This window comes from Panthera tigris, chromosome A3, assembly GCF_018350195.1.
Source record: "Panthera tigris isolate Pti1 chromosome A3, P.tigris_Pti1_mat1.1, whole genome shotgun sequence".
Lineage (NCBI taxonomy): Eukaryota > Metazoa > Chordata > Mammalia > Carnivora > Felidae > Panthera > Panthera tigris.
The window spans coordinates 30,560,660-30,632,748 of record NC_056662.1 but is presented as its reverse complement, the minus strand read 5'-3'; the positions used below and the strand labels follow the sequence as shown (position 1 = coordinate 30,632,748).

The window sequence follows — 72,089 nt, the reverse complement described above, 5'->3', positions numbered from 1 at the left end:
AGATCTTCAAGCCAGTTGAAAGTTTCCCGGCCCCCAGTCCTACCCAGTGGCCAGTTACCTTCTCAGAGGATTGTTTCTCTACAGGCTCACCTGAACATCAGTCTTTCCAAGACTGGAAAGAAGAAGTGAGAAGTGAAGTTGGGGAGAGGTAAGGTAAGGTAAGGTAAGGTAAGAAGCAGGACTAAGTCCTCTCACTTCCTGTAAGCATGCTTTAAAATACAAATCTTGAATAAAGCTGCAAGGAAAGTTCCTTACTGAACAACATGCAGTCACCGTTACCAGTTTAATCCTCCTCAGTGGTCAAGAGAGAGGCAAGTCTTCCAGAGAAATGAAAACACCCTGATGGAGGAATGTGGGAATGAAACGGATTCAAAACACTTTCTCTGATCCAAAAAAGCACATGCTGTAAGGCAAAAAAAAAAAAAAATCATTGACTGAGAAGCAAAGATGTTTCCATTAAAAAAAAAAAGTTTTAATGTTTATTTTTGAGGGGGGGGAGGTGCGGGCAAGGCACAGAGACAGGGAGACACAGAATCTGAAGCAGGCTCCAGGCTCCAAGCTGTCAGCACAGAGCCCGATGCAGGGCTCGAACTCACAACCTGCGAGATCATGACGTGAGCTGAAATCGGACGCTTAACCGACTGAGCCACCCAGGCGCCCCAAAGATGTTTCCATTTTAAAACCACTTAGCTTGTACCCGGCTCACTCCTTAGTCTACACCACTGCCACCTCCATTTAAAAAATGTTTTTTTAGTTGACGTACAGGATGTTTTTTAAGTACATGTACTCCACTTGACAGATTAGCTAATCTTTTTAACAAACTATTAATCGTTTGGGGGGCTCCTTTGCATTACTTGCAAACTGAAGTCTCAAGAGCATGAGCCAAAATTTTGAAGAATGACAAGAGCTAGGGCAGACAAAACAGGTTCCTAACACTCCACTTCCACTTGTCCCTCCCACACCCATAGCAGACCTCTCTGACTGATCACAGCATTGAACTTGCATGAGGGCCCAGAACCATTCTTAAACACATTCCGGTAAGTGGGCTCTAATAATCTGCTAGAATATCATACCTGACAATCATCCCACCATTCTCGGCAGTGAAACACACGTTGACTTAGAAACTAGGGTGCCTGTGCTCAAGCTGTAACTTTCATCTAATGGTTATAGGACTGGAAACAAGTAATTGACGCTTCCTGGCATCGTTTTCATACATAACCTAGAGTTCATAGTAGCTGAACCAAAACTGGTCCAGGGAAATAGATGGCCCCAAACCACAAGAATGATAGAAAGCATATATACAATGAGTCTATCACAACCTGGACAACGATACTGAGGTCACTTGATAAAAAAAATATTGACTAGAAGGTTGATGGCATGAAATCTATGAGGGAAAAGAAGATTGTAAACGACATCAGCCAAAAACACAGGCAGAGAATAAACTCCAGAAAAGCTAAGGTTTTAGAGAACTCCAAGCCAAAAATTCATAGACGCAAGGAATGAGTGAGGGTTCTCAAGTATTTGCCAGTGTGATCATTTGGGGAAGAGGGTGTTTTAGCTTCCTGGGGCCTCCCATACGTACCACAAGTTGGATGACTTAAGCAACAGAAATGTTTTTGCCTCATGGATCCGGAGGCCAGAAGCCCAAGACCAAGGTCTCAGCAAGGTTGGTTCCTTCTGACATCCGTGAGGTAGAATCGGTTCCACGCCTCTGCCCCAGCCTCGGTGGTTGGCCGGTGATCTGTGAGGGCCGTTGACTTGTAGAAACATCACCCTGACCTCTGCCTTCATCCTCACGTGGTGTTCTCCCTGCGTGCATGCGTGCGCCTAATTTCCCCCTTTTGTAAGGACACTTGTCCTATTGGATTAGGGCCCACCCTAATGACCTCATCTTAACTAATTGCATCTGCAATGACCCTGTTTCCAAGTAAGGTCACATTGTGAGGTAATGGAGGTTTGAGCTTCAGCATATTAATTCTGGACGGACGCAGTTCGACCCGTAACAGGGAACTGTCGTCAGAGCCACTCAGTAGCTGGGTCCTCCTTTTCCCCTTAAGTAGCAACAGCTGGGCACCTATCCCTGCACGAAAACAGGAGATTACGCAGGACAGCCAGAGGAAGCACAGAGCCACATGTGGTTACCGAGCCCTCAGAGAGACGGGGAAGCCCCCCTCCCACGAAATAATCTCTTGGTAGAACCCACCCAGGAGTGAGTCCTATATTCCCTTTTACACAACCGTCAGTGGAAGCCTATTAATCCCAGGAATCATTTTAGAAAATCAAAACCAGCCATTTAATTATAACAGTGATAGTGGATCGAGATGGGCAGGGTTTATCCCAAGCATGCAATGATGTTTCAACAATTGAAAACGTACTAATATAATTACATGACATTCTAAGGATGGGAGACAGAGTCTACAAATACCTCAATAGATGCATGTGATCAGTCGCATTCCTTGTCCCAGTTTCTATCCTTTCCCGTATCCACACTTTCTGCCATGTGACCTTGAGTTGCTTCCTCCAGAGGCCAGGTGTATCTCCCCCACGTCACTGTTGTCGGGCTTCGCCATGTGACTCGGTTTCACCACTGAGAATGGGTGGAAGCGAGAGTGTCCCAAGCCTAGCCGTCTTGTGGTATCATTTGTTTCTGCTTGTCCCCTCTTATACTTCTGCCATCACCATAGAAGCCACCATTTGCTGGCTAGGTCACTGGTCCCAGAAGGATAAGAGACATTGGAAACAGTCTGGATTCAGCCTGAAGCTTAGAGCCAAGCTAGACTAGCCAAATCCTAGTCAACCCACAAATGTGTAAGCGAGAAACTTAATTATGGTACTAATCCACCGAGTATGGGTGATTGTTGCACAATGTTATTGTGCCAATAGTGAACTGATATGACGCAGCAAAGGCCTTTCGTAAAATTCAACACTGGCCTCTGATCTAAAATACACCCCCACACATAGTCACACAACTACCTGCCGACTGTAGTCAGCTAATAGGACAAAAAAGCTTCCTTAATCTAAGAAAATTTAAAAAGATTTTTTTTTTTTTTTTTGCAAGAAACTTCAAACAAGCTGAATGGTAAAACACTAGAAATAGTCACATAAAAGTCAGAAACAAGACAGAGATGCTTCCCTTCAGGGATATTTTGCAATAATGCACCCTAGACAAAGAATGAAACAAGAGAAAAATAAGAGGTATAAATATTGGAAGAAAAGTGAGAAAAATGTCTTTGTTTACAAAAATACAGCTGCTCATCTAACAAATATAAATTCACCAAAAACCTTTTAGAACTGACACCAGAGTTTCAGTAAATGACCAGACACAAGATCAAGAGATGAAATTCAAAAGTGTTCTTCTACGTGAACAAAAACCAAATAGAAAATAAGAAAGAATAATGGTAAAATAGATATATTATATATAGTTATAGTATATATTTATTATATATATGTATTTATTAGATATATAAATATATAATAACTATATGTAATATATAATAAATATAATTTATAATATATAACATAAACATATAATATATAATAAATAATAAATATAATAAATATATAATATATAAATATATAAGATACATATCCCATTTAATTTATAATTAAATATATTTATAAATTAAAATATAATAAATATATAATATATATAAATATATTTTAAAAAAATATATATATATATATCTCCCATGTATGATAGTAACCAAAAAGAAAAATAAAAGCAGTGATTACTTTTTTTCACAGGGCTCATAGATACGTAAAGACTCTGGTATTGATGGCAATATCTTCCCAGACTGATTGCTACATTCAGTTCACTCCCAGCCATGGCCCCAGTATTATATTCCCTTTTGAGAGCACCTGACAGACCGATTCCAAAACCCATGTCAAAGAACATGTGTGCAAAATGCCAAAATAGTGACTATACTGGGGACAGGGGGAACAGGGTCATATATATCCCAAAACGTATTTAAGAAAATTTTTTAAATTATTTTTTTTAATGTTTATTTATTTTTGAGAGAGAGACAGAAAGAGTGTGAGCAGTGGAGGGGCAGAGAGAGAAGGAGACACAGAATCTGAAGCAGGCTCAAGGCTCTGAGCTGTCAGCACAGAGCTGGACGCCAGGCTCGAACCCAGGAACCGTGAGATCATGACCTGAGCTGAAGTCAGATGCTTAACCGACTCAGCCACCCAGGAGCCCCAAAAGCTCTTATTAAAAAACAAAGATGGATTCTTTTCCAATCCAACTACAATTTTATTTACACTCAATGTCTATATAAGGCACAGAAAGATTAGAAGGAAAGGATAGATACAAGGCAAATAGTGACTAAAGAAAGCTTTATTAATACCAAACGCAACCTAGTTCAATGCAGACAGTGGAAATAGGCTTAGTGTGTAATTAATGCAAGAAGAGAAAAATATTCCAAATTTGTATGCCTTGACACCAAAGCTTCAATACACCAAAGCTTGTGGTGTATTTTTATGCCATTAACCACAAGAGCAACTTCAATAACACAACTGGGTGTGACTTTTCCTCCTTAACACCCCCCACCCCCACCTGCCTGCCTCCCCAAGTCCCACTTCCCTAGGAACATCTCCAAAATAAGCCAGCTACACCCCCAGCGTATTCAGGCTCTGCTTCAGGGAAGCCAGGCAGGCAGAACCCACATGGGTGAGTGCTTTAGGAAATGTTCCTGAGGAGGTAGGACACAGCCCCGGAAGTTTGGACGGGGTCTGGGAAGAGGAATGAAGGCGTCAGAGCATGTACCCGCGCCTGGGAACAGGCCTCAGGCAGCTAGCCGGGGAAGCAGTCAGAGTTGGAGGACGTTTGGCGGAATGGCGGCAGGGAGGGGGCCCCAGAAAAGGACAAGGGCCACAAGGACCGCCCTTGGCATTCTCCTCCTGTCAACTCTGGTCTCCCAGAGGCCCTGGCAGAAATTCAACCTCGCTCTCTTTCTGGCTCCCACCCCACCTCGCATTCCAGCCAAAGCTCAGTCTGGTGCAGAAATGCAACCCTTGCTTTCGGGCACAGGTATCACAGAACCAGAGGCCTCTTCTAGAAACCCAACTTTGTGTTTCAATTTGTTGACAAAGATAACTGGCTTCCCTGAGCAGCCAACACAAACTAGCAGCAAAGTCCCTGCGGGCGGAAAACCCAGCCCCCACTCTCTGCCTTTCTGGAGCAGCTTTTCTGTGAGCAAGTTCTTGGGCCCAGGGGCGTGGGTTCCAGCCCCAGCTGGGGATGGCCTCCTGGCTTGGTGACCCCGGGATAGTCACTGACCCTCTCTCGGCCACAATTCCCCAGCTGTGCAGTGGGAATAAAAGCACTCCGTCCCCTCCCCCTCCCTCAGGGGTTTCCTTGTGTGAGATGCTGGGGCTTGAAGTGAAAGCAAAAGGCTCTGTTGGGAACCTCAGTTTATCTACTGAGGTTCCTTTTTCCGTTCATAAAACATTGAAAGATGCCTACTTGATGTTCGATTGTATGCTTGGCCTTGTGGGAAATTCCAAATGCGAAGGCCCCTCAACCAAGAGCCTGTGGATTTGCCTCTTTTCACCTGAACAATTAGCTACATTCTTACCCCCACCCCCATCCTACCAGCTCTTCCTCGAGCTCTAACGTGCAACCTTGACTCCATCCTGTTCTTCCCCCCAGGGTGCCGACCTGTTATGCCCAGAATTCGTGATCCCCAAATACCACCAGGGAGCCGAGTCCGATATAAAAGCAAAAGAGCCTTTATTCGAGCTAGCTCGAGCTCAATCCCCTACCTGCACCCGACGCAGCGGTGAGATACCGGGGAGAGAGAGCGAGTTTCAAAAGGACAAAGGTTTTATTGGGGCCTAGGGGCAGTTGGTGAGGTAATGGCTATGGCCTCAGCCGTTTGGCTGGGGAAGGGTCCGAGTCCTGTTAGGCAGGTGGGGGGGGGGGGTTACTCAAGGGGAGGAGGTGTGGTCAAGGTGAAGGACACAGAACAAGATGGAGTCGGCCAGTGTAGGCCCGCCCTTTCAGACCTACCTTCTTCCGGTCAGGCTCTCAGCTGTACTGGCTCTTACATCTCACCCCCCAGTGTCCTCATGCTTTTCTCATCCTGAAGAAAAGTCTATCTTTAAATTTGCTTTGTCACATCTGCGCCCAGCGTTGTCAACCAAGCTGTGCTCTTGGCTCTCAACTCGGTCCAGACCAGGAGACTGCAAGCTTTTTCTGCAAAGGGTCAGACAGTAAATATTTTGGGCTTTGCAGGCCTTGTGGTCTCTGTCACAACTACTCAACTCCCGCATTGTAGCGCACGGGCAGCCATAGACAACACGTCAACATGTGGCCGTGTCTGTGTTCCAATAAAACTTTGTTTATGAAGACAGGCTGGATTTGGCCCACAGGCTGTAGTTTGCAGGCTCCTGATCCTGGCAGTGCTTCTTAAATGTTAATGTTCATGAATCACCTGGGAATCTTGTTAAAATTCAGTCTCTGATTCAGGGGGTCTGGAGTAGGGCTCAAAAGTCCACATTTCCTTTTTTTTTTTTTTTAAATATTTATTTTTGAGAGAGAGAGAGCACGAGCAGGGAAGGAGCAGAGAGAGAGGGAGACATAGAATCTGAAGCCGGCTCTAGGCTCCGAGGTGTCAGCACAGAGCCTGACGCCGGACTTGAACTCACCAGCCGTGAGATCATGACCTGAGCTGAAGTCTGACGCTCAGCCACGTGAGCCGCCCAGACGCCCCTCAATAGTGTGCAGTTCTAACAAGCTCCCAGGTGATGCTGACGAAGCCGGTCTCGGGAGCCAGGCTCTAGATGGCTTGTGTGACAGGTAGAGCCTGCTCAAGTGCCCCTCCAAGCCCCTTCTCCCTTGCTGCCTTCCAAGAAAGAGGCTGGAAAAGCCACATAAGCAACTTTCTCATCCTTCCCTTGCAGCCAGGGTGTCCATATGGGCCAGTTGTGGCCAACATGATGAAAGCAAAATGCTGGAGGTCTTTCAAGAGTCCATGAGTTGCCCCCTTCTCCCCGCCCCGAGTTCTCAACAATGTGAGAATTAAGACAATGGAGTGGCATTGGAAGGCTTGAATTATCGCCCTTATTACTTATAAAGGCTGTTACTGTGGAAAGCGCGGTTTATTGCGAAATGGGCCTGTCAACTGAATTGCGGAAAGAGGCGGACTGACGGGTCCCACGTGGATGGGACAGACCCTATCTGGGTGGAGAGATGGGGGGTAAGACTTACAGCCCAGAGGAGCAGCAGTGAACTTGTACCTGCCGACAGGCTCCCTCCCTAGAGGAAAACTGGGGTTCACTCTTCCCAAATTTAGCAACACATTCCACCTCCTCTGGGATAGGGTAAATAAAGGGCAGCAGGAAGCTGGAAATGTGTCCCAAAGGATGGAACCATTTCAAGTGAGGCAAGCATATCACTCCCTCTCCAGCGGCCGCCACCTTTTTGTTCTGTTAAGACACTGGGCATGGGGTGCCTGGGTGGCTCAGTCGGTTGAGCGTCCGACTTCGGCTCAGGTCACAATCTCGCGGTCCGTGAGTTCGAGCCCCGCGTCAGGCTCTGTGCTGACAGCTCAGAGCCCGGAGTCTGTTTCAGATTCTGTGTCTCCCTCTCTCTGACCCTCCCCCGTTCATGCTCTGTCTCTCTCTGTCTCAAAAATAAATAAACATTATAAAAAAAATTTTAATAAAAAAAATTAAAAAATAAAAAAATAAAAATAAAATAAAAAAGACACTGGGCTTAACTACTAAACCTTCAGTCAGGAGCAGGTGTTTAGTCTAATAGGGAAGCCCCACATCCACCTTCACGAGACTGTAACAACCACTTTTCTCTTGGGACTATGACAACTACTTCTTTGCCGTGACATTTTCCTGGGAACCCTGGTGCAGAATTTCTATTTTCCCCCATGGCGGTCTGAAATGTGTCAGAAGAGTACATGAATTAAACTCCAAGGTTATTCTGGACCCAGGGCCCCAAATTCATCCTCTGTTCTAATTTATGGCCCAAATTGTATCCAGGCATGTTGTCCACACCACTAATCAGAGTTCATGGATTCATTCATTTGACAAATAACGTAGTGAGCACCTGTTTTGTTCCAGGCTGTGTTCTAAGTGCTAAAGACGCAACCGTGAACAAAGATGAACAGCCTGCCCTAATGCAGTCATATTCCAGCAAGGGGAATGGACAAGAAACAATCATCAATTATATCACACGTTTGACAGTGGAAAGCATCATAGGAAAAAGAAAAAATAGAGCAGGGACGTGGGATCAGGAATGCAGTGAGGTAGGGGAGTGTTGCAGTATAAAAGGTAGCAGGGTGTATACTGGAATTGAAATAAAATAAAATATATTTTAAAAGGTAGTCAGGCTAGGTCTCTTCCTTCTGGAAGATTACATCGAGCAAGTACTTGAAGTGAGGAGTTAACAATGTAGATAATTAGAAAAATGCATCCTGTACATCAGACAGTCGTTGCAAAGGCCCTGCGGTATAAGTAGGTTTGACCTGTTCAGCGAGGAGTAGATTGGCTGGAGTGGAGTGACCAGAAGAAGAGGGAAATCAGAGAGGTAATGCAGGGTCACATCCGAAGGGGTAGAAATGACCCCAAAGAGGAGGCGCTTGCAGGTGAGCGAAGATGATAGCTTGGACCGAGATGATTAGCAGTCGAGGAGGAGAGAAGAGGTTGAATCCTGGGTAAATTTTCAAGGTAAAACCAGTAGGATTTCTTGGCAGGCTGGGTGTGTGAAAGGAGAGTCAAGGACTCCATGGTCATCCTTGCACTGAGATTAAATGAAAATATTAAGTTATGTGATGTTGGGGACACCAGGAATGGCAAAGTGAGGAGTGTGGCCCACACAAAAACAATTATTTAAGTGGCAAAAAAATATTTTAAAAAAATATTTACAGGCTCTAGAATCATCTTAAGGGCATACAGCAAGTAGAGAAACACTCACTGAAGAAAATCTATGAAATCTCATTAAGGACAGCAGAGTGCGCGGTATCTGAGCCATGACCTGCTCCCTCCTCCTCCTCCCACTCTGTGTTATGGAAACTCTACTCTATTGAGTGTGGCCAAGAAGACAAGGACTCCCTTTTCCCTCAGTTCCCAGGCTGGGGCTACAATTTCGCTCTGAGAAGGGCAGGGTTCCAGTGTTTCTCCAACCCCGTGTTGCAGAACCACTATTCTGGGTGGGTGTGGATGAGGGAACCCGCACCCAGTCCCTATCTGTATGGTGGAAGCTCTACTCCAGCTGTCCCTGCCCCAGCTCATTCACCAGGTGGAGGTTCCATGCTGATAGGGAAAAGGCAAGAAGACAAGAAGCTACCATCCCTCCTGAGGTCTCGCAGAGCAAGAGTGTCACTCCACGTCCAGGAGAAAAGGGCCATTGTCCCCACTCCAAGTTCAGTGCAGATTCTTCCCAGGGGAAGAGACAGGCCAGAGGAGGAAGAGCTCCACAGTCCTGCCTGAGGGGATTGACTTTATTTGGAAGAGAATGGGGAGAATTCCCTGTTTAAGGGTGTTGTTGAAAACCAGGAGATCTTGGTGAAGGGAAATGGAAGGCGTGCTGGTAGCTCGTAATGCTGGTAACAGCCTGTGAAATGGTGGGTGACCAAAAGTTTAACAAAAAGAAACAGGGTAAAAGACAGCTAAGAAGAACGCTCCTGGGGTCCCAGTTGACCCTCGGGGTCAGGCAGGCTGTGCACATGTGGTGGTCTGTGTGCGGGAACAATCAAAGCGGGACGTGGGTCAGACCTGTAAGCATTCCCCAGGCCACACACAGAATAATCCTGTGCCTCCCAGGGCAGGAGTTTAAGCACAGCCCGTGACAAAACACTGGCTAAACACTGGCTTCCAGGGGGCTCCCTGGAAGCCAGGAGTCAAAAGAGAACCACACACATCCCTAGAAGTCTTGACAAATGCGTGCAAGCCAAGGCTCTACCCTTTCAGGAGTGATGCAGGAAGAACTTCCAAGCTAGCCCCTGGCTGAAAGTGGATCCAAACCATAAATTCCCTGGACTGTGGTAGTAACCTTGAAGCTACACACACACACACACACACACACAGGCTCGCTGGCTAAAGAAGCCTAAGCACAAACTTTGACCGGTAAGTAGCTTCTGTGGAGTCAAGGATGACTCCCTAGGTACCCAGAAAAACAAATCTGAGCAGGAACGTCAGAGGCTGCACACTGCAAGGGAAATAGACTTTACCAAATTAGTGGAGCCAAGTCACTAAACAAATAAACAAACATCAAGCAAACAACAACAACAATAACTCCAGAGGCAGAGGGGAATCAGTAGCCAGAGTTACTATAATATATTACCGAGATACCCTGAGGCTAAGTGACACTAACCAGTAATTTAAATCCACACTGAAAAATAAAGAGCGCCAGTAAAGGTAATTGTGGAGCCAAGCAATAAACGATGGCATAATGGCATATTTCTTCTCCTGTCTTTAATTGATACAAAGAGTGGTTGCGTAAAACTGTATGTATATAATTGTATTACTGGCTCCACGAAGTATAGAAATGCAATGTATTTGACAGTATTGGGAACAAAGACATACTGAAGTAAAGACATTAATCCAACCACATGGTAACTGGCATCCATAGGAATGAATGAAGAAGACCTGAAATGGAAAATAAGATTAAGTTACCAAACTGTACGTATGTATTAGTTTTCCTTTCTTTGCTTCTATCAAAGACATTCAGTTATGTAAATTAATAATTATAGCAACGTGTTTCTGGGTTTGTAACATAGATAGAGGTGATATTGGGGACAATAACAAAATGAAAGGGGAAGGGCATGGAGTTATACAGCAGAAAAGTTTTGGAATTCATTGGAATTATGCTAGTAAAATCTGAAGACAATTTGATAAGGAAGCTGTATATTGTAAGCCCTACAGCAACCGCTGTGATAATAACTTTAAAAATATAGTGGAACAGTCATTAAAGTAATTAAAATGCTATTCTAGAAAATATTCACTTAATACAGAAGACAGTGAAGGAGGAGCAGAGGGGGACGAAAGAGAATGAGGCGTAGAAAACAAAAAAGCTAAGTTGTAGGTGTAAATACAGCCATGTCAATAAAAACACCAAGTATAAGGGAATTAAATTATCCAAACAAAAGGAAGAGATTGTGGAAAAGAGCAAGATCCGACGGTGTACTGGCTCCATTTTATTTTCTTAATTGTCTTTGTTAACATTTTATACACATAACAAAATGTTATCATGTTAATGGTTTTTAAGTGTACAATTCAGTGGCATTAAGTACATGTAGATTATTGGGCAACCGTCCATCTCTAAAATATTTACATCATTTCAGACATAAACTCTAAACCTACTAAATAATAACCCTCCTTTCCTCCCTCTCCCCAGCTCCTGGCAAACACCATTCTACTTTCTGGCTCTATGGATTGGTTACTCTAGGTAAGGTGGAATCATAACAGTATTTGTCCTTTGGTCTGGCTTATTTCACCAAGCATAGTATTTTCAAGGTTCATCCATGTTGCGACAGATATCAGAATCGCATTCCATTTTACAGCTAAATAATATTCCGTTCCTTTAGCGAGGGTGGTATTAGCTATTTCCTTATTGATTACACTTTACTAAGGTATAATGGACAAATAAAATTGTATATATTTAAGGGGTACAACATGACCATCTGAATTACGTGTACTCTGCGAAATTATTACCATAATCAGGTTCATTAACACATCCATCACCAACTAAAACATAGTTATGCTTTGTTTTTGTTTTGTATATATATAGGTGAGAATCCTTAAGATCCTCTCTCCTAGCAAATTTCAAGTACACGACACAATATTATTAACCATAGTCGTCATGCTGTGCATTAGATCCCCAGAGCTTATTCATCTTAGAACTGAAGGATTGTTCCTTTTGACCAGCATCTTCCTATCTCCTCCACCTCCTACCCCCTCGTAACCACTGTTCTACTTTCTGTTTCTGAGTTCAATCTTTTTGTTGTTGTTTGAGATTTCACATATAAGTAAGATTATACGGTATTTATCTTTCTTTGTCACCATGGGGAAAGAATAGTCCTTTTAACAAATAGTATTGAGATCATTGGATTCCACGCGCAAAAGAACGTATTACGTAAAAATTAACTTGACCTAAATGTAAGAGCAGAAATTGTAAAAATCTGAGAAGAAATCATAGTTGCAAACTTCATGACCTTGGGTTGGTGATGATTTCTTAGGTATGACACCAAAAGCAGAAGCAATGACAGAAAAAAAATACATAAATTGGACATCACAATAAAAATTTTCATGCTGCAAATAAATGTTTCACACACACACACACACACACACACACACACGCCCTAGATGAAAAGATAATCCATGGAATGGGAAACAATATTAGCAAATCATATATCTAAAAAGAAACATACCAAGAATATATAAAGAACAGCTCAATACCAAACAGACAACCCAATTTAAAAATGGGTGGGGCACCTGGGTGACTGGCTCAGTCAGTTAAGTGTCTGACTTCAGCTCAGGTCACGATCTCATGGTCCATGAGTTGGAGCCCCACGTCGGGCTCTCTGCTGTTAGCACAAATCCTGCCTTGGATCCTCAATGTCCCTCTCTCTCTGCCCCTCCTCCACTAGCGCACATGCACTCTCTCTCTCTCAAAAATAAATATTTTTTAAAAAGAAAAGGAAAGATCTTCAACATGATTCGTTGTTAGGGAAATGCAAATCAAAACCACAACGAGAGAGCACTTCATACCCACTAGGACGGTTACAATCAAAAAGATGGGCAAAAACAAGTGTTGGCAAATATGTGGAGAATTTGGAACCCTTGTGTGTCATTGGTGGGAATTTTTTTTTTTTTAACGTTTATTCATTTTTGAGACAGAGAGAGACAGAGCATGAATGGGGGAGGGGCAGAGAGAGAGGGAGACACAGAATCGGAAGCAGGCTCCAGGCTCTGAGCCATCAGCCCAGAGCCCGACTCGGGGCTCGAACTCACCGCGAGGCTCGGGGCTCTCTCGACCGCGAGATCGTGACCTGAGCTGAAGTTGGACACTTAACCGACTGAGCCACCCAAGCGCCATGGTGGGAATTTTAAACGGTTCGGTCACTTTGGAACCAGTTTGTCCCTCACAGTAGTAAACACAGTGTTACCATATTCCCCAACAATCCCACTCCAGGCATAAAATCAGGAGAAATGATCTACACAAAAACTTGTACGTGAATGTTCACAGCAGCTTTATTCATAATAGTCAAAAAGTGGAAACAATCCAATGACTAATGAATAGACAGACAAAATAAGGCATATCCAAACAATGGAATGTTATTCAGCAATAAAAAAGAATGAGGTATACGATATACACTACAAAATGGATGAACTTTGAAAACATGCTAAGTGAAAGAAGCCAGTCACAAAATACCACATATTGTATGATTGTGTTTATTTAAAATGTCCAGAATAGGAAAATCTATTGAGCCAGAAAGTAAATTAGCAGTTGCCTTGGGCTGAGAGGAGGGTGTGGGGGAATGGACAGTGACTGCTAACAGGCATGGACTTTCTTTGAGAAGTGATCAATACAATTCACACTTAGGGCACCTGGCTGGTTTAGTCAGTTAAGCGTCCGACTTTGGCTCAGGTCATGACCTCATGGTTCATGAGTTCGAGCCCCGCGTCGGGCTCGGTGCTGACAGCTTGGGGCCTGGAGCCTGCTTCGGATTCTGTGTCTCCCTCTCTCTCTGCCCCTGCCCCGTTTGCACTCTGTCTCTCTTTCTCTCAAAAATTAATAAACATTAAAATTTTTTTTAAATAAACTTACATTGTGTTGATGGTTGCACAACCCTGTGAATGTTTTAAAATTCACTGAATTGTATACTTTAAATGGATGATATCTATAGTAGTACATGAATTATATCCCATTAAAGATGCCTTTAAATATCCATACAAAGATGTTCCAATAATTAAATGCATAGACATTGCAATAGTAAAATGCTAACAGGGGCACCTGGGTGGTTCAGTCGGTTAAGCATCTGACTTGGGCTCAGGTCACGATCTCACAGTTCATGGGTTCGAGCCCACGTCGGGCTCTTCACTGACAGTGTGGAGCCTGCTTGGGATTCTCTCTCTTTCCCTCTCTCTCTGCCCCTCCCCCACGCATGCTTTCTCTCTCTCAAAAATAAATAAATAAACTTAAAAACATAAAATAATCACATAAAGTGCTAACATATAGTGACGCTTGAAATTTGAAAATATTTCTTCAAATATTAATTATATTTTGCCCCTTACCTGAATTCCAGCCCATGTTTCCTACTGCCTGTAGTCCCCCGCCTGGATTTCCTGTTGGCCCCTCATGCTCAGATCCGGTCCTCCTCTTAAGGGCCCCTCACCGATATAGCATTGCCATTTCTGCAGGCTTCTAGACTGAAAAGCTCAGTACCCACTTTTGACTCCTACATCTCCCTCGTTCATAAGTCCAGGTGATTTCACTTCTGCCCAAGGTCACCCACTCGCTACCTCCCCTCCATGCTGGTGGCTGCTGCCGTAGTTCAGTCCCTCAGTTTTGCTCCTGCATCAGGGATGATCTGTCACTTCTCCCACCATCCCGCACCAATCAATGCCAGGCTAACACCCCCAGGAAGAACACAGCCACATCACACCAAACCTCAGTGGCTCTCGGTGGCTCCCTGTGCTTATTGAATAAAGTCCAAATTCCTTCTTCTGGAAATTCATGACTTTCTAGGTGCCTTTTCCCCCTATTTTCATCTGTCCCTGACGATTCCCTTCACAAATACTTTATATCAAAAGCCATCTGCTATTCCCTTTGAGCATCACTAAACCTCTCCTTTGCCTTTGCCATGCTGTTACATACCCCGTCTCCTTGTCCACGGACGTCCAGATGCCTGGTGAGGCTCCTCCAAGAAGCTCTTCCCAAGCTGGTGACAGCACCTCCTTCTTGTAAACGGTCCTCACATTCTATCATGTACCAGTCATGCTGCAGACAACCGTTCATCAGATATTGTAACCCTCTAGGTGCATCCCATCTTGTACTGCTATTTCTAAGCTCATTCATCCATCTCTTCTTTTCCTTCAATATTACAACCAGTCTTTGCATGGGATTCTTCAGGGCCTAATCTGTGTTCGGAGCTTCCAGCACAGGGTCAGGCACTTAGTAGGTACTCAGTAAACATTGATGAACACAAAGCAGAGAGAAAAAAACAGAAATACTTCCTGGCTTTGCAGAACTTACGTTCTCACGTGGAAGCCAAACATAAATTATGTTGACGCAAGACAGGAGGAGGGAAGTATGCGATAAATGTGTCCCTCAGTGTTATCGAGCACAAAGGTGACATTTAACACAACTGAGAGGAACAAGAAGGGGCTACTGACTGGGGCGGGATTCTAAGGGATGGATTTAGGATGAAGAGCATTGCAGATTAAGGGAATAGCATCAACACGTACCCAAGTAGAAAAGTGTCAAACACATTTGCAAGAGGTGAACTGTGGGATACGACTGATGAGTAGGGTGTATGCTCAGTTGGAAGGGGAAAGGGTTCTGTAGCCGGAGACGAGCCTTGAAAATTGTGTTGGAGACAGATCACAGAGAGTGTAGGACTCCAGGCTACCGAATTTGGACATTATTCCGCAGGCAGTGAGCAGCCCTAAAGATATTCAGTTGAGCAATGATAGAGCTCAGGGGTTAAAGGAGACTGAAACGCCTTCCTATAAAGCAAACTGTGTCTCGATGAATAATCAGCTGCTGATTTACCTGATTTGTAAATCTGGCTGTTCAGATTTGAAAAATGCCCCTTGCAAAATGGGGGCAGATGGTGATTAATTTTTAAAGGGACAGCAAAGAGTATAGCTCCCTTCTTTAAAAAAAAAAAAAAAATTGTTACAACCTCTATTTTCCTAAAGTATGCATAAGTTAACCAAAGACTCCAGGGTAAGTTTCTGTTTGGATAATGTTTATTTTGGTACCTTGAAAGCTTGGCAGTTGTTTAGAAATTCAATTACCACTCGCCTTTAAACAAAACCACCCTTGGGAATGGTGGGTTTGAGCTGATCTCAATATATTAACTTGACATTATGAGGCGGTTACGCTGCAGGTTCAGAGGGTTGATTAAATCTTAAAATGAGCACAGAACAGGCGCCGAAAGCACACACTTTGTTTAATTGGCTCTTTCAACAGACGAGACAAAGGGGGAAAGAAACAGCAACATCAATGGAGGCTATTTTTATTATTGTTTAAAAGGAGGCCTCCTCTGTGTCAGATGGGAAACCTAGCATCAACTCTCGAGGCTTTTCTTCGAGACTGCGGATACAAGAAAAGTGCAAATTGACAGGGCTAGAAGGAAACTGAGGCTCCGAGCCACATGTAAGCCAGCTGAGAGGAAGAAAGGAATGTTAAATACGGACACGGTCGATCAAAACTTTAATGTGCTCTAGCAATTAATCATTGTATATGCATATACACATATACATCTTTTTGAACTTGATTCTTAGCCAAAAGGCCAAGAAGCGATACGTACGCATTTTTTAAACCGAATCCAACAGTTTTAACCCACGGCAGAGACATTTAGATATTTATTGTTCACTGATAATAATCAAATGGTTCTTCCTCATTTCCCAGCCTCCCTGTTGGTTAGATGGAGGCCAGGTGACTGGTTCTGGCAAAGGCGCTGAGAGCAGAAATGAGGTGATATCACTAGTGAGCTGAAGCATTCAGGAGTCCGTGTCCTCCCTCCATGCCTTCTCTTCTCTTGTTACAGGGGTCCTGGAGGTCCTGGGTTCCCGGTGAGTCAGCTCAGTGATGGTAGAGTGTCTGTCAACCTGGATTCCTGAGCAAGAAATAAAGTTTAGTTATGTCAAGCCACTGAGATATTAGAGTTTCTTTGTACCACAGCACAGCCTCGCCTATTCTGACTAGCCCATCCCCAGTAGCTATCCTTTCTGTTATCGTGCTGCATCCCCTAATTTCTGGCTGGACACGTGGCTACCCAAAATGAAGACTATATTTTTCAACGTCCCTAAGTGGCTGAGAGAAGCAAGACGTTTAAAATCCAGCCAATGGAACGTAAATGGCAGTATGGTCTCTTCCTTAAGAAGCAGCAATAATATCCCTTTTTCTCTTCTTCTTTGGCCTACTCTTTATCGTGCTGCCCGGAGTGTAAATGCTGCCATCTTGGACAAGAGGTCAAGGCCACAAGAGGCGCAACAACAGTAGAAGAAGCCAGAGTCCCCGAGAGCACGGAGCACCACACCGATTGCAGACAGCTTCGCCATATTTTTATGTGAATGAGAAATAAACTTATACTTTCTTCATGCCATTGTTGTTTCCAGAATCTTCCATATATTTAGATGTTTGGCTATGTCACCAAATTATCTGTCTTTCTCACTTCTTCTACAGATGTCGTGGAAATAAGTGGCCAGAAGAGAAGGCCAGAGGGGTGCCTGGGTGGCTCAGTCGGTTGAGCGTCCGACTTCGGCTCAGGTCATGATCTCACAGCTCATGAGTTCCAGCCCCGCGTCGGGCTCTGTGCCAACATCTCGGAGCCTGGAGCCTGCATCGGATTCAGTGTCTCCTTCTCTCTCTGCCCCTAACCCACTCGCATTCTGTCTCTCTCTTAAAAATAAATAAACATTAGGGGCGCCTGGGTGGCTCAGTCGGTTAAGCGTCCGACTTCGGCTCAGGTCACGATCTCGCGGTCCGTGAGTTCGAGCCCCGCGTCGGGTTCTGTGCTGACAGCTCAGAGCCCGGAGCCTGCTTCCGATTCTGTGTCTCCCTCTCTCTGACCCTCTCCTGTTCATGCTCTGTCTCTCCCTGTCTCAAAAATAAAATAAACATTAAAAAAAAAATTAAAAAAATAAATAAATAAACATTAAAAAAATTTTTTTGTTTAAAAATTAAAAAAAAGAAAAAAAAAGAGAAGGCCAGAATCAGCACTAGGGCTGCCCAGTAGAGTGGATATTTTAGATCACTCAGGTTACCTAGGACAGCTTTACAACTCTTCAAGAAAAAAAGATCCTGGAAGAAGTAGAGGACATGTGATGACGTAGGTACCGTTAGTAATAGAGTCTCTGATTACCCTAACTGGGAGGTAGAGGCCATAACTGTTCATAACAACTTAAGAGTCCATTTCTTTTCTTTTTCTTGACTCTGAGGTAAACTCCTGGCAAGAAAAAAGCCACTTCCTGTCTCTGACTTGACTTTTTTTTTTTTTTATTTTTAGGTTTCCCACTTGAGAGAGAGATTTCTCTCCCCATTCTGAGTAAAACTCATTGCTACTTATTTGCTGAGCGTTCGCCCATTTCTTATTTTTTCCCTTCATGATATGGTCCCTTCCACATCCTGAAGTCTCAGTGGGTGTGAACTTTCCTTATTCTTCCTGTCCATTTCACTCCCATAATTTATGGTTTGCTACCGAGAGCCCTGTTCTGCTCTGGAACAGAATAATTCCCATACCCGGTAAGTGTCACTAGAAGGAAAGCTCCACCGAGGCAGGGATTTTTATCCGTGTGTCTCTAGTGCCTTGAAAAGTACCTTGCATATAATAGGAATTCTATAAATATTTGCTGAATTTAACATCGAACAGTCTTCTCTGCTTCCCTCACTACCACTCCACTATTTCCTTCTGCGTTATATCAGCTTATGTGTATTCAATGCACAGAAATATCCTGAGTGACCAACGGGCAGAGTCTAAAAATATATAAATATCGAACTTAAATACACGAATAGGCATCTTTTTTTAGCATAAACTTTGTATAACAGAATTTTAAGCAACGGATAAATTAAAGCGTGAGTTTATTGTAAGCCATACTGCGTTGAGAATACATTTCTGGGTGTACGAGTTCTACCTAGAATCGTGCTGTGATAAAAACCATCTTCCAAATTCAGTGGCATACAGCAAAAAACACTGAATTCTCATGCTCCCACAGCTGCAAGGTGGCTAATTTAAGGCTGGCTCAGCCGGGCTTGGTTCCAAGCTCCAGGCCAGGTCCAGATAGGCCCTACGTGTCTCCATATTTTCCACGCGAGGTGGTTACCCAGGGAATGCTCTTCCCACGACAAAAGGCACTGAGCACAAAAGGTAACTCCAACTGCGCGGGCACTCTGCTTGTGACCTATCTGCTAACATCCCATTGGCCAAAACAAGTCACATGATCATACTCAGCGTCAAGGGGTCAGGGAGTAACTCTGACCACTATGAAGCTCTAGCAAAGGCATGAAGGCATACAGAAAGTGGAGAATTGAGATCAGTGATTCACTCTGTCACACCAGGTTTGAAAAATCTCCAACGTGAAATCGGGCTATTTTCTGATAGAAATGCATCTCTATTAAACACTGCGAACTGACACAAGAAAGGAAAGTGGAGCATGAAATCCCCAGAACTTAACTCAGGGGTCCCTAATTCTGGAAAACAGTCTTCTGTTTCTTTCTTTCTTTCTTCTTTCTTTCTTTCTTTCTTTCTTTCTTTCTTTCCTTATTTCTTTAATGTTTGTTTGTTTTTGAGAGAGAGAGCGCGATGCGTGGGGAGTGGGGGGAGCAGGGAGAGAAAGGGAGGTGCAGAATCTGTAGCAGGCTCCAGGCTCTGAGCTGTCCACACAGAGCCCGACCTGGGGCTTGAATCCAAGGAATGGGGAGATCATGACCTGAATCTAAGTCAGATGCTTAACCAACTGAGCCACGCAGGTGCCCCAACATTCTTCTGTTTCCGAACGAACCACACACGCTGGGGAAAGGTGGTGAAGGTGTATTCTGGATTCACACCTTCTCCCGAGCTTATCGTGTTCCATCCTTGTCTAAAGCTTTTGACTCTTCCCCGGGGGAAACCCTCGCCGGAGAAGTGAAATCAAGAAATTTTATTTACTACCTTTAACGTCATTGGGATGATGGTTCCTTATCTGATTAAAAAGAAAGTACCTTGAATGCTAGAGAGGATTACAGAGTTATGGAGGGTAGGCAATATCAGAGACCGACCAGATTCCCATCAACAGTATGGGTCCTTTGACATCTGACACATCAATGGCTTCCCATCCTTGTTGACTGTTGCCTCCCTACTGTGGTCACTCTAGGGACCCTTGACCTGGGGTCCTCAGACTGGACAGAATTTGGGGGACTCCTGAACTGGGGTGGAAAAAAAGTTAACTAATGTGTAGCTAAACTAATATTTAATTAGTGTAATAGCATTTAGCACTTCCCTCAATTATGAATATAGGTAACAACCCATAATAGTATCAGCAATGCCTGTGCCTTTATCACCAAATCACACATTGTTTTCTTATCACATGATGCTTGTACATATCTTTTGTAGATATCTTTAGAGATGTGTGTGTTTAGCACGACTTAAAAACGCAATAATTATTAAATCCATTGCTAGATATGGTTCTGTAATGTGTTCTACTACATTAGAAACATGTTTTGCTAATACTTTGAGAACTGTATTTGTAATCTAAGTATTTTGTGTCATGAATGTAAAGACATTATGCTGAAATAAGTCCATTGGCTTCACCAGTCTGCCATTGAACAAGTAAGATTAAGAATTTCTCCCACAGGTGAGGTTGCTAGACCCTCAGGAGATGCATTGTGGGTTCACCATGTGCTTGTACGCGACAGCAGGTGCTGTGCCCCAAAATACCTTGGACAAATGGTTTCAGTTCATTCCCTTTTATCCATATTTCAAACCCTTTCCCTTTTCATTGCTGTGACTGTCCTCTGCAGAAACTATCCCAACCCCACTCCAGTTTCTTCTTATGGTTTCTAGAAAATCTGTAAAAATCTCTTTTTTTTTTATCATTCTTTTATCATATCTTAGTCTCCAACTACAAGGAATGGTCAAGATGGGTTTAACTTAGCAATATCTCCATATTTAATGTTAAAAATTTCCTCCTGATCGTGTTACATCTCTTGAGCTGTCACCAGGGAAGAGAAGTTCACCCCACTCCCTTGTCTGCCAGTTCTTACCTAAGGAACTATCGCCTGATACTGACACGAAGTCTTCTCTCCATTAAGGATGGTTCTGCCTTCTTCCCCAGATCCACTTTGAGACAGCTTCATACCCTCTCCACAGAGTCTTTTCTCTTTTGTACCAAGCAGCCACTGACTCTTCAAATATGGCAAAGGCCTGCTTGATCTCCAGACCTCGCCTCACCCTTGTCCCCTCTGCATGCCACTGTCGATGTATGGAGCCCAGATGGGAGAGTGATGCATTACACATCTTCCACGTGCCACCCAACTCAAGACTTTGCTCATTTCACTGTGGATACATCACGTCTGTCTGGGCGATCAAAGATGAGTTTGTTTTATTGATGCTTTGTAGATGACCAGTAGGGATGATCCAGTCAACCAACCATTTATTGATTCACTTCACATTCAGGATCTTGTACAGAATGACCCTATCAAGCCATATATATATTATATATATATACTATCAAGCCATATATATATATATATATTATATATATATATATCAAGCCATATATATATAATATATATTATATATATATTATATATTAATATATATATATTATATATTATATATATATTATATATATATGTCCTGCTATGGACTGAATGTTTATGTATCCTCCTCCCCAAATTTCATATGTTAAAATCTTAACCCCAAGATAATGATATTAGAGATGCGGCCCTTGGGAGGTGATTAGGTTCTAAAAGTGGAGTCCGAATGAATAGATTAGTGCCCTTATGAGAGGCCCCAGATTCGAGCCCTGTGTCAGGCTCTGTACTGATAGCTCAGAGCCTGGATCCTGCTTCAGATTCTATGTCTCCTTCTCTCTCTGCCCCTCCCCCACTTGCATTCTGTCTCTCTCTGTCTCTCAAATGTGAATAAATGTTTAAAAAAAATTTTTAATAATAATAATAAGAGCCCCAAGAAAGATCCCTCACTCCCTTCCACCATGTGAGGACATGATGGGATGTCAGCAGTCACAACCCATAAGAGGGCCTTCACCAGAGCCCTACCGTGTTAGCACCCCAATCTTGGACTTCCAGCCTCCAGAACTATGAGAAGCAAATTTCTGTTGTTTATAAGCTTCCCAGGCTGTGGTATTTTGTTAGAGAAGTCTGAAAAAACTAAGATACCACCTGTAATGGACATTATGATGTAACACCAGATTCCCCATCAGAACTCATTGTCCCATCTGCTGAGAGTGCTTCTGGCTGATTTCCCTGAGCTGTTATCTCTTCCTGGAAACTACCCTTGGCTGGAGATAGCTACCTCACCCAACAGGATAGTCACATCCAATGACTGGTCATTGGGGGATACAGAGGTTCAGAACTCTCTTTGTGACATTAGAGAACTGTGAAGAGCCATTTCAGCCTCAGAGCACTGCGTAGGTCAGCTGAGGCCTTTGTTGAGACTGCACTGCAGCCCAGCTTCTCCCAGTACCTGATCCTGCTTCCTTCCCATTCACAGAGTTTGATCCCCAGAGCTCCAACAGCTCCACATGCTAAAACCTATCTCAGAGTCCACTTCTGGGGGACCCAACCCGCAGCACTCCCTCACCCCATTCCAGGGCCCTAACCCCACCAGACCTTAAATATACCACTCAGATGTCCTGTTTATTGCCATATCCCCAGTACCCTCTACAAGGCTTGGCACAGAGGAGGAATTTAATAAATGTTTAATAAATTGAATTTAATCTGCAAATTTGACCAGCCTGCCAGAAGTACCCTCCTCTAAGTCTTCTCTAGTAAGAATCTTGGCAGTCTATAAGCTATTTGCCAGTGGGTCAAAATAAACAGCTTGCTACTTAGCCATCTAGAGGTGCTCTCTGAGAGCAGTTAAGGGTCCTGGCAGGTGTCTCAGGCCATACAGCCAAACACCAGAGGGCCAGTGCCAAGAGCCTACTTCCCTGGGGTCCCTGTCACCCCAGGTCCCAGGCCTCAGTGAGACCAGCTTATAATAGACAAATGGGCACCCAGCCCAAAGCACTGCTCTTGTCCTTCACAGAGGGACTTCTCTCTGAGGCTGATGCTTAACCTTTAATCTTGTTTTGCTTTATCATTGTATCTTCTGGTTTTTAACCACATTATTTTTGAGCCATATGAATTTGTTATGTTGCTGTAAGTTTCACAGGATCAAATATTGGGTATTTCATATACTCGACCTGAGTGTTATCCAGCTTAATTTTTTATTATAAACATTTATTCTTATTGTATCTAATTTGTCCTAAAACTTGCTTTTTTGTATATTAATTTATACCTTTTTTTACATCTTACCACTTTGTTCTTTCATTCTTTTTATTTTAGCTTGATTTGTCATTTTGTTCATTAGCATGTCCTTTTAAATTGGCTTCAGATTAACAAAGCCATTTTCCGTCACCACCACAATCAAAGAGCTGAGTTCCTACGAGATTCTCCTTACAGCCCTTGAGGACTACTGGGAATGTCGCAATTGGTCTCTCCTTTAGGAGAAGACTGTCTTCCTCCTATCTACCCATGCCAAGTACCGCAAATAAGAAAAGATAAGGGGCACCTGGGGGGCCCAGTGGGTTAAACGTCCAACTTCAGCTCAGGTCGTGATCTCGCAGCTTGTGAGTTTGAGCCCCACATCTGTGCTGTCAGCACAGAGCCTGCTTTGGATCCTGTCCCCCTCTCTCTCTGCCCCTCCCCCTCTCCCTCATGCACACTCACATGCTCTCTCTCTCTCTCTCAAAACTAAATAAGCTTTTAAAAAAAGAAAGAAAAGATAAAATATTAATCCATGTGCTTGGTGCTTACTTTAGGGCACTGGTTCTCAACCTTAGCCCTACATCAGAGCCCCCTGAATTTTTTAAAATTCCAGTGCCATTGACATACAGTGGGTTATACTTTTCAGGTGTACAATATAATGATTCAACAATTCCATATATTACTTAGTGCTCATCAAGGTAAGTGTACTGTGATCCGCTTTACCTATTTCACCCATCCCCCCAAGCCACCTCCGCTCTGGTAACCATCAATTTGTTCTCTATGGTTAAGAGTCTATGTCTTGATTTGTTTCTTTTTTCCCCTTTGTTCATTTGTTTGGTTTCTTAAATTCCACACATGAGTGAAATTATATGGTATTTGTCTTTCTCTGACTTATTTCACTTAACATCATGCTTTCTAGACCCATCCGTGTTGTTGCAAATGGCAGGATTTCATTCTGTTTTTTATGGCTGACTAATATTCATTGTACATACACCACATCGTCTTTATCCTTTCATCTATCAGTGGACACTTGGGCTTCCATGATTTGGCTATTGTAAATAATGCTACATAGACATAGGGGTGCCTGTAAGCCTTTGAGTTAGTGTTTTTGTGTTCTTCGGGTAAATACCCAGTAGTGCAACTACTGCATCATATGGTAATTCTCTTTTTAATTTTTTGAGGAAACTCTGTACTGTTTTTCAGAGCAGCTACATCAGTTTGCATTCCCACCAGCGGTGCATGAGGGTTCCTTTTTCTCCACATCCTCGCCAACATTCATTTCTTGTATTTTTGATCCCAGCCGTTCCGACAGGCGTGAGGTGCTATCTCATTGTGGTTTTGATTTGCGTTTCCCTGACGATGGGTGTTGTTGAGCATCTTTTCACGGGTCTGTTGGCCGTCCGGATGTCTTCTTTGGAGAAATGTCTGTTCATGTCTCCTGCCTCTTTTTTAATTAGATTGTTTGTTAGGTGTCGAGTTGTATACATTCTTTATGTATTTTTGGATACTAACCCTTTATCAGATATATCACTTGCAAATATCTTCTCCCATTCAGTAGGTTGCCTTTCACTTTTGTTGATCGTTTCCTTAGCTGTGCAGACGCTTTTTATTTTGATGTGGTCTCAATAGTTTATTTTTGCTTTTGTTCCCCTTGCCTCAGGGGACCTATCTAGAAAAAAGTTGTCACAGCCAACATCAGAGAAATTACTGCCTGTGCTCTCTTCTAGGATTATTATGGTTTCAGGTCTCACATTTAGATCTTTAACCCATTTTGAGTTTATTTTTGTATGTGGTGTAAGAAAGTGGTCTAGTTTCATTCTTTTGCGCGTAGCTCTCCAGTTTCCCCAACATCATTTGTTGAAGTTGAATTTTTCTTTTTAATACCAATGTTCAGCCATTCTCGATCACATGAGAATATTGGGGTGGAGTCCAGGCATTAATATTTCTTAAGCTCCCCCAGGTAATTCCGATGGCGGTAACTTTGAACACCACTGGTCTGTGACTGCTCTTCAAAGTGTGGTCCGTGGACCCACAGCAACAGCATCACCTGGGAGCTTATGAAAGATGCAGAACCCGGGGCGCCTGAGTCACTCAGTTGGTTAAGAGTCCAACTCTTTGTTTCAGCCCTGGTCCTGATCTCCACAGGTGTGTGAGTTCGAGCCCTATATGTGCAGAGCCTGCTTGGGATTCTCCGTCTCCCTCTCTCTCTCTCTGCCCCTCCCCTGCTTGTGCTCTCTCTCTCCCACTCTCTGTCTCAAAAATAAATAAATAAACTTAAAAAAAAAAGGCAGAACCTTAGGCCCCACTTCAGTCTTGTTGAATTCTCATATGCATTTAGCAAGATTCTCAGGGGATCTGTGTACATACTGAAATTTGAGAAGCATTGATTTAAAACACACTTTGATGGGGTTTGCATTTTCACCCTTCTTTGTAAAAAAATCTTTGAAGACTTGAGGATTCTGCATCACAAATATTTGCAAGGTTAATCATTTCTATTCTCTTTTTGATTTACCCTATCTTATAGGAGATAGTGATTTGGCTAGTTGATGATAAAATGCCTCTTTCCCAGTTGGACTAAATTGTTTCTAATTAAAGACGTGGAGAAAGTTGAACTGATCAGAAGTCCCTCTTGAGGAGAGCATCATGTTTCTTTGGAAGGTTTGCCTGGAGAAGCCTGGTGGGGGAAAACAGAGCAGCCGTGGGCAGGATCATCGGCAGGTGCCAAAATCTGAGTGGAGGAAGAAAAGCACTCTGCTAAAACAAGGACAGAGTTGGCTCCTGAGAGGGAGAGGAGAGAGAGAGAGAGAGAAGGGGGAGAGGGAGACACAGGCAGAGAAAAGAACTTTCAAGGTCAGTGGCAGATGGGTACATGACCCCTCAAACTCTCCATAAGGGTAATGAACCCCTGGGTACGGCAACAATTTGGGGGAAAACAGTGAAAAGTCTTAGTGCACCCAGGTTATGACATAGGAACAGAGTAGAGATTTGATGTTTGGATACAGAAGCTACGACCAAAAGGACCATGAGGAAGGTAGCCTTCTAAGGTCCACAGAAATCACCCAGGGAATGCTTTGGGCCATTAGAGGCTGTGACACTAGGGTGTTGAGTCCAGTTTATTTTGATATATAGGAGTGGGAAGGCCTTAGTTGAGGAGTGGGTTCAGTGTCTTGCTTCCCCCCTGGATTGCTGGAGACAGGATAGGTCCCCCCCACTGACCGAGGCTGCCTGGAAACTGTAGGTTTGACTTAGGTTTGTTTGGGAAAAGCAAGCAATTCCTGGCTTCCCCAGAAGCTCCTGTCCCTGAATGGTATTTCCAACCACATTTCCCAGAGGTCCCTGAGGACAGTGAGAGCTCTTCCCTATCTGACTCCAGGCTTCCAAAAAGCAGGTGCCACGTTTGCTCTTAAACTCTTAAAGCCTTCAAGCCTTCGCTAAGTTGGGGCCAGAGCCTCCAGATGCTGTGCTGGAGAGGATGGCTTTCCTTCCTCCAGCTGGGAGGACCTGAGACTGTTTCCTCTCACAGGGAGAAAGTTGGGCCATCTCTGCAACACTGTGCCTCCTCCAAGCTTTCTCACTCAACCAAACCGAGCATTCTCTTGCTGCAGGATTTGGTAGCGGCAAGAAAGTGTTTCCCTTCCTCCCCTACTCAGTGGGACTCAGGACAAGCCTGGCCCTCATACCCAGCGTGCTTCTCTTCAGACTGCTCGTGTGCTGGCCAAAACACGTCAGCAGCAAGCACGCCATCCTGGTGCCAAGGGGGTGTTTATAAAAATTGTCCAGATGCTTATTTCTCTCTTCCAGAAATTGCCTTCTGTCTGATCCAGTTTACCGATTTGTGCCAGAACACTGGGTCTTGAAAAACTGTAAAGAATATTTATCAACATCACCCAGAAGTTTTCTCCTTCAGCCATCCCATTCTTCAACCCCACCCCCAACAAGTACATCATTCTAAATTGTTAGGGATGGGGATTTCAATACATAGATATTTTCTTTCTTTTTTTCATGTTTCTTTTCTCTTTCTTCCCCCCCCCCCCCCCCCGCCGTGTTTCTTAATTGTGGCAAAAGCATACCTAACATAAAATTTACCATTTTCAAGCGTGCAGTTCAGTGGCACTAATATTCCATTTCGATGTGGACTCAAACTGGGATTGTTGGCCGTCTTCCAAGAACTGCCTGCTTTGTTGCATCCCTCTGATTTCCAGCCTTGTTTTTGCTTATAGGACAATGACCAGAATGGCTCTCTCTAATGAAAAGTTTGTCTTCTAATCTGGCTTAGGCTCCCTGCTGTCGTGTTGGTGTGTCCAGCCATACAAAGCAAGCCCCCGGGAAATCTGTGCGTCTCAGTGAAGTGCTCATTTGTCTTTGGTGTGTTCTCTCTCTCTCTCTCTCTCCCTCTTTTCCTCTCTTTCCCTCTCCCTTTCCCTCTCTCCATGCCCCCCCCCCTTCTTTTGGGTCCTGCCTTCACCTGTGAATCATAATAAGTGAAGACTCAGTGTGGGTTCATGTGATTTCTGATTCCATCTTGATAAGTCTCTGAAGGGTGTAGTTTTTTTTAAGTAGAGAAGGAAGGCAAGGTATCCGTGGTGGGATGTGGCAGAACACAGAGACAGCTAACTCCAGACTTACTGCTCAGGACACACTGATTAAAACGGGGCGTAAAAGATCTCAGCAACATAAATCTGAAGAGGGAAATCAGCATTAACATGAAAGTGCCAGAGAAGTAAGTTTTATCCTCAAAAAAATAGGAAGCCATGGAAAGTAGAGGAGGAGTCTAAATCAGTCTGGGTAAGGGAGAGCTTGTCCCCAAAGAAGACACGCTGTGGTTTGAGTTACAGGCCTGCTGGGTCCAGGTTCTGCCATTAGAGCAGGAGAGGAGGGACCCAGGGAGTTGGTGGGCAAAACCCAGGAAGGACCAACCCAGAGAAGGTGGTTGGTGACCGGGAGTCGGGGAGGAGAAAGGTCTCGAAGGGGAGCTCCAGACATACAGAGACTGCAGGAATGGAGGAGCCAGTCACAGACAGGAACCGCATGCTGAAGAAGTAGCCCAGGCAATGGAGCAGATATTTGCCAGCCCTCGCCCATCTGTCTTCCACGGTGACATCTCCACACTGAAAGGTGCACCTCGGGAACACCTGCCACCCACGGACGGTGGGCTTTTCTGACTGTGAGAGCCCACTCAGCCCACACATAGGAGCAGTCGGAAGTCCTCGAAAGTTAGTTACCCAGGGGCAGCCTCCTATCCGTATGGACAGGAGTGGTGGACAAATACCCCAGCTCCCTCACCCCTCAGGTGGGAATACTCTGAGGTGCGCCGTCTCTGAGTTCTCCGACAGGACTGAGCCTCCGTTGCCCACTTGGGAATGGGCTCGGTGGCACATCCTTCATTGGTTGTCTTCCTTTTGCTGTCTATCGAAGTTTCCCTCACCTCCCAAATAAATCATTCACACCCTAATCCTGGTCTCTGGCCTCTTTCCAGGGGGGCCCAACCCAAGGGAAGCCTCCCCCTTAGTGTGTAACCAGAACCCCTAGATATCCACTGAAGGTGTGCAACACTGAGCCCGGGGGTCCCCTCTCCCCTGCAGCCAGCCGTTCGCTGTGGTCTTCTGGGTCTAGTTAACCCAGCCAGGGGAGGAAACAGACACAGGGGGCTCCACAGAGGCAGGGCACCTGGGCACGTGCACCACCTCTACCACCAAGGCCATGGACAAATTCAGGGCTGGGAAAGGGCCCTGGGGGTCTGGAGCCCCCTTCACCACGTTGGAGGGAAGACAGTATGGTTGTGGACATCGAGGGGACCCCATTGGGGGCAGCAGGTGGGGTTCTCTTGCTAACCTGTCAGATGCTGAGACTGCTTTGTTTCTCTTCATCAGACTGGAGTCTTGGGGACTTTGTGGGTCATCTGTCCGCCACCTCAGCCGTGCTCTCCACGCCTAACTCCAAGGCAGAGGAAAAGGATTTGTTAGTATGATCAGAAAGGAAAAGGAAAGTGATATTGGGACCGCCCACGATAGCACCGAGGCTGCCCACTCTCCAGCTGGCCTTCCGGCAAAAAATGGCCAGGGTTTGCCCATTGACTTGCCTTGGTGCTGAAGAAAGAGCCGACGGGGTCTCAGGCTGTCGTCCACATCAGTCATTACCGGGAACTGGTACTGACCCCAGTAGCTTGCTGGAAATTAGTGCGGTGAGGAGAGGTCATCTGGATGCAAACAGGAGATGCCAGACCAATGAGTGAGATGCTGTTGCCAAGCCCAATCTCAGTCCCTCCCAGGCTGAGCCAGGCCCGGCGACTGGGGCTACAGTCTGAACGGTCACGGGGCTACAGGCCCTTAAAAGAGGTTCAGCCGTTCTCTCAACCTGGCCCCTGACACTTCACTGCCCACTTCTCAGCTCCTGTCAGGGATGATGTCAGGGAGTCCCCTTGCCTGACCTCACAGTGATCCCCTAGCTGGCATGCTCCTCTCAGCCCCCTCCCTGCCACTCTCTAGGGGCCACAGGCATGTTCCTGGATCTCCTCCAAGCCCTACAGGGCCCATGGGAGGCTGAAGCAGGGCTGGGCAGGGAAATCTCAGGGCCTTTCAACACAACCAAGCCTCGCCATCATTTTTACTTTGTCATGACCTCTCCCTGGAGGTGCAGGCCACTCTCCGAGGAGGGCTCGGCCTCCTCCCCAGTGCACGGCAAGGTGTTCCCATCCGCTCTGGAGTTTCCAAACGTGTCCCATCCGGTACACACATCCCCCATCCCCAGTATTTTGACCAAGAGGGAGACAAAGGAGCAAGTCTGGACTCTTCAGTTCTCATCCCCCCACCCATAGCTCCTTTCCTGGAGCCCAGAAAGGGTCCTGCCCCTGCCTTCGCCACCGTGTGACATAAAGTGCATGTCCCCACACCATGACTTCGAGTGGGACACCACTGAGTTTTCCCAATACTTTAAGAGAAACTTAGTGGAGCTTAGAAGGCCCTTTCACATATCCACAAAGCCCAGCTCTGGCAAGCACAAATCCTTGCCTTCTGCCATTCTCGTTCTGAAGGGGGCTTCTTTGAGAGCTCTTCCTGCTTCCTGAGCATCAACCAGTGAACGCTAACTCTTTTGTCTCCCTCTGGGTCCTGTTTCATCCATGAATCATAACAAGTTGAGGCCCTGGGAACAACAAGAACTGTCAGCAACAAGGAGTGCATCCTTGAGTGTCGAGGGTTAACATCAGATCTGGATCTGCTCGGAAGTGACCTTGACCTCCAGCTTCCCACCGCCTGGTTTCCTGGAACCACATAGTAAACATGAAACATTGTACACGGGCTTGCAGGCTTTGGGCCTCCTTGACTCACACAGGATGAAAAGCCAATGGAGAGCAAAAGCTATGGTTTCTGTGTCAAGGTGACCCGCAAGCACCTTGGCTCCCACTGTGGCAGCCGTACACACCCCATGTGGTCAAGGAGGCCAGAGAAGCTGGGAGCTTGGGGAGCTGCTGGCCCTCCTGATATGGAGATGTTGGGTATCCTTTGTCTCCATTCCTCTATCCTTCTATGAAGATAAGCCTATTGGTCAGGGTTCTCCAGAGAAACAGAACGCACAGGATGTGTGTATACATAATAGAGAGAGATTTATTTTAAGGAAGTGGCTCATGTGATTGTGGAGGAATGATGAGTCCAAAATCCGATGGGGGAGGCTGACAGGCTGGAGACTCAAGGAAGAGTTACGGTTCGACTCCAAAGGCAGTCTGCTGGCAGAATTCCTTCTTGCTCAGTGGAGGTCAGTCTTTGTCCTATTAAGGCCTTCAAGTGATTGGATGAGGCCCACCCACATGGAGGGCAATGTGCTTTACTCCAATTCCACTGATTTAAATGTTGATCTCATGGAAAAAACACCTTCCCAAAAGCATTCAGAATGTTTGGCCAAATATCGAAGCACGTGGCACAGCCAAGTTGACACAAAAAACTGACCATCATACTAAGTAACCATAGTAAACATAAGGCAATTGATTGCATATCGAAGCTTCTATTATGACCATAATCGTAACCCACAACTACTGTCTAAGTGCAATCCCTGCTAGTTCTCTAAGTGCCATTCTGCTCCAAGGGTCTGTGAAAGGCACATTGGCCCAAGAGGGGACCATTTTTTCCCCCACCTGACCACTGGCATCTATACAGCCCTGTCTGCAACTATGCAGAGAGACTTTCCCCTACTCTTTCCTTGGCTCTTGCTTTCCTCACAGACCACACAACAGCCAAGCTTGGGGATGGGCACCCAGCATCGTGCTGACTGCCCAAGAGTCACCCCTTGGCTGACCTAGTCCTTGGAAGGCACAGGAAGAAGGTCCGCTACTCACGGAGAAGACAAAAATTGCTCAACTGTGGTCTTTTTTTTTTTTTTTCTCAAACTTAATGTCTATTTATTTGAGAGAGAGTGAAAGAGAGTGAGCAGGGAAGAGGCAGAGAGAGAAGGAGACACAGGATCCAAAGCAGGCTCCAGGCTCTGAGTGGTCAGCACAGAGCCTGATGCGGGGCTTGAACTCATGAACCATGAGATTATGACCTGAGCTGAAGTTGGAGGCTTAACCGACTGAGCCACCCAGGCGCCCCTCAACTGTGGTCTTAAAAACGAACATCCCCTCTCATGATGCACAAGACTTTATAGTTTGCAAAGCATTTTCACATCCACTATCAATTTGAGCCTTCCCAAAGCATGTGAGAAAAGTCTTGATTCTGGCCTCTGCTGCTGCCTGAGGCAGTCAAAGATGGAGCTTTCCAGATTTCCTCCGCCGGCTGACCCAGGGGCTGCCCTAACATGTCCCACTTACTCACGCTGGCACAGACATGTGGGCGATCCGGGGGAGGCTCAGAGATGGCAGGCTTCAAGAACCCCTCCAGCTCCAAGTCCCTCAGCCTCAAAGATACGTCAGGCTGCCAGCCCAGTCCTGAAGACAGAGAAGCAAGCCATGCCCTGGCACTCCATCAGCCACTGAGTCCCCAAAAGGCCAGGATGTCTGGTCTGGCTTACAGCCTTGAAAAATGGACTCAGCTCGTGTTATCAAGAAAGCCGGCAAACGGCCCCGGGAAGTTATAAAAGCCCTTCAGCCTCTCATCTGGCAAGACAGCGTCTGGAAGCCCCAGGTTTTCTGTCTGCTGAGCCCCATCCAAGCAGAGTGGACAGGGTAGCACAGACACAGCTGTGGTTGTGTGTGCCTGTGCGTGTGTAAGTGTGTGTGCAGCTGGGCACATAGACGTATATATTTGTGAGTGTTTGTGAATAAGCGTGTGCATGTGGATAAGTATGTGTGTGGATAAGTAGGTACCAGGTGTGGGGAAAGGGGGGCCACGAGGCCAACTTCAAGCACATTTGAGTTGAAAACCCAGCAGGAGTTACTGATAAAGAAAGGAGAGGGCCGGGACGCCTGGGTGGCTCAGTCGGTTAAGCGTCTGACTTCAGCCCAGGTCATGATCTCGTGGCTCGAGAGCTCGAGCCCCACCTCGGGCTCTGCGCTGACAGCTCAGAGCCTGGAGCCTGCTTTGGATTCTGCGTCTCCCTCTCTATCTGCCCTTCCCCTGCTTGCACTCTGTCTCTCTCTCTCAAAAATAAAGATTAAAAAATAATAATAATAATAATAATAATAAAAAAGAAAGTAGAGAGCCAAGCCCTCAGCAAGACCCATAGTTCACAGGGAAGCCTGTGGTCCCTGCCCTTGGAGAATATGTCTGTGGAAGAAATAGACACACAGCAAATACTCAGATTCTAGGACGCTGTGGGGACTGTTTTAGTTCAGAACCAGAGCCAAGGCAATGAGAGAACTTCCCCATGCAAGACCGTGCATGTGGCCCCAGAGCTGGATGGACGTGGGGGAGGCTCTTCTGCCCTCCAGGGACCTCAGACTACTGCCGGGGCAGCCCCCAAGACAGCAAACAGACCAGCGATCAGCAGCACCAAAGGGCCCCAACCAGGTGCTACATGAGAGAGGGAACAAGCTGTGTGAGGTATGGAGAAGCAGGGACACGGCTGGCCGGAAGGACTGGCCAGCAGCGTCCATGGGCTCAGTGCCACAAGGGGTAGGTGGTCAGGGCACGGAGAGCCACTCTTAGTGAGCAGCGGTGACTGTCAGAAGCCCAGGTACTTGGCCCCCACCTCTCTGCTTCTCATCAGTCCCAACCTGGCAGGAAACATCATAAGCCCAGAGGCGGGTCTGCCCTTAACATTTGTGAAGAGGTGAGAGGAGACGACAAAGGGAGGCCCCTAACACGCAGCCCACACCCCTCTCACGGCAGCCCTGTACCACACAGGGCCTTGCATGCACATGTGTGGACAACTAAGCCTTCCAGTCCAACCTCTGTCCATAACCCCGCCTCCCTGGTCATGCTTGCCAATGGCACGGGCTAACCTTGGCACGACAGACCCAGAGAAGATGGCCACACGGGGCACAGTGGCAGGATGAGGCCATTTTTTTTTTCTTTCTTTTTGTATTCTCAAGTTAGTTAATATACAGTGTAGTCTTGGCTTCAGGAGGAGAACCCAGTGATTCACCTCGTACATATGACACCCAGTGCTCATGCCAACAAATGCCCTCCTTAATGCCTGTCACCCATTTAACCCACCGCCCCCATCAACTTTCAGTTTGTTCTCTGTATTTAAGAGTCTCTTATGGTTTGCCTCCCTCTCTGTTTTTATTTTATTTTTCCTTCCCTTACCCTATGTTCATCTGCTAAGTTTCTCAAATTTCACATATGAGTTAAATCATATGATATCTTTCTATGATATTTAGCTTAGCATAATACCCTCTGATTCCATCCACGTTGTTGCAAATGGCAAGATTTCATTCTTTTTCATCACCGAGTAATATTCCATTATATATATATACACCACGTCTTCTTTATCCATTCATCCGTTGATGGACATTTGGGCTCTTTCCATACTTTGGCTGTTGTTGATAGTGCTGCTATAAACATGGGGGTGCATGTGCCCCTTCGAATCAGTATTTTTGTAGCCTTTGGATAAATTGCTAGTAGTGTAATTGCTGGGTCGCAGAGTAGTTCTATTTTTAATTTTTTGAGGCACCTCCATACTGTTTTCCAGAGCAGCTGCACCAGTTTGCATTCCCACCAACAGTGAAAGAGGGTTCCCGTTTCTCCACATCCTCGCCAACATCTGTTGCCCAAGTTGTCGATTTTAGCCACTCGAACCAGTGCGAGGTGGTCTCTTATTGTGGTTTTGATTTGTATTTCCCTGATAATAAACACTATTGGGCATCTTTTCATGTGTCTGTCGGCCATCTGGATGTCTTCTTTGGAGAAGTGTCTATTCATGTCTTCTGCCCATTTCTTCACTGGATTATTTGCATTTCAGATATTGAGTTTGGTAAGTTCTTTACAGATTTTGGATACTAACCCTTTACGGATGTGGACATTTCAATAGAAGATTCCAAAGTCCTGCTTACCCTGAGTGTGGTCTGGAAGTAAGGGAGGTGACAGGGTGTCAGGAACCCCTAGTGAGCAGGGGTTCTCTAAAGCAGGACTGCCCAAAGCATGGTCCGCAAAGCAGACCCAGCCCTAGAGCTGCACTCTGCACCCTGACTAGGTTAGCATAGAAATCGAAGAAGCATTTAGGAAGCTTGTAGCAATTTGACCACCTAATTTTGCCTTTTGAATCTAATTAAACAAAAACTGGGGCTTTGTTTTGTGTGTTTTCCTTTAACGTTTCGCTTCTCTAGTAATTCATTGTTATTGTATTTTACAAAAGCATTGGTCCACAGCAGATTGGGAGATTTAAAATCTGGTCCTTCAGCACAGTCTGAAAAGCTCTGCTCTGCAGCACCGAACAAGGTCAGAGACCCCGAGTGCCCAGGTCTAAGGGTCACACTTCCTGGAAGTTATGTCTGGGGAATAGGCAGCCCAGTCTCTCTGCGGGATATGTGGAAGCTGGCCCCAATCAGCCAGTCCTTCAGAGTGAAGGCAGCAGGGCCCTCCGGAAAAGACCACCGTGAATAAAGGCTCTCACGGTGGGGATTGGAAAAATTCCTGCAGATGACATCTGTGCTACACACAGGAGTCCCAATACTTGAGTCTCTGCTGAGCCATTTGCCAGGCGGGCAATCCTGACCCAAGGCACCTTCCCTCTCTGAGCCTGTTTCCTCATCTGCAAAATGGTATGAGTATTAAAACAGGATAAAGCATCTGAAACCTTCAACCCACTCAGCATATGAGGTGTTAGGAGGCTGTGAACTCAGAACCAGCTATTCCTGCTGTGCTCACACCCAGGATGGCAGGAGAGACCCTGGGTGGGGGAGTAGACATCAATAGGCCAGACCTGGATCCATATGCCCTCTACCTAGGAACTTGATCTCTGGTGGCCCTCACTCCCACGAGTCTCCTGGACCCCTGCAGTCACAGGGCCTGCTAGCAACTCTGCAGGGAACACCCCCACCCAGTGAGGCCTGAGTCATTGCTCCTGTGGGCCCCCAGAGAGGGACGAGGGTTAGCAGGAACCTAGGATCCCGGTAGGAATACAGACACTTAATGGTTCCCATATGGTGAGCTCAGAAGCAACAAATACTAGACATATTACTCAGCCCCCACAAGGCCCCGTACCCAGAGATGGCGAGAAGGGGCAGGGCTGAACTGGTGAGAGTGTAAACTTGGAGGTCAGAAGATCTGGGGTCCAGTTCTGATGACATCGTTCACAAGCTATGTGACTTCTAGCTAATACTATGGAGGATTCATCTTGGGTCAGGTTTCCCAGAAGCAGAGCCTGAAACAGGGATACGGGTGTGCACAGGTTATTGGGTGGAGAGAGGGGTTCTCAGGTAAAAGAAAGTAAGGGACACAGGGTAGAGCAGGGGACGGAGCTTAATTGGGCTGTGGTCTCAGCTGGAATCTAGCTTCAGAAGCCTGACCCCATGTGGAGCTCTGGAGTACAGATGCACCACAGAGTTGTCCCTCCCAGAAACAAGGAGGCTGAGCGGTTACACCCCCAAATCAGTAAGTCATTGACCAAAGTCATTACACCCCATATCAGTAAGTATAACCAGGTGTGGTTATACTCTCCCAGGCTTCTTCCACAGGGCAGCTCCCATCAGCCAAGAGAAGATTGGCTCCCATCATTCTCCCAGAGAAGATTCCAGAGGTAAGCCCTCAGTAGCCAATGCATGTAGCTACTGGGGGAGGGTCCTGTGTCCTGGGCGCCAATAATATCTACTACAGAGTTGTTGTTGGAATTAGTGAGATCGTTGACATGAGTACAGCCGTGTCCACACACACACGACACTCAATAATGCCAATTACATTGCGTCACAAGATCACAATTCTAATATTGGCTGTGCAATATTGCTAATGCTCAATATTGCCAATATTGGCAAACACACTCTCATGGTACCTTTGCCAAGTCCTTTTACCACCCCATTCCTCTTAGCCTAAAGCACCCTATCAAGGGGAGGGGGTCTCCCGGTTGTTCTCTAAGGTTCCTTCCAACTCTCAAGTTCAGAATTCCAGGTTCTATGCACTTCTGGGTTAAAGACCTTGTTTTAGATCCTCTTAATCTCCCAGATTTAGTATACCAAGAAATATAGTGAAAAACTTCTGGTAATACAGGAGGTTTCACAGAATGGCACCCACCCCAACCTACTTGCCCCAAATTCCCTACGTCCTCGCTGGCCACCCATGTTGTCTAATTTTCCATCATTCCAAAGGGTTTCACTCTTTTTGTAAGGCCTGACCCCTTCACGTTTACTTATATTTCCAATGCCCTTGAGAGGGGTAGTATATTTAGTATGTGATGGCTCAATGATTTAAAAAATAAGCTGAAAGCTGTGATCAATGGGCTCCTCCACAACTGGAGGGTCCTGGGAACTAGTTGAGAGGGAATCAAAGAGGGTGGAAGTTCTGTTGACAGTGGTGTCCAGGACGAGTGTCTGTGGCAGAATACGAATCGTGGAGCATGCTCAGCTCTATTCCCACCACTTACACCCTCCCCATAGCAGTCCTGCTCTGCTGGACCCCCAGGCAGTCCTGGCCTCTTCTTCTTTCCTTCCCATCTTTTCCCACACGCCAAAACTTATCTCTCCCATGTCCCATCTCCCAACCACACAAGCTTCTTTGCTCTCTGCCAACGACTGAAGGTGAATGAGCAGATTGGTTAACCCGAGACATGACATGATCAGCAGCAGAGGGCAGTAACGGGACCCTGGGCACCGAACTGGGGGTTACACTCGGACTCTATTCCCTCCCCTGCGCTATTTGTAACCACGGTCAGTTGCATATATGAACAGAAGTTTTTCCCCTCCCTGTGCCTCCACCCTTACAAAGTGACTTTGCTGCTCCTTCCCTCAAGAGGCGAAGTCTTCCTCCACTCCTTGTACCTGAGCTTGGCCAGGTGATTTCCTCTAAATAATAAGACAAAGACAAAGGTGATGCCAGCAGTGACTTGAAGAGAGCTGGGGGGGGGGGGATTGCTTCTCTTGCTGCTCTCAGGAAACCTACAGCCACCATCCTACGAGCCAGCCTGGGCTAGCCTTCTAGAGGAAGAGAAACCACGTAGTTCAGTTACCCCATCATGCCAGCTAACAGCCAGCCAATCACCAGTCACGTGAGGGAGGCCACCAAACCTCAGCTGACTGCAGACTCACAAGTAAGTTAAGCAAGATCAACAGAACTGGCCAGCCAAAATTACTGACTCACAGAGATCATGAACTAAGTACATGGTGTTATTTTAACACACTACGTTTGGGGGTGGCTTGTTACGTGCCCATAGCTAACTGATACAATAACAAACTTGCATGGTCAGTCAGAGAGGCAGAGAAGCATGGGACTGAGTCCTTGGACTGGACTTTACATTTCTCTCTTTGTTGTACCACAGTCTTGGTTGAGTCGTCAGACACACACACACACACACACACACACACACACTGAGACTCAGTTTCCTCAGCTTTGAAACGGAGACAGGGTAACTGTCCCTCTTGGGGTTGTATTGCTTCTTCTTACTCAGCCCCAGAGCATCGCTCATCCTCAGTCTTCCAGGTTTCCTGCACTCAGAGCAGAAATCCCTCCCTCCCTCACCCCCACTGAACCCCAGGGGACTCCAAGAGAATGTGTGACTTCCACCACAGCCCCAGCATCCACCCTTCGTGGTCAATCTGAGAAGGGTCAGAGGGGCTTGGTATCTGGTGGGTGCGAGTGTGGGAACAGTTTCTAGAAAAATTTATGAAAAGCAAAACACAAGCTTCTCCCCTGGGAAAGTAAGAAGGAAACACTCAGCTCCAGTTGAAAGACAAATTTTTGAAGAAGGAAAGTTTATTTAGAGAATAACCAAGCCCCTAAATCAACAAGCTGTGGCCTTATCTCTGAGCATGTGGGTCATTATGATTCTCTCTGCTCTGCTGACCACTCTTGGCCAGGCTGGACCTTGGGGCAGAGCCCTTGGGCCCAAGGTGGCCGAGGAGGCAGAGCCCTGGGGACTGAGCCTTGGGTCCAGTCATGCGCTGAGAGCCAGAGTTGGGGAAGAAGAAGTGCCAGCAAGTGGGACGCTGCAGGCTGCCCTATTGGCTTTTATTTTTAAAACTCCTTATCATTTCTCTGGAGATTTTTTTTTTTTTTTACTGCCTCAGGCTGCGTGCTGAAGGAGGTCCAGGCTGTGTGCCCCTATCATCCTTCTGTGTCCCCTGGGGCCCCCACCCCACACACTATTGTTCTGTGAAGACAGAGAGACCATATGCACTATGCTAGTTTTCAGGAGGTTTTTAGGACTGGCCAAATGCAGGCAAGACTCTTTGAAGCAAACCTTATATCAGACAAGTTGGTAGACTCGAACTGTAGACTCAAGGTAATTATTCCATTTTCTGAACGATTTGCAGCTTGACCAAAGGACCAGACATTTCTTTTCTTTCATGGGATGTGACTGAGAGCCTCTTACTTGACATTAGAGACCTTACCGAAACTAATCTACTCTTTGGAGACTACCTTGGGGTCAAAAGCAAGGATCTCGACTGGCAGCAACATGGAAGGATGCCACCTGCAAGGCACCTGGGGTCCACATGTGGCCCACATCCAGGAACAAGTGTCGTGGGCTCTGACAAGGGCCTTTCAACTCTAAATCTCTTGCCAACCTGTTCCCCAAACGACCTTCTCCAGGGCCCATAGCCTTTCCTGAGACTTGCCATCTTACTGACAGGGAAGAATTCCTCTCTTACTTGGATCTCTCTAGATGCAAACCCCAAGGCAAGGAAAATTATTCTGGAAAATAGTGTTAGGGGGACAGGGTGGGGAAATGACGTGGGGAAGGGAAGAGAAAGCAGTCAATATCGTTTATTATTACGTATGTTGAATATAAACACGAATATATCTATATATTACACAAATATTAAAAGCAACGGTCCAATCCCTCTCTATCCCACCTGTTGAAGAGAGAGATTCATTCTAGAGCACAAGGCAGGGGAGGGGGAGGCAGTGAAGGCAGAAATGCCACTTCGATGCAGGGGAAAGATCACTAGACTAGGAGACAAGGGTCCTGGTTCCAGTCCTGGCTCTACCATTGGCTTGTTTGATATTCTTTCTGGACCTCAGTGCCCTCATAGGCGAAATGAATTAGATGAGAACCACTTGGTCTTTCAATATTCTGCAAACGTACTATATTAGCCAGGAGGCAGTTGCAGAAACTGAAAACTACTTGAACTGTACTAAGCAAAAGTAGATTTAATGCAAGACACTAGGGATTTAGAAAACTTTCGGGAGGCTGAAACCACACAGCTGAACTAGCTCAGCAGAGGAGCTGTTTCTGATGCCACACACATAGGAACACAACACCTCACTGGCACCGGGCATCACAGGTCTAGAGTAAGGGCATACTCTGCAGACCTCCACAAGAAAAAACACATGGATGCCCTGATCCTTGCCCCTCAACACCCATGAAGTTAGCGACTAGACACTGGAACGCACTGCAGAAAACCCCAGCATCTCAGTGGCCAAAGCCTGCTAACCAGAAGAACCAATGGAAGCGGCAGAAATTTGGCCTCTGTTTCAATCTCGTTCAGAACCCTAGCTTCCGGGGAGTCTGGCAAATGTGGGTTTTGATTTTCCACCCCTCCATATAAAAAGGGCACTAGAAGGAAGTTGACATGGATGGTGAGCCCGAGGCACTCTATCCCCCCCAGGTGCTCTGGGCCCACACAGCTGTGCGGCACACCTGAGCTTCAAAGAGGTGTTGGACATAGCCCTGTCCCCAAAAAGCTTATAGTCCAACTGTGTAGCCTAAAAGTGCAATACAATGGTGCTGTTACCAGTTAAAAGTCAGTACCAAAAGATGTGGGGGAAGAGAGGCAGGAAAGGACTCGAGGCAAGGGGGTAGACAGTTGCTTCCAGGATGACAAGAAAAAGTGCAGAGAGGAAAAAACGTGACTCCTGGAAGGTCAATTAGGGAGAGAGGCAATCTAAGGGGAAGGAGCAGCGGACGCACGGGCACAGATGGACAAGTAGTCGTTTGAGAAACAGCTGTGTGAGATGCAGGGCCAAGGCAGGAGGTGCACAGGGTAGGGGGACTGGCCCCACAGGTGAGGAAAGGTGGACCAAGCAAGGGTTGCAAGCCATGCAGAAGACCTTCGAGGGCATGGGACACCAGTGAAAGATTTTAAGCAGAAAAGAAGTATGGGTACAACCAGTCTGGTAATCTGGATCCCTGTAAAGAGAAACCGGAATTCTAGAAATCCAAAAGACTGGACCAGGAGATGCAGGGAAAGACAGACTAAGAATAGAGGGACAGGAATGCACAGTGGGAAAAATCACAAGGAACTGACTTCTGGTCCAAAGTGAGCTTCTGCAGGCACAGCTGTGCTTAGTGCTTCATGTAGCTGCATCAGGGTGAGAGGCCACAGGTCAAAGTCAGCGACCAATGCAGTTTCACTAAGCAAGAATATTCTCAGTGACTTGTCCCTTCATGGAAACCCTGCCTTACTCAAAATGGATGGAAAGTTCTAGAGGTGAGGAGTGAATTGGGGAAGAGAGAGAATGAGCGAGGGGAGACAAAGAGAAGGGAAGAAAAACAAAAGTCTGTGACTAGGTGTATTCCCAAACCATGCTGACTAGTACGAGGATGTAGTCCCAGATCACAGCCTAGCCCACGTGCCTTCTTTGAGAGCTGAACTTGGCCCCTCAAATCCTGAGTGGTTCTCTGCAATCCCCTGGGACTTGCACAAAGACCTTTCTCAGTGACTTTCACCCCCAGTCTTTGGGAAGCTTATTTCCATCCGTGAAGAAAGAGAACTGTGCCTCCCTCCGCCGCCTCCCCCATCCATTGCCCAGGAACCTTTGTCCTTTCTTCACCAAACACTTCTCCAAGTTCACGAGGAGAACAAATGTGCTCCCCTGGGAGCAGCATCTGAGATGGAGATTGGGTGCACATAATCTAGTGGAGGAGGGACCTCAGGAGAATGGGAATGAGAAAAGCAAATGGGGCAGAGGACAGAGCTGAGCAAGGATGTGCTCTCAGCTGGAGTCTAGCATAGAGCTCTGGGCATGAATGGCACCACAGAGTAGACATACTTTGAGGTAAGAGGGCCAGTCTTTTGTATCATGTCAATTGTTGGCTAAAAGCTGCCCTTCCCCAGCAGGGGACATGTAACCTCCAAGAGGAGATAGTTCCCACTCAGCTGAGGGAAATTCTAGGGAGAAAGAGCCCCTTGTGAGCCTTTAGCAGCCAACACAACCACTCCACAGCAATGGAGAAATCATACCCCTTCCTGGCAAAGGGAATCTGGACAGGGCACCAACAGCATCCAGTGCAGGTGAAATGCTCATTTTGTCAAGCTCACTTCACTGGATCCTTTTCTCCTCACCATGCCTGTCTTCTAGGAGACTTCCTGTAAAAAGTCAAAAGAGCCCTGACCTTGAGGAGAACAAGTGAAGAGTACAAGTGGCCCCACGGGTCTCTTTCACATGGCTATGGGTACGCCATGAATCCAAGCAAGTCTTCTGGAACACAACTTCTCCCACCTTCCACTCTCTGGCTCAGCCCAGGTCTCAGGACCCTGTACCCCCCACAATAACTGGTCCACAGAAGAGTTCACTAAACTTGTTCTGTGGTCCCACAGGTATTCAGCTTGGCTGCCCCTAAGCACTGGGAGAGATGTTCCTTCCAAGTTGAGAGAGCTCTCTCAGATAGCTTTACATGAGCATAGTTCTGGCTAAGCTGCAAAGTAACTACATGAGCTGCTTCTCCAATTCAGGATATGATATAGAACACCTTCTTTCATATTGTCTTAATTAATCATTCAAGACCTATTAGTAGAAGTCCAACATCTCTGTGTCAAGCAGGCTCCTCCTTGCAAATTTTCTAAGGAACTTGGAGCCTGAATCAGTTTGAAGAGGGTTCATTCTTGCTTCCAAATGCCAACAGGAGAGAGAACTGGAGTCTCGCCAACTTCTGGGGCTGTAACTTCTTATTTTTTGTCAGTGTCCAAGACAGGTCCTTTGCATCCTTGTCCATGGCTGATGGACTTCCCTGGCCCAGATGCACGGAAGGCCTCATGTTTGGGATCCAAGGCTGCAACCATATTAGTTTGCAGCCCATGCTCACTCACCAGATCCCAGAGATGACGGCTAGGATAGAAGACTCCCACCTCCACACACATTGGACAGAGCAGGTTCTCCCTCACCAACCCCTTGGTCTTCATACCAAGCCCCATCCTCAGCTTAGTGAACTCCACTTCTAGAACCTCATGGCTCCTCCAGCCCCTGGGCTTGGTCCACCCCAACAGGTTTCCATAACTTGGCATCTCCAGGAACAGACATTGAAATCTTTGTCCTTTTTCTCATGAAAGATCCTGAGACCCTTATGCAAATAAGTTCTTCTAGTAACCTAGAGCTCTGCATAATGACAGAAAGTTTCCCTCAGCTCCACAAAACAAAAGACTTAGGACAGGTACTCTGGAGTCCTCTTGTATGTTATTCATTCAATGTTCTGGTTCTTCCCTCCTTCTGGCTCAAAATAGAATTGCACTTCTCTGCCCTCTTGTGGTCCAGGTAGGACATGTGATCAGTTCTGGCCAATAAGGTATAAATATAAGTGACACATATCACCAGGGCTGGCTACATAATTTATAGGGCCCAGTGCAAAATAAAAGTGTGGGGCCCTGGTTTTTAAATTCTTAAGATTTTCAAGATGGCGACAGCAGAGCATTAAACCAAGCACGGAGTCCTTCTGAGCCTGGGGGGCCCTGTACACAGCTTACATGCCCATGAAACTGGCTTTACTTGCCACTTGCAAATTGGAGCATTTAATTACCTACATGAAACACTCCAGAGGTCTTTCTTTTCCTCCAGAAGACCAGCAACATTTGAGATTGTGGCTGCTCCATCAACCTGGGTCCCTGACAGCTACCAGGAGCAGAGCTCCTCCCCCACAACCCATAATGGGCAGGTGGCATAGCAATAAATAAGGCTTTTTGTGGAGTTGTTTGCTATTGCAACATAGGTATCCCATCCTGATTGAGGCACACCCTAACCCAAGACAATAGCTTTCTACGAGGCATATGTTTACCCCTGTAACACTGCCACTCATTTACCCTTTCTAAGCCCAAAACGATAACTGTCTCTCCCATCCTGTCAATCTCATGAACAGCTAGCTCCTTCACTGGATGAAAATCTGTACCTGGTTATGAACCACTTGCATAACTTTTCCAGGGCGTCTGACCCTGGGTAAGCCCTCAGGAACTGGAATTCTAGAGATTCTAAATATTTTGAAGTTTTCCATCAAAACTCGCTGGACTCTTGTACTCCACATTATAAATGCCAACACAAAAGATCCTAAACAAAAGCATTAACTCACAGAACTGGAAGTGCAGAGGTAGGGTAAGCTCTGGCTCCGTTTCTTAGAGATTCTCTCAGCTCCGCCCTCCTCTGAGGGGAGCTTGTTCTCGGGCTCCCTTCTCAAGGTGGCAAAATGGTGCCCAGCAGAAACAGGGGCAGTGCGTTGCTTTGTTCAAAATAGTGGAGAACACAATGAACCTTTCATTTAACCTTAAAAGTCCTTCTCTTCAGCCTCATTTGACCCAGCTAGGTCATGTATCTGTTCCTGGACCAATAACAATGGTGAGGAGAATGCCAAGTGCTGATTGTTTCATTCATCAATGTTTATTGAGCATTTGTTGAGTTCAGGGCATTATTCTAAGTTCTGTGATGACAGGAGCTTAAATATGGCCTCTGGAAATATATATTAAGAGAGGTGGGATGGGCTTTCCATAAGTGGCTTCAACTTGTCAGAACTGTCCCACTTCCTTCCGTCCTCGGCTGGGCTGAGATGTGCTTTCTTTACCTGCACGGATTGGGGGAGTGGGAGTAGGGGGCAGGCTCCCGGCACAATGTTGGGGTTCTGCCAGAGAATGGAAGAGGGAGTGGATATTGGGTAGACAACCAACTATGACTGCTCTAGTCCTTTTTCTGAAAAGATTTAGCTTGTGAAGCACATTAAGACCTAATTTTGCAGTAAAACAGGCTTCTGCATAAATTGCAAACAGAAATGTCAATAGTGCAAACTCTTTTGCAATATTTTCACAGTATGTAGGAAAAGCTATAAAAATTTTATATCTAAGGGAGTTCATATTTAATGATTCCAAATCCCCAAATTTGTTAACCAGTTGCCATAGCTCTCCCCCCCATCTCTCTCAGATCAAAGTCAAACTCCCCCCACCCCCGCCCCGTCACCCCTCCTCTCTCCCTTTCTGCCTTGTCCCTAAACAATCTCTTCAGATCTCCCAATTCCTTCAAGGTTTGGCCATGACACCAACCTCAAGATCCAGGGCTCTTGCCCTCATTTCCAAAGGGATCACTTAGTGATCTTAATTATTTCATTGTGGAACTAATGCCCACTCATTATAGAAAATATGAAAAGATAGAACATTCTGGGCCCACGGGTAGCTCTGTTGGTTAAGCGTCCGACTCTTGATTTTGGCTCAGGTCATGATTTCCTGGTTTGTGGGACCAAGCCCTACATTGGGGTCCGCGCTGACAGTGTGGAGCCTGCTCGGGGTGCTCTCCCCCTCTCTCTCTGCCCCTCCCCAGCTCACCTGCATGTGTGCACACATGCTCCCTCTCTCTCCCTCATTATAAGTAAATAAACTTTTAAAAAAATACATAGAATAGTCAGATGATTAAAAATAATCATCCACACCCAGAAAATATTTTGGTCTCTCTCCTTTCAGTCTTACTTTTATGTATTTTTACGCAGTTGAGATCATGGTGAATCTATAACTTTATGTTTTGTCTTTTGCTCTTATGCAACATTTATGCAATATAACATGCCCCATATTTACAAAATCTTTATAAAGATCTTGGAGTTTAATGATAATCTGTCCTCAGACAGCCTGTAGTTCATTCAGTCTCCCTTTCCCTTGAACATTTACTTTGTTTCCAGTTTGCTGCTACTATAAAGATTACGATCATTTCAAGCAAGAGCCTTTTACCAAATGGTCTCCTTGACATCGATTCCCAGACATGGAATGACTACATCATTAGATATAAAATTTTTACAGCTTTCCCCGCGTGTTGTGAAAATGTCGCCAAAGAGGTCACACTGTTGACATTCCTGTTTACAATGTATGCGAAAAGCTGTTTTACTGCAGGCATTAGCTTCCAGTAGCTTCCCGTTGCTGCTGTAACAAATTACCACACACTCAGGGGCTGAGAGAAACACAAACGTGTTCCCTTTTGGTTCTGGAGGCCAGAAGTCCAGAATCAGTTTCAATGGAATCCAGTCGAGGTGTCAGCGGGGCTGGAAGCTCTAAGGAAAAACCCGCTTCATTGCCTTTTCCAGCTTTATGAGGCCACTTACAGTCCATGGCTTGTGACCCCTTCCTTGAATTACAGTCCCTTGCCCCTTTATCACATCTCCCACTTCTCTTCCACAGACAACTCTTTCTGCTCCCATCTTATAAAAATACTTGTGATTACCCTCAATTCCCACCTAAATAATCCAAGATAATTTCAAACTCCTTAGTTTAATGATATTTGCAACATCCCTTTTGCTCTATTAAATAACATTCAAGGCTTCCAGAGATTCAGGCATGGACATCTTTGGAGGTCACTCCTCGGCCTACACAGTACACTCTTGCCCACATCAGGTATTCCTGTTTTTCCTTTACTTTTGGACTAATTTGATGTGTGGGACATTAAAATATCAATGATGAGTGAATTTACCTTTTATTATTTTAGTAATTTAAATTTCCTCTCTTACGACTTGTCTGCTTCTTCATGTATCTGTTGAGATATTAAAACTATGCTTACCAAATTCAAAATTATTTTTACATATTAAGAACATCAACCTTTGGGGGCACCTGGGTGGCTCAGTCAGTTAAGCATCCGACTTTGGCTCAGGTCATGATCTCGCGGTTTGTGGGTTTGAGCCCCACATCGGGCTCTGTGCTGACAGCTCAGAGCCCAGAACCTGCTTCAGATTCTATCTGTCTGTCTTTCTCTCTCTCTGCCCTTCTCTCGCTCATGCTCTGTCTCTCAAAAATAAATAATATGTTTAAAAAAGCTTCTTAATTAAAAAAAAGAAGGGCGCCTGGGTGGCTCAGTCGGTTGAGCGTCCGGCTTTGGCTCAGGTCATGATCTCACAGTTTGTGGGTTCGAGCCTCGCATCAGGCTCTGTGCTGACAGCTTAGAGCCTGGAGCCTGCTTCTGATTCTGTGTCTCCCTGTCTCTCTGCTCCTCCCCCGCTTATGCTCTGTCTCTCTCTCTCTCCTTCAAAAATAGATAAAAACATTAATTTTTTTTTTTTTAAAAGAACATCAACCTTTGGTTTGGTGTGTGTATTGCCAGTACTTTAATGTTTGTATGTTTTCAGCAACTATTTTTTTCTTTTATATCTCTTTTGCAATTTGTGTTTGATTTACAGAGAGGAAAGTTTTCTCGGGGTGGGGGGGTATAGTTCTATGAGTTTCAACAAACGCACAGAGTTGATTGAACTGCCCTCTCTCTTGATATTGGTAATATGTATACTTTTCTGTTACTATTTTGATTTCTGTTTAATTATGATGGGGTGGGAGCAGGATGGACTACCGACAGAAATTTTTAATGTTATCTAATAAAATTTGTAACTTTTATGATTTCTTCCAACTTTTTAAACCTTATTAAGTATTCCCCATCTAGAGATTTCCTCATGCTTTTATAGTCTTTTTTATATTATAGTTGGTTCTTTAATCCATTGAAATTTATTTTGCTGTACAGTAAGATGAGACTCTAAATTGATTTTTTCCCCGAAGTTGTAAAGCTATTGTCCCAGTACCATTTATTGAATAATCCATTTCTTCCCTACTGTTCTATGAGTCTTCCCCAGGGAGTCATTTAAAGGCACAATTTGAGGAGGCTAAATAAACTCTTACAGTTTTTTTAAAAACCTGAATTTTCTTGCTCGGAAACACAAAAGAAATCTATGCTAAGTTTAAAAAGTTTTATGATTAATTGTTAACATATCTTGGATTCCCAAACCAAAAATAAATTAAAAGTAGTTGTTGTTTTAAGTCATTAGTTTTGTCTTCGGCTCTATAGTGGAGTTAAAGTGAAAACTGACAGGTTTACCCAACCACCTAGTGGTTATCTGTGGGGTCTCAAAAAACTTCTACGTAAAATTTTGTACTTAGAGATGGATGGGCGGAAAAAATTTGTACTTGGTACACACACTTGGTGTGTGTACGCACGTGTGTGTGTGTCTGTGTGTGCATGTGTATATAGTGTTTGTTTAAGCCCTTGCTCCCCAAACTTTGATTTCCCCAACCAGCAGCATCAACCTCAACTGACAGCTTTTAGCAAGTCAGGATCTCAGGCCCTGCCCCAACTTACTGAATGGGGATTTAAAAATTTTTTTTAATAAACACAAATTTGTAAATCAAACACAAATTGCAAAAGAGATATAAAGGAAAAAAATAGTTGCTGAAAACATACAAACATTTAAAAAAAATTTTTTTTTAATGTTGATTATTTATTTTTGAGAGCGAGACAGAGACAGAGTGTGAGCGGGGGAGGGGCAGAGACCGAGAAGGAGACACAGAACCCGAAGCAGGCTCCAGGCTCTGAGCTGCCAGCACAGAGCCCAACACAGGGCTTGAACTCATGAACCACGAGATCATGACCTGAGCTGAAGTCAGACACTCAACCAACTGAGCCAGCCAGGTGCCCTGGGGATGTGCATTTTAACAAGATCCCCAGGTGACCCGTGAGCAGGTTAAAGTCTGAGAAGCACGGGCTTCAGCATGTGCTGAATTACTGCTTGATTTGGCTAGGGCTTTCATTTTGATAAATTCTATCTGCAAAGCATGGTCTTTTAACCACAGCAAACGAACAGAGACCCACCCAGGTAACTCCATTCAAGGGCACCAAGAAGCATCAAGGCAGCTCCACGGGCTGAGTTGTGTGGTTCTTCCCTCAACCTGAAGAGTTCCCTGGTCATCACTCCTGTTCTCTACCATGAATGTGACTCAGCCACTGGCCTATCTTCTTACTTTCCCCCCGGATACATATTGGCTGGTTCTTTCTATAACTTCCAGATAAAATTCCATAAAGGGATTGTCTGATTGCCTAATGATTGGCTTTACTCCAGGAAGCAGAACGTTCATGCCAGGATCTCTCCTGGCCAGCCTGGGTATTATCTACCCTGGGGCCCCTTCCTTATCACCAAGGGTGATACGATTTCCCTTAGAAGGGCCCATGGGTGTGGAATGCCCAATATTGTCACACATGCTTTTCTTACACTTTAAAGAAGGAAGCACCGTGGTCCATCACAGTCTGAGATCTGAGCTCTGTGCCTGAAGATGAACGGAATGTGTTAAAACATTCGTAACTTCTCCCCAAGGCACTTCGTGTGTGATTGGGTAGAGACTTAACTGTCCCTAAAGCCAGGAGTTGCTATCCCACCCATATTTATTTTTGTATTTGAGTATAGTTGACACACAATGTTACATTAACTAACGTACAGGTGTACAACATAGTGATTCAACAAGTTTATACACTGTGCTATGTTCACCACAAACTTACCTACCGTCTATCCCAATACATTTCTATTACGATATCGTTGACTATATTCCTTGTGCTGTGTCTTTTATTCCCATAACTTATTCATTCCATAACTGGAAGCCCCTATCTCCCATTGCTCTTCATCCACTTTGCCCAACCCTCACCCCCCGCCCTCCCCTCTGGTAACCATCGGTTGACCGTAAATCAAGATCACGGTCTTGCCCACAACTTGCTCATCATTTGACCACTAAAACAAACCAGATATTGAGTTTTCATCTACTTCTTTTGCCCTGGTGTTTCTCTCCTGGCCCGGTGTGTTTGGTTCTTAAGCCCAGTACCTGGGCTCTCCTATCTTCACCCCACATGTAGGTTAATGTCTCAACTACTCTGAGCTGCTTCCATATCAAGGACGCAAGAGCGAGCTTTCCAGGTGGCTGGGGAGGGCAGAAGCTGATACTTCCAAGGGCTCATCTCAGGCCTGGCCTCTCCATGCCAGCATTCAGAAGTCATTTTGGCCAAATAGGACACAAGGGCTAGTGACCATTTACTGAGCACCTGCCAAGCTGAGGGAGAGATAGGAGGAGATCTAGTCCTTACCCTTGGAGAGCTCACCATCTGCTATGAAGATAAACCAACTTACAGCAAAGAGAAAAGCAATTAGACAAAGAGGAGTTTTTACTCAAAAGTAGTAAGAGAGGAGAGGCCAGGTAGTCTGGCCAGAGTGTTTACTTTAACATCATAACACCCACAAGTGTTCGTTCATTCATTTTGTACACTAGTTCATTCATTCAGCAAACGTGTGGAGCACTCGGTGTCATTTAAATCCTCATGCTCCTGAGAGGCAGATAGTATTATCGGCACTTTACCGATGAGGAAACTGAAGCCCAGAGAGGCAAAAGGGACTTGCCCAAGGCCACATGGCCTATAGGTGATAGGGCTGGGATTCACGCTGGGGGCTGCTGCCTGATTCCCGAGCTCCCACTCTCAGATGGTGTGCCGTTGGCTCCTTACCCGGGGTTGGGACTCAAAATAGCAGGGAAGGAGGGTGCTCCTGGAAGAGGGTGGTGTCAGGAAGCTTGCTGTTGGAAAAATGGGAGATGTATTCTCCAGATAGATTAAGAGGAGCATGTGCTGCCTTCTATAGAAGAATCTGGAAGGTGATAGACATTGGGGCTACTTGGAGAGATCTAAAGGGTAAATGACAACCAGAACAAGGACAGAGGAGCCAGAGGGCCTCAGAAAGACCTCAGAATCCTTGTCTTCCCCAGTATTACAAAGGCACATGAGTCTTTGCCCATACACCCCAATCCATGTAAGGAAGAAGAGGCAGGGTAGCTGAGGGTGGAAGCAATTTTATCCCGAAGATCCCAGGCATTAAAGGGAACTGGATAAGATATTGTAGCATAGTAAGTTCTAAAACTGGGGGTGGGGAGGGGCACCTGAGTGGCTCAGTCAGCTAAGCGTCCAACTTCGGCTCAGGTCATGATCTCATGGTTCCTGAGTACGAGCCCTGGCATCAGGCTTGCTGCTGTCAGCATGGAGCCTGCTTGGGATCCTCTGTCTCCCTCTCTCTCTGCCCCTCCCTGCTCATGCTCGCTCTCGCTTTCAAAAATAAATAAACCTTTAAAAAGAAAAAGAGTAAGGGTGCCTGGGTGGCTCAGTTGGTTGAGCATCCAACTTCAACTCAGGTCACGATCTCATGGTTTATGGGTTCAAGCCCCGCATCAGGCTCTGTGCTGACTGCTCAGAGCCTGGAGTGGGCTTCGGATTCTGTGCCTCCCTCTTCCTCTGCTGCCTCCCCACTCATGCTCTGTCTCTCTATCTCTCTCTCAAAAATAAATAAACATTAAAAAATTTTTTTAATTAAAAATAAAACCGGGGGTGGGGAGACCAGCTCCCTTTGACCAATACTGAGTGGGTGGGGGTTCAGATAAGAAAACAGCTGAGAAATTAAAGACACCCCACATTTTCCCTAAGTGAGTTGCTGGCAAGTGTCTTATAAATCTGCCACACACACAGTGGGGTCACATCTGCGGAGGTTGGTCTCTAACGTAAGGTAAAATCATATCCAGTGTTTTGAAATACCTTAAAAATCCCTTCAAAGGCCACCATCCTGGCAATCAGCCTGGTCAAACTCCGGAACATAAAGCTGATCGTACAATTGATCGCTGGAATGAAAATGCACATGTTGTAACCTCACGATAACCGTCGAGCGTCTGGACCCTGGGAGGGGTCGTGAGGATCCGAAGGTCAGTGCAGCCCAGCAGAGCAAGCGTTCCCACTGCGACAGGGAACACAGTCATGGAAAGAGGGGGAAGTGACACGTCGGTCATGTGTGTGACGTCTTCATAGGAGATAAGCCCAGAGGTCCTGGAACTGAGACAGCAGCCCACGGGCTGAGAAGAAAGTGTCCTTGCAAGGAAGCTTCTGCTCCTACGGACATTTATAAATAAGTTCAACAGCCATCTGCCTTAACTGCTTTGACCAACCCGCTGCCTGATCAAGAAGGCGGGAAACAAGAGGTCCAGCCTACGCTTCTCCAAGCCCACACGTCACAGCTAATTTCCACCTCCCCACTGCAGCCATGCCAGTGTGCCTGCAGCACTGATTCCAGAAGTAGACATCGCCTGATGTCCTCCCCTGGAACTAAGGTGCTGGTGGCCCACATCTGACACTTGAAAGGAAAGCAGAGCTGAAACATGACGACCGTCTTCCACAGATATGAGTCATGGCCTTCTCCCTGCATCCGTGTTTCTAATAAAGTCTTGCTGAAGGAAGAGCGAATTGTGGAAGGCATCAGGGAAAGGGAATCTGCCAGTGACTAATCAGACTCCTCAATTCTACCTGTAGGGATTCTGGAAGCAGGATGGGCTCCACTGGACTGTGAAAATCCCTGGTGGCTCAGGTGTAATTCGGCCCAAAGGAAAATACTGGATTACCATTAATCTGAGTAGGTAAGGACTACGGATTAATTTAAATACTAACGATGCATGGTCTCACTTGTGCTCCCATACCAGGCAATAAATCTTGCCATCATAATTCTCATTATACCATTGTGTTATTTCTGTAGATCAAGGCTCGGGAGCAGCCCTGGGAGCCCCACATTTTCTCAAGTTTGAAATTCATTCATCAACGTGGATGGAACTGGAGAGTGTTATGCTAAGTGAAGTAAGTCATACAGAGAAAGACAGATTCCATATGTTTTCACTCTTATGTGGATCCTGAGAAACTTAACAGAAGACCATGGGGAAGGGGAAGGGGAAAAAAAAAAAAGTTAGAGAGGGAGGGAGACAAACCATAAGAGACTCTTAAAAACTGAGAACAATCTGAGGGTTGATGGGGGTGGGAGGGAGGGGAGGGTGGATGATGGGCATTGAGGAGGGCACCTGTTGGGATGAGCACTGGGTGTTGTATGGAAACCAATTTGACAATAAATTTCATATTAAAAAAATAATTAAAAAAATAAAAAGTTCTGGGGCGCCTGGGTGGCACAGTCGGTTAAGCGTCCGACTTCAGCCAGGTCACGATCTCACGGTCTGTGAGTTCGAGCCCCGCGTCAGGCTCTGGGCTGATGGCTCAGAGCCTGGAGCCTGTTTCCGATTCTGTGTCTCCCTCTCTCTCTGTCCCTCCCCCGTTCATGCTCTGTCTCTCTCTGTCCCACAAATAAATAAACGTTGAAAAAAAAAATTTTTTTTTAAATAAAAAATAAAAAAATAAAAAGTTCTTATTTGGAAAAAAAAGAAATTCATTCACTTATTCAACAAATATTCTATGTGTATCCTATGTGCACCGGGGTTACAGTACCCAACAAAAACAACAAATCCCTCGATCTTAAGAAGTTGATATACTGTTAGGGGAAAACGATCAATAAACCAATTATTTTCAGTGTATATATATTTAATATATCAAGTGGGTGAATAAGGCACTAGAGACTGCTAGTAGGGGATGCTATTTTATATGAATGGTCAAAGAAAGTCACTCCGAGTAAGGATCCCAAATAAATGAGGAATGAGTCAGGCTGAAATCTGAGGGAAAACATTCCAGGCAGAAGGAGTAACAAGTCCAAAGGCCCTGAGGTGTGACCTTTCTTGGCAGGTTCAGAAAACAGCAAGAGGGGAGTGTGGCTGGATCAGAGTGAGCAAAGAGAAGAACAGTAGAAGCTCAGGTCAGAGTGGTGATGAACGCCTGCCTTGTTCGTCATGGAAAGGCTCCATATTTTACTCTGAATGAGATAAGGAGCCTTCAGTGGCTTTTGAGCAAAGAAGAATTTACATACGGATGTGACCTACACTTTTAGAAAGATAAATCTGCTTCTAGTATGGAAAATGAGGTTGGCAATAGTAAGACCTGTGGGAAAAGCAATTGCACTCATCAAGACCAGAGAAGACAGTAGTTCAAGCCAGGCTGGTGGCAGTGGAGAAAGTAAGAGGTGCTCAGATGTTGGAAATGTCATGAAAGTTGAGCCAATAAGTTTTGCCACCATGCTGGACTTGGAGGATTAGAGAAAGAGGGGGATCAAAGATAACTTTAAGATCAATCTAGACTTCAGTTTTTAAGAATGGCCAATATTTATTTACACCAATTTCCAAAGAGCTCTGGAGAAAGCTGGCCAGCCCGGCAAGCTTTCCAGCAGGAAAGAAACAATCAGAACCGAGCTTGGGCCAACGGCCTGGTGGTAGCACCCAATAAGAAGAGTCCTCTGGAGGGAGGTAGAGCTCAAGAAGGTATGGCTTCAGCAGCATGGGACATGGTTGTGAGGTGAGAGACCTGGTCACTTCCATAGTTTTCCACACCTTCCCTAAAACTGCCAAACTATCAAAATGTTGTGTGTGATAAGATTTCTGTGACTATGGGCTTTGCGCCCAGTCTGTTGTTGGGAATTTGAAGAAATTGGTAGGAAGTCTCTGGACTCTCAGGAGCCATAAAATTGGCGATTCCAGCCACTTATACCCAGATACCCCCATAGCAGGGCCCCTTCCCTGCCAACATCAGAATTCTAAAATATATTTATTCAAGCGTTTTACACGGGCAGCTTATCTCCTCACCAAACTGGTGGGTCTCTTGAAGACAGAGATGACTTTAAACTATTTAGACCCTCAGAGACTTACTCAAGCTCCATACAGAGCCCTCAAACTGAACCTGATTGCATTAGATTAACTTGGATTCTATAATGCTCATGGAAACTTTGGCTTAAATTCTAGTTCCTTCATTATCTTAGTTTGGAGTCTCCCAAAAGCAGACCCTGAGACAAGAATTGCCATGGAAGTGGTTTATTTGGGAAGTGATGTCCGACAGCACCAAGAAAGGAGTGGGAAAGTAAGACAAAGCAGGGAAGGCTGCCCATGCAGGGGACATCATGAGCAGGTCACCACAGTGAAAAACTAGGAGCTCACTTCAGCTGGAGAGTTCTTGGCGACTGTATAGAGCACACATCAGAGTGTCCCACATAAGGAAGAGGAAGCTAGAGTGTTTATCCACCAACTCTCATCTGCCATTAGTTCAGGGCTACTCACAAGACTCCTAAGCTCCAGCATTCCAGCCTGCCTTATATAAGGCAATTCCAAAAACTGGGGAACATCCTCAAACAGTCTCAAGTGCTTATAGCAGGAAGCTTTAGGAAGGAAAGGGAATAGTGAGTGCCAAAGGAATAACATGGGGAGGGCATCAATAGCAATTGCAAAACTAATTTTCTTCCTCTTTTAAGTGATAAAGACAATGCTGGCTCACAGAAAAACTAAAAAGAATGGTTGCATCAATTCTCTCTCTCTCTCTCTCTCTCTCTCTCTCTCTCTCATATTTTCTCCCTGTTTCCATGTTGCTGGCTTTCTTTGGTATTGGCTTCACTCTGAGCATCTCTTCATGTCTTCGTAGGTCAATGGCAATAAGACCATAAGAACAACTCCAATCTGACATCATTTGACGTCATCCTCACATTCAGAAATCCCAGAAGAAAGAGATTTGCTTTCCCAAAGCCTTCAATAAACATCTCATTGGACCAGGCTGAGTCATTTGTCCATGCCTAAGAGGGGCCATAGGAATGAAATAAGGTCGTTTGAAAGTCCAGGACTGTGGACCCACCCAAGAGCCTTAGAGGTTCGATTTAACTCCACAATAACAACATAAACAATGTGATGAATCAAAGGCCTATAAAGGGGTAGACATTTGTTCAAAATCACACAGCCACTATGGGCAATCAATAAGAGAATGACGGACCACCCAATAGAAAAATGGGCCAAAGTTTTGAACAGGCTTGTTTTGAACAAGCCTTTCAATAAAGAGGATAACCAAATGGTCAATAAACATATGGGGTGCCCAAACCCATCAGTCATAAGGGAAATGAAAATTAAAACCATAATATCATATCATTACACAACCATTATGATGGCAAGGATGAAAAATACAAAAAGTACCAAGTATTAGCAAGAATACAGAGCAATTGGAAATCTCGTACATTGCTAGTAAGAGTGAGGTTGCTGAAAACGTTTTGGAAAACTACTTTGTATTAGCTACAAATGCTAAATGCATGCCTATTCTATGGCCCAGCAATCCCATTTCTTGGAGCATGTGTAATAGAAATGCAAACATATATCCATCAAGACATGCACAAGAATGCCATAGCAGCTTTATTCATAGTAGCTAAAAACTGGAAATGAATCACACATCCTTCAAAGGCAGAATGAACAAATAAACCATGGTCTACCATAAAATGAAATACAGTACAGCAATGAAAAAGAATGGCCTGTTTTTGCACACAATGTGGATAAATCTCACATACACAATGTTGAGAGGGGAATGACAGACGTAAAAGAATATGCACTAAATAATTCCATTCATATGAGTTTCAAGAACAGGCAAAATTAATCTACATTATTAAAAGTTAGGATAGGGGCACCTAGGTGGCTCAGCTGGCTTAGTGTCCCAATTCTTGATTTTGGCTCAGATCATGATCTCATGCTTCGTGGGATCGAGCCTTGCATTTGGCTCTGTGCTGACAGCATGGAGCCTGCTTGGTATTCTCTCTCTCCCTCTCTCTCTCTCTCTCTCTCTGTCTCTCTCTCTCTGCCCCTCCCCAACTCATGCATGCTCTTTCTCTCTCTCAAGGTAAATAAATAAACTTAAAAAAAAAAAGTCAGGTTAGCGGTTACCCTTGAGGAGGTAGTGACTGGGAAGAGAGCACAAGGTGGGGGATTTGGAGGTGCTAATCATATTCTGTTTCTCTGAGTGCTGGTTACACGGGTGAGTTCAGTTTGTGAAAATTCATCAAGGAGCAGTACACTTTTGTCCACTCTTCAGAATGTATGATAGAATTCAATTTTCTTTAATTTCATGAAAGACAAAAAATTATCCATCTTGTTAATTAAAGAACTGCAATTAAAAAAACCAGGGCCTTTCTGTCCCGATCAGAAGGTTTTCTACCAAACAAATTCTTCAGCACACATTCAGGGTCCCCCTTTAACCGGTTCCCAACAAAGCTGATTGCTTCTCTGTTTCACTTTAATGGAGAATGGAGTCCCATTGCCTCTCTTATCCTTACCCATGTATGAAGGTAGCTTCCCAGCCTGGCCTGGATCTTTCCCTTGGCAGCTTGTACCACCCTCCCTGCTCTGGGTGGGAGGTAGCTGCCAGGATTCCAGCCTCCCTTTTCACCAGCTCTTTCTCTTCTGGAATTTCCTTGAGCCAAATGTTCTTTGAGTCTTTGGCTGGTCTTGCTGAGCTCTTTCCAACTCCTGTTTAATTCCTTCAATGGGTAGAAGTGTTCCAGATTCAGGATGAACAGATGGACGCATGAAAAGTGAAATTCACATAGTCATGAAAGCCTTTGGTCCTCATTGCCAAGGTCAGATTATAGAATCCCCTAGAATTCAGGTCATAGTAGACCCTCTACCCCATAAGAAATTTGAGATCATGTGCCCTCAGGGCTCCAGCTGTGGGTGGGCTACACTCAGGGACCCACTCTGTCTTTGCTGGTCTCCTTGAGGTGATAGTATGTTTCTGGAACAATATGTGAAATTGGACTTACAAGTTAGTCTAATGGCTGGGGTGGGAAAAATCAGTCTATGGCCAGTATAGGGTGTTCTCTGAGGCCAGGACTGGAGGTAAGTCTGAGATGGGTCAGAAGTCCATCCATAGCCCCAGGGGGTAGGTCATAACCACCAACTCAAGTTTCCCTCAGTGAGGAACAGATCAAGTTCTGTGTCAAGACAAAGGTATGCAGATCCCCTGGTAAAAGATACCCAACCAGCCACTCTGACTCAGAAAGAAGATGTGGGTTTTGGCTGGCAAAAGTGGTACTTTCTCCCAATATCCAAACTACTTTGTAGTAAACTTTCAAGTCAAGGCACGTCTTTTGGCAATACTCAGGACTTAACAAGCTTCAGGGTCACCCCAAGTTCATTTCAATCTCTTTCTTCTTTAGCAAAGAGCTTACCCTGAGAAACCCTGCTTCCCAGGCCCACCTGACCCTTCCCTTGACCTCAGACCTACCTCCAAGTGCATCCCCTCAGGCCCTCAACACTCATTGTCTCCCAGCTCTCATCATGAGCACAGTGAACCCCAACAATCTCAGAAGGTTTCATAAACCTTACACCCACAGGTTCTCATGTCGAGGCCATCTCCATAGTTTGGGTGACCCTGGACACACTCTCTGAAATAAGGATTCAAGTGCAAGTTTAATCTGGGAAGAAGTGACAGCAGGAAACACTCGCAGGAGAGTTCAGAACTGAAGAAAGAGAGAAAGAATCCCTCCAAATGGGTTATATTATCCAGCAAGTTACCACCGTAGGCTTCTGGAGCTACCCCCATTGTGGAAGCGTGGGAGATCATGCAGAACACCCTTCAGAGTTACCTCAACTGAGGATGAGGAAACTGTCGAGGTGTCTTTCCTGCTCTGTGGCTCTCGGACACTTCTTGATTGTCCTGTACACAGGCCACATGCGCTCCCCAGCCGGAGAAGGAAGTCCTGGGGCAGAGTCACAATGTTCACCATAAGCAGCTTTTAGGGTGCAGAGTGAACGCTGCACGGCTGTGGGCACCAGCAGCATCCGCTAAGGTCCTCATAATCATATTGCCAGCATCCCTCACGCCAGTGATCACAGAGGACTGATCAAGCACTTGGCCCTATGTATGGCTGTGCCATCGGGACAGAGAAGAAACTCGGGCCCCAGCCTTGGGCAGACAAAGTTCACACCTGCAGCAAGAGCCAACGTCTAACCAGATGGCCAGTAGCCCCTGGCCTGACATATGACCTTTATGAACATGCGCTATGTAAGAACAAGTGTAGGAAGAAGAGGAAGAACAGGAGAAGGGATGCATCTACAAGTTGGCCTTGACTAATGCACGGAACTGCACTGGCAGAAGGAGGAGAGTAGGCCTGCAGGGTCAGAAGGGGTGAGGGGGTGAGCAAGGCTGGGAACGAGGGTACAGCTAGCTGTGCGTAGGGCTGGCAAGGTAGGTCCAAAGCAATTTAGTCCAGCAGCCAAGTATCTGTTAGCTCCCTCTGTGCCCGTGGTGTGGAAAGCAGGAATGTTGGTTTGATTAATTATGCATTCTGCTGTGGTTATCATTATTTATGGATTAGAGGGTAAAGAAGCATCAGGCGGTGCCAGAACAGCAAGAATTCAGGAAGTTAGCTCGGACGAAATAAGTGATAGGGATCCATGGAAGCTGCTTGGGCAGGGGAGTGGCCTGATGAAAGAGTCATTCACATTTGCGGCTGTGCCTTCACCAGGAGGAAAGCAGGTGTCTTCCAGGGCCTCTATATTCCTAGTAGAGCATCTCCTTCCGTCCTCCAGAGAGCACCCCCTTCAGCCCATCCTGCATGTCTACCTGAGGGCACTGTCTGATGGGGGAGGGGCTCCCCTGGGCACAGAGCATGCCAGAAGTGCCCCGGGGTTAGCTCCTCAGCGGCAGCCCTCACCCAGTGAGGGAAGGCATTGGGGAGCAGTGCTCCAGCCACCTCCCCCCTCGGGGGGATATTCGAGCAGAGGCCCCCAGCAGGACAGGGTTTCCTGAGGGCCCCCACCAACCCGTTAATGCCCTCCACTGGTGTTTTCTCCCTTCCCTGTCTCACCGCCCCACTCCTCAGAGTGACTCCTGCCAGAGTCCCCCAGATAACCTCCAAACAACTATCTCGAATAACCCCCTTGGATCCAAATTGTTGTCTCAGGGTCAGGTCACAATACATAGCACGAGACAGAGAAAACATGTGTATGGCACTTACATATGAGAATTGCAAGTAGAAATGTTTAATAATCTTTCTCTGGATCTGAGGGGACTGGCAGGGAACTTGAGAACAGGAGAAGGGGGGCTGAAGGCAGAGAACTCTGGGGGGTAAGTCAAATATTTTCTTTTCTCTTTTTGATGAAGCAACGGTGGTAAAATCAACTCAACAGTTATTCATAAACCACCATGTTAAGAGAGGAGCGTCTTAAACAGATCGCTTAAATTGTCCAGGGCACCCAACCAGCCTGCTCATTGAGGCAGAGCATAAGTGCCAGACGGAGATACAGCACCTGTCCTGGTTCCGTCTGTCCTCAGACTCCCATCCTGTCTCCCGGGCACCCATCCCCATTCATGCAGTCACTCAGCTCCCTAACCACGACGCCAGGGAAAGCGACACTAACAGTGTCCTATTGATAACCCCCACTTGCACTGCCACACCCCACACCCAGCTGCTAGCACCCACCTGTTCCCTGGCCACTGGAGTCCGCTGTGCTGCCTGTAGCACCGGCTAGACACGCCAAACGCCCCAGGATCGGCTCTCAGCCAAGACTGGAGTTGGTGGCTGACGATGCAGCAATCCCCTCTGGCTGGGGTAACCTTGAGACATGCACTCTACCTTGCCTCCCAGGGCTTCCTGTAGAGCTGAGCCCCACTGCCCTCCATGGTAACAGACTGAAAACACCTCCTGCAGTGGGCTGACTTCCCTTCTCTGTCTCACTTCCTGCTCCCCAGCCAGTGTTTCCTGGGATCGCCACCCAAGTAAGGTGCTTGCACTCACATGCTTGCCTGGCTCCTGCTTCTTGGGGAACCCAGCTCAAGGTGAGAGTGGGCAGGTCCCCTCTTCCCTCTGAGTCTGTAGTCCAGGGAATAATATCTTCTGTCCTCTCAAATGAGGGTGCCTGGGACAAGATAGGTTCACTCAACACTTGAACACAGTAAGAGAACTGTCAACATTCACTTGATGATGATAAAAGTTCAACGCTCACTAGGGGAACGTCATAGCTATCACTTTTCAAGTGCTTAATACAAGTCAATTCATCTCCTTTGAACTGGGTGACCAGCCAGTGAGGTGGGATTTATTATCCCAATTCACAGATGAAGATACTGAGGTTCAGAGAGTTTTAGGAACTTGCTCAAGGTCACAGAGGAAGTGATGGTGCCAGGATTTAAATCCCATTTGACCCCAAACTCTGTTCTTATACCCCTATGCAAAACTCTTTCCAAATAAAAAAGCATCATCTTTATATCCGGTGTTGGTTGTATATTGAATTGGGGGGAGGGGGGATCTACCTCTTTTTACCTTGAAAACCCCTGTTTAACTTCAACATTCAGCTCAGGTTTCACTTCATCATGGAAGCGCTCTCTGCCCCCTTCCCCAGTAAGGCTGGGCTAAATGCTCAGGCCCCCACTGGACTCCATGCGCATGCCTCAAACCCTGCTGTGATTTTCCATCTACTTTGCTGCCTACACTCACCTCCCTGCCCAGCTTGAAACGGCTTCAGGAAATTTCCCAACCACATGTGCCCAAAGGCCTGGGGCCCCTCAGGATACCAAGAAGCAAGAGTAATAATAACAACAAAAACAACAACTCAATAAACAAAGAAGTGACTATCATGAGGATACAATGTCTCCCTACACATCTCTGTCAAAAGAAAAAGAGAAAGTGTCCTTTAGTCAACATGCCCCCTTAGCTTTTCTGAGGCTTGTTTTCCTCCTCTGGTCTCAGTGACCCCCACAGCCTTCCACTTCTGACAAGGGGTGCTTCTAGGGGTGTCCTAGGCCTGCTGGGCATCTCAGGGGAGACAAGGAGTGTAAGATCTCCTTCAGGAACTTATCCTAAAGCTCTTAGACATGGCCCAAACGACAGTATGGGCCCAGGTGCCAAATGGATTCAGACTGGGGGAAGTTAGAAGGAATCAGAGCCATGTCTCTGTCTTCCCCTGTGATGAGAATACCTGTGAATGGTCAGGGATGGGGTGGATTCTGGCAGGGGGTGAGGAAATGGGAATAGGAAGAGGGCCAGGCTAGGGTGTGAGATCAACCAAAGTGCCAGGGGAGTAACTTTGGATCAGTACTGCAGGAGGTCACATCAGGGACAGGGGAGCTGGGATATTGATACCTCGGTCAGTCATTAGTTAAAAGCTGCCCTCGGCGTGTAAATTTCCAACTTACTCGCAGTCACAAGGTAGGTTCCAGCATGAGGGAGCCTGGGAAATGTAGTTCTCTACAACCTAGAGCAGAGACCAGTGAAGGAAGAGAAATGAGTCTGTGAGCAAACCACTGAGAGGCATGCCAGCTGACCTAGGGGACTCAGTCTGAGACTCATAATGCTTGAAATGTTGTTCCCAATTTCTATTTCATGATTTCAAGAAGATAACTCAAAGCTGGCCAATGAATTCTCAGGATTTCCTGAATTTCAAGCCTGGTTATAAGATTCCAACACAAATGTCACCCTCCACCACAGGACAGCTAGCTCGGCCAGGTGGCATGCACCTGGGAACTTCCAGCCCTGGAATTTTCAGTTCTCTGAAGTCTCAAGGCCTGGCTTCTTGCCACTGGAAAGGAGACCAGGACGAGGTGTTTCGTGTGGAGACACAGCTAGAAGTTATGGCTGATTATTGAAGAAAAACCAGGTTAGACTGCCTTTGTGGTGACAGAAAAGTGGGCCTTGCTAAAGCTTTTCTAAAAATGATTATAAGCAAAGACATGTCTGGGTTTCCCCTAAGATTTTTCGGAATATCAGTCTCCTAGGATGCAAAGCAACCCAGTGTCTACACACGAACAGCATGCTGGGATGAGAAGAGCTGAGGGGGAGAGGTCACTCTGGAGAATGACAGCAGGACACCGGCGAAAGGCAGGGACTCCCGGTACATCCACAGGGTCTCTGATCATTCCCCCTGCAGGGATCCCCCCCCCCACTGGTGCCTTCGAGCAAACAGAGACCCCCTTCATTCACCTCCAAATCTTGCTCAACCCGAAACGCCGGGCCAAATGTAGGGCATTTCCCCCACCTCCCATCAGGCCTCAGAGGTCCCAAAGCTGCCAACTTCCCTGCCACACATCCTCACCCAGTCCCGTTCATTAAGAATTGACCCATTAAGAGTTGTGTGTCTCCCTCTCTCTCCGCCCCTCCCCCACTCATGTTCTCTCTCTCTCTCTCAAAAATAAACATTAAAAAAAACAACAACAAGAATTGACCCAGACTCTAAGCACTCCTTCCATCCTCCTCACCATTAAAATATAGTGGTCCAGGAGACAGTGACCTGTAAACTCTGTTACTAGGATGTTTCAGTTTCCTGGAGCTGCAGGACCAAAGCCAAAGCAATGATGCGGTAATGGCAAGACCTCAAGCATGTGATGAGCCAATGGGAGAGACCTGGGAGGGGGAGTGGGGGGAGAGGAAGCCTCTCTGGAATTATCAGTCACCAGGACCAGGGGTTCTAGGGCTGGAAGAGCGTAGGAAGTACAGCTCCCTTTTTTTTTTTTAAATGTTTTTACTTATTTTTGAGACAGAGAGAGACAGAGCATGAGCAGGGGAGGGGCAGAGAGAGAGGGAGACACAGAATCCGAAGCAGGCTCCAGGCTGTGAGCTGTCGTCACAGAGCCTGACGGAGATCATGACCTGAGCCGAAGTCGGACGCCCAACCGACTGAGGCACCCAGGTGCCCCCAGCTCCCTTTTTAATCTCCCACAAGCTCTCTGGACCCAGCACAAATGTCCCCCGGGGCACCCAGACACATCAAGTTATAGATGCTGAATTAGAAGGCTCTGCAATAGGGAGAGATGGGATGGGGACCAGATGTCCAACATCAGCGCCAGCTGGTCAACCAGTAATTAGTGTGAAAATTCCCTTTCCTCAGTTCTTAGTGACTTTTTATTCAGATTAAAATCAAGTCAAGGCCCGATGCAAGAATATCTCTTTATAATCCCAGAGCAAGCAACTCCCTCTAAAGGAATAGCCAGAAAAAATGATTATCTTCATGTTCTGCTTGCAAGGCACATGAATGTCTGAGCTCTGAATGCTTCTTCACTGAACAAGCAAAGGGCACAGATAAACTGTACCTTGAACCACAAGCCATGGCTGTGAGAGTCCCTAGACTGGTTTGGGATGGCCCATATCAGTGCCCACACTATTACCAGCAGAGGCACCAACGTAGGGTATTTTCCTCAGCACCATCACCTCCACCCATCCTGATGGAGTCTTCTCGTCCATCGTCACCACCTTGGTGAGCTTCACCATCTTCTTCCCCTTTATAATGACCAACAACAACACCAAGTCCAGTTCAGTGTCCTCTCCTCTGGGCAACTTTCCCAGCCATCTTTTCAGACACAATTGGTTGTTCCTTCCTCAGTGACCACCCCCCCCCCAAGATGGCATACTCCTGTGGAATACGACTTGTGGGTCAGTCTCTCCTATCAGCCTGTGAGCTTTTCAGACACTGAACTGATTTTCAGTCTTTGTTTCTCTAACATCCAGCAAGTCCCTAGAATACACAATAAAAGATTGAGAGGACATTTCAACAATAGGGTGCTTAGTTCTGCTTCCAACTTCCACTTGCCTGGTCTACACAGCTCTAAGTGAACTCATCCCTTCCTCCCTACAGCCCCCACTACAGCTGCGGACCTCAGAAGAATCGTTGTGCTCATAGGTCCCCTCTTCTGCGTCTTCCCACCACCACCCCCCCACCCCCGGCAAGTGGCCAGTTCAAGAGTTACTGGAGAAGAAAGGGCAGCCATCGGTGGTATTCGAGAATAAACACCAACAAGACTTGATAGGCATAGAAAATGGCAATGAGAGTGGAGCCAGATGATCTCAAACGAGGCTGCTGCCGCTGACCGACAGGACAGTCCAAAAGAGACCTGAGGACAGGAGGGAGGGAGGGATGAATTCAGTTAAGGACAAGATGTCTATAGGAGGTCAGCAGTGTTTAGCGGGAGATTCTGGAAGATCAATGGAAATACAGGACACAAACCTACGGGAAGTGGTGTACCTGAAGCTGGGCATGGAGAATTTGGAGTTCTCCCACGCTGAGGTGAAAACTAAGGGTGTACAAGATCATCCATCTGAGAGGTCCAAGGACAAGACAGGGTAAAGAGCAAAGAAGAACAATCAGCCCAAGGCTGGGCTTTGGACGCACTATCACGTATTGAGGGCAGGCCATGGGGTGAGGACTCCAGGAATAAGTTGGCCTAACAAGGCCATATTTGAGCCTGAAGCAAAAGGGAAAATCAGCCATGCTGATCCTGCCTTTATTTAACATTTTAATATTGTATTCATTGTGGATTTTTGTATTTCCGTTCTTTTAATATTTCACGAAAATGTTATCTTGAGAGATAGGATCGAATGGAGCCGTCCAGCAATGTCCTCCTCAAGGAAAAAAAAGAGACCTGTGGCAGCTGAGTCCCGTGGCCAGAGCCCAAGCACTGGATTCCACCGGCCAGGATCAAATCCTGGCTCTGACATCTCTCAGGTGCATGATCTCAGGCAAGGCACTTCTCTTCCCTATACTTGGCATCCTCACCTGAAAAAGAAAACCTTCCTCGTGAGGCTATCACAGTGCCTGCCTTACATAGTGATTCCTAAAGAGTTGTCTGCACCCCCGGTCCTTAAGGTGCTAAGGAGGGAAATGAATAGGCTGGACAATGGAGGAGATGCTAGGAGTGATGAGTCCAGGGAGGACAAAGAGGCAGTGCAGCCTGGAAACCAGGCGCCTTCTTCTCCACGTCTGACAGATGGACAGAGCCAGACAGAACTGGAACACTGCATCCACTGTCCACATTTTATATGTTGCATTACACTCTATTTTTTAATATCTGTGACTTCCTTCCATTTGTGTGGGGGATGGAGAATGAAAACCTTCCCACAAGGCAGGAAAGGCCCAGTGCTCAGAGCAAGCTGGAGCCTGGCCGCTATCTGACCCAGTCCGTTCTCCCTCCCCTGTCCTCCGGAAGCATTGTCACAGACCCTTTGATCAGTGCCCTCACGGTGACAATGCACAGCCGCTGTGTGGCTCCCGGAGGACTGGGGACAGTCTGGGTTGGGGAGGGGGCTCTGCCATAATTTCCTTCCCAAACCTTTTTTTTTTTTTTTTTTTTTCTTTTTTTCCCAGAAGCCTGTAACTCCCCAGCATGTTTTTCCCTGGTGGAAAATGTCCATGTTTGGTGTCTGCCCAAAGGAGAATCTCTATGGAAAGTTTGAGAAAGATTCCCTCTGGCTGGGAATGTGAAAAAAAGCCCGTGCCTTTCCCATTTGGAAAAAAAGGAAAGAACATACTTGAGACGTGGTTATTTTTGTCTCAGGTTCAGAAGGAACTGACTTGGACAGTGCTCACTTGGCCTGCATTCCCATCGCTTTGTTGGTAAAGGCAGATAAACTAAGCCACACAGAGGTGATGCCGACCCCCAAAGGCTCATGTCTCTTCTCAAGAATCTTTTTTGTTCTGCCCTTTTATTAGATACAGCCCACAAATAACAAAGTGTGCAACTCTTAGGAATCTTACGTCTACAGCTTGATGAATTCTTACATGGGTGTATAACCATATAACCACCGCCCAGATCAAGATATATAAAACATTTCATGAGGCGTCTGGGTGGTTCAGTGAGTTAAGCATCTGATTCTTGATTTCAGCTCAGGTCACGATCTCATAGCTGTGAGATTGAGCCCCGCGTTGGGCTCTGCACTGAGCCTGGAGCCTGCTTGGGGTTCTCTCTGTCCCTCTCTCTCTGCCTCTCTCTCTCTCTCTCTCTCTCTCGCTCTCAAAATAAATAAACATTTTTTTGAAAGCTATAAAACATTTCCAGTACCCCAGAAGTCTCCTTCCAGCCACTTCCCAGTCAACATTCTCACTCTAAAGCTAAGCAGTTAGTTTCGCTTATTCTTAAATTCCATGGAAATGGAATCATCCAGTATGTATGCTTGACTTGTCATTTCATTCACTCAACATAACGTCTATGAGATTCATTCATGCAATCACATATCATATCAGTCTGCTAGGGCAGCCGTGACGAAATACCACAGACTCAAGGGCTGAAACAACAGAAATGTATTTTCTCACAGTTCTGGAGGCTGGAAGTCCAAGATCAAGGTGAGGCTTCTCTCCTTGGCTTGTAGACCGCGTCTTCTCCCTATGTCTTCACGTGGTCTTCCCTCTGTGCATGTCTGTGTCCCAATTTCCTCTTCTTACAAGGACACCAGTCATACAGGTTTAGGGGCTATCCTGATGAGCTCATTTTACCTTAATTGCCTCTTTAAAGACCCACTCTCCAAAGACAGTCACATGACATACGAGGGTATAGGACTTCAACATACAAATTTGGGGAGGGGAACACAGGTCAACCCATAACACATATTATACTGAATGTTTGGGGAGTTTCTTCTATTGCTGAATTAGATCCCACTGTGTGAGTCTACCACAACTTATTTATTCATTCTTTTATATCAACAGATACTGGAATTATTTCCTGCTGGGGACTATTGCAAACACTGCTGCCATCGACATCCCTGGTACACGTCTTTTAATGAACATAGGCACTCATGTCTGGTGCATACGTACCCGGGCGTTCAGTTGCTGCGTCATAAAGTATGGGTGTGAGTAGCTTCAGCAGACACTGCCAGACGGTTTTCCAGCGTGGTTATAAAAGGCTTCACAAATTTAAGAACCAAAACAGATGAACATAGGGGAAAGGAAGCAAAAATAGGACGAAAGCGAGGGAGGCAAACCTTAAAAGACTCTTAAGTGCAGAGACTAAACAGCGCTGCTAGATGGGGTGTTGGGTGGGTGGGGGGATGGGCTACACGGGTGACGGGCATTAAGGAGGGCACTTGTTGGGATGAGCACTGACTGGGTGTTATATTTAAGTGTTGAATCACTAGATTCTACTCCTGAAATCATTATTGCACTGTATGCTAACCCATTTGGATTTAAATTTAAAAAAATAGAAATAAAGGGGCGCCTGAGTGGCTCAGCTGGTCGGGCATCTGACTTCAGCTCAGGTCATGATCCCTCGGTTTGTGAGTTCGAGCCCCGGGTCGGGCTCTGTGCTGACAGCTCTGAGCCTGGAGCCGGCTTCGGATTCTGTGTCTCCGTCTCCCTCCACCCTTCCCCCACTCACACTGTTTCTCTCTTTCTTAAAAATAAACACACATTAAAAAAATTGGAATACAAATAAAATATAAATAAATAAAATGAAAAGACTACATATTGTATGATTTCATGTATATGAAATGTCCAGAATAGACAAATACACAAAGCAAATTAATGGTTGTGGTAGCTTACCTAGGGCTGAGGGCAGGGGCTGGAGAGTGACTGATAATAGGTGCGGGGTTTCTTTTCGGAGTGATGAAAACATCCTAAAATTAGATGGTGATAGTTGCATAACTCTGTGAATGTACCAAATAAAAACTTCTCTTCTGTGCTATAAGTTGTATAACATGTGAACTACATCTCGATAAAACTTAAGATGCAAAAAAAAAAAAAAAAAAAAAAAGCTCCACACCTTTGCCAACGCCGGGATTAACACACCCTTTTATTTGAGCCTCTCAGAGAATCTTAAAAATCAACTTTCAAAGCAAGTTCAGCTGCAAAATCTATGCTCCTGGGAATCAGGGAGCGCATTTGCCATACATATGTGTGGATAACCCCAATTTCTCTTGTGCCTAGAGCTCTGGTCTCCTGCCTCCGCCCGACTCCTGCTCAGGAGCCTTGGGAGTTTTAGTGGGATGTGTCCCCAGTTGGGACTGGCACAGCATAAGATCTGGGGGAAGCCTAAGGCCAGTGAGTAACTGACTGAGGGAGAAGGAGAAGGAGACAAAAGCAACGAGCAAAATGCAGTTTAAAGAGTCGTTTCTGGCCACCTGGGGAACGAAGGCTATGTTTGCACCGCAGAGAGAACTTCAAAGAGCTCCTGCAAGACCGTCTGTTTCCTCACTGACAGTTCCAGCCAGCCTTTCGTGAAAAGGAAATCCTCAGAATTCCTCACATCCGGGACGCACGAGGAGGCTTCTCCGAGAACACCCTTCAAAACAGTGGTCACCCTGAAGGTGCTGGATTCAGGATGGACCTTCCACCCACCTCCCCCCAACCCCCTGCCGATTCCCTCCCCCACCTTGCCTGCCCTAGTGCTGGAAACTGCCACAGAGCAGCAGTCCCCTACATGACAGCATTTGCTTTCTGGTGTCTTCAAACCTCCCGAGACTGTCCAGTCAGAGAAAGACAAATACCATATGATTTCACTCATATGTGGAACTTAAGAAAAAATAAATAAATGAGCAAAGGGGAAAGAGAGAGAGAGAGAGAAATCAAGAAAGAGACTCTTAACTGGAGACAACAAACTGCTGGTTACCAGAAGAGAGGTGGCAGGGGGGTGGCGGGGTGGGTAAAACAGGTGATGGGGATGAAGGAGGGCACTTGTCGTGATGCACTGGGTGACGTATGGAAGTGTCGAATCTCTATATCGTATGTTTGAAACTCATATAACACGGTATGTTAACTAACTGGAATTAAAGTAAAAACTTATTTACAAAAACACACACTCTGAAGACCACCTAGACCTCAAGGGAACAGGAAGATAACCATGTCTTATCCAGGTCCCAACATGCGAGCCTGGACCCTCAGAATGGGCAGGAAAAACATAAAGCGAATCCTTATCTTACTCCTTGGACCAAAATAAAATCCAGTCGAAGCAAATATTTAAGTGTAGAAAAGAAACCATGAAAGTATTCGGAGGTAAGAAATTAGTAAATGTGCTTATAATCCTGGACTGCAAAGTCCTTTCTAAATAAGATAAAAACCCAGAAACCATTAAGGAAATGATTGCTACCTACAACCACATAAAAGTTAAAATTGTTTGAGGGATGAAAAATACCATCCAGAAAGGCAAACAATAAACAGCAGGTGGAGGGTGAAACTTACAACCCATCTGTCAAAGGCTAATTTTCTGAAATCACACACACAAAACTTTTTTGTATTAATGAGAAAGGGCCTAACAATCCCATAGGGAAAAAAAAAAAAAATGGAGGAATGGATGAAAACAGGAGGTCACAAAAGAAGAAATCCAGATGTCCAATATACATAAGAAAAAAACGCTCCACCTTAATCATAAATAAGTAAATGCAAGTTGAAGCTGTAAGATACCTTTTCAAAACTGATCGTACTGTCAGGATTACAAACAGGTAACAGCAGCCGTTTAGTGAGAGTTTGGGGAAACAGGCATGTGTGTGCACTATTCGTGGGCATGTGCATTGACGGAGCCCTTCTGCAGGACGACCATTCTCTACCTATTTGATCGGTTATTGTCACTTTCTTTTGCAAGATGGCTGCCTCTGCTCTAGGTACCATCCACATTTGAGGCCAGAAGAAGGTAGAAGATTTAATGCTAGGGAATGCTCCTCTCCTGCCTGTCTCTTACACTCATTGGCCAGAACTGTGTCACATGAGACCCCTCCACCATCCAGTTGCAAGAGTTTCTGGGAAAGTGAGTATCTGGCTAAAAAGAAACATATTACCACGATTGCCTTAGCCGACCATGATTTGTCTTTAGAGGCTGAGCACCTTACCACCCTACATAAACTCCTCAACAGGGGTTATCGGGGTGATAATATTTTATTATAATAACAATCAATTATTTTAATTCTAATTATAAAAGTGCTTTCAATGAATGGGTAAATAAATCATCAAACAAGCTAGAGATATGGCCATCTGGTTGGCTTTATTGAGAGCCAAGGATAGATGGTAACACATATTTTGGTGACTTCAGGTGGGGGCAGTTTAGAGTATCTGCCATGGCAGAAGATGGAACAGTAATTCTCTCACAGGCACTGGGTCTGCTTTAAGCTCCCAGACCACTCCCAAAAGGCCACTGATGGAACCCAGAATGTAGCCATGTCTTGATCGTTTTGGACTCTCTCATCATTCAGGAAACTGGGGACTCCCCCCGGGACTCAGGGAAGTTGCTTTGTCTAAGGTGCTGAGAGACAGGTGGGTTCTACTTAGCCCAAGTATCACTAGTGTCCCTGCCAGAGAAAAGAGTAATTCCACAAAATGCCCTGAATCCTAGCAGGATCTGCGTTCCTGCAAGGCTCTCCCGTTTTCTGCCAGATGGCTCTTCACCTTAGTCATGTTCAGTCCCCCCACTAGTTAAATGGGTCAAGGGGATCCATCATCTCTAAGGCCCTTTCCAGGTCTGTAGGGCAGCAGTTCTAAACAAATACTCTCCCTGCACCAGAGCCTCTGTGGGGTTCACTATGGGAGATCCTGGAGGTCCAACCCACTGGGACTCAAATCCTAGCTCCTCCCATACAAGCTCTGGAAGCCTCAAGCAAGTTATTGAACCCCTCTGAATTCATTTACTCATCTCAATAAAAAAGAAAGAAAGAAAGAAAGAAAGAAAGAAAGAAAGAAAGAAAGAAAGAAGAAAGAAAGAAAGAAAGACTTTGCAGGAAAGGACGCTCACCTGGTTTCTACTCCAGCTGAACCTTCTGGGTGCCTTCTGGGGTCCCAAGTGGCCCTATGTTTCCAAACCCAGTGGGCACACCTTCGTCCTTATTTTTCCTTTTTGCAATACCTGATGGTGTCCCTTCCATCCTCCTCCCATCCTTGAAGCTCCTCTCTCCCCTTCTTTGAACCCAACCTCTCCTGCTTTTCTTTTTCCCCAGTCCACACTTCTCATTCTCCTTTATGGGATTTTCTTCTCCTGCCACGCTTCATTTATTATTATTTAAAAAAAAATTTTTTTTTATTTTTGAGAGAGAGAGAGAGCATGAGTGGGGGAGGAGCAGAGAGAGAGGGAGGCACAGAATCGGAGGTAGGTTCCAGGCTCGGAGCTTGTCAGCACAGTGCCCGACTCAGGCTCCAACTCATGGACCACGAGATCATGACCTGAGCTGAAGTCGGACGTTCAACCGGCTGAGCCACCCAGGTACCCCTCTCCTGACATGCTTTAAATACCAATGTTTTTAAGCATGTAAAATAATGCTCTACCTCACTCACGATAAGAGGAATGCAAATTAAAACAATAAGAGATCGTTTTTCACCCATCAGATTAGCAAAACATAAAGAGTTTGGCAACAGTTTGTGGGCAATGATGTAGGGAAACAGGCACTTTTGCACATTGCAGACTGCGATTGGTAAAAACCCCTTTGGAGTGCAATTTGGCATCATCAAAATTTTAAATGCATAGGAGGATTTAATCTAGCAATTCCATTTATAAGAATTTGTAGTAGAGAGAAAACCTACCAGACATCTACCCAATGCCCATTCTCTCCTTCTTTACAACAGAACCTGATTTTGTTGGCAGAGCAATGGGCCAAACTAAAAGATATGTCCCAGCCTCCCTTGAGATAGAGATGGTTGCTTGACACAGGTCTGACCAATGAGATGTAAGAAAAAAGAAAAATGTCTGGAAGGCTTCTAGAAAAGTCCCTTAGGGGCACCTGGGTGGCTCAGTCGGTTGAGCATCCGACTTCAGCTCAGGTCATGATCTCATGGTTCATGAGTGCAAGCCCCACATCAGGCTCTGTGCTGACAGGTCAGAGTCTGGAGTCTACTTCGGATTCTTTGCGTGTGTGTGTGTGTGTGTGTGTGTGTGTGTGTGTGTGTCTGCCTCTCCCCCCCTTGCTCGCTCGCTCTCTCTCTCTCTCTCTCTCAAAAACAAACATTAAAAAAGAAAGAAAATTCCTTTAAAAGGATAACAGACTTTGCTGACAATGTACTCTTCTCCCCTTTGTTGTCTTTTCTCCTGCC

At 45.8% G+C, this 72,089-nt stretch overlaps 1 long non-coding RNA gene across 1 annotated transcript; it reads right to left on the bottom strand.

Annotated features, from left to right (window-relative positions):
- Nucleotides 1-16,535: 16,535 nt before the first annotated feature.
- On the bottom strand, nt 16,536-22,210 carry LOC122237251. The gene is made up of 3 exons (XR_006215567.1): nt 22,067-22,210; nt 20,927-21,357; nt 16,536-16,802 (listed from the first exon to the last, which is right to left on the bottom strand). It is a non-coding gene; the product is annotated as an uncharacterized LOC122237251 (long non-coding RNA).
- Between the last annotated feature and the right edge of the window lie 49,879 nt (nt 22,211-72,089).